Source organism: Desarmillaria tabescens (genome assembly GCF_030435595.1).
Source record: "Desarmillaria tabescens strain CCBAS 213 chromosome Unknown EV420scaffold_113, whole genome shotgun sequence".
Lineage (NCBI taxonomy): Eukaryota > Fungi > Basidiomycota > Agaricomycetes > Agaricales > Physalacriaceae > Desarmillaria > Desarmillaria tabescens.
In genome coordinates, this window is record NW_026848412.1 from 31,126 (window position 1) to 99,541 (window position 68,416).

Genomic DNA, 68,416 nt, shown 5'->3' on the forward strand with positions numbered 1-68,416 from the left:
TTCCAAAAAGGCAGAAAGTGAAATCGAGGACGCGAGGATAAACATGAAGCATTGTCCGGAAATTGCACTCATCAGCAAATACCTTTGCGGAACTCCTCGTGGGTTGGCTCTGTCACAGGCAGGATCCTCCGAGTCCTTTGTCATCTCTATCCAAAACCTGATATCACCCGAAATGAGTAAAGGCAAGTACAATTAGTATACATACCTTTCTTCACAAGAGAGGTCTCCAGCACACCGACTCGTCTCAATATTTGGGTGTGTCAAGGAGAGTACGCAACACCACAACCTCAGTGGTTGCCCTCCTTCACAGCGCTCTCTCTGCCATTCACAGGCGCATCGAAGACCAATCTCCTACCCTGCCGACATTCATTTTTCTCCCTGACATTGAGAGTAAGACGGGGTGATGAGTATGAGGGTTTGGGTCATAAATGATAGCTTCGACGTGTTTGAAAATTCTACTTTGGACTTTGATCAGCCTATTTAATGGAGAGCCGAGATAAGTATGTACTCACGTCGCCATCAAACATCATCGCAAACCCCGACGGTGGCGAACTCTTCCGTGGACGGGGACATTCCACAAGCATTAATCAGCCTCAGCCATTCGATTACAGACTTGACTTTTTCCGACGTCGACGTGGGCACTGGAAGCCTGGTTTTAGGGGAGACGTGGGTTCTTCGTTATGGGAGGCTGGCTGTCAGAGGGCGGATTGAAGTTCTGGCTGCTCGTACGATGAGAAAGGATAGACGTGAACGTAGGAGAGTCTACAAGCCTGATTTGAGGGAAGGCGCTGACCGGGCTGTTTCCGGTGTTGAGAGAGAGGGTACTCGCATTAGTAGAGGCAAGCGCGTGTGGAGGCGTCAGCCCAATCCTATCTGAGCCATTCGACTGCCGACTTCATTTTCTCTTGGTGTTCGGCGATGTCGTTTGGGTTGGTGAATGGATGTTGGGAGCCTGGTATGAGGGAAGACACTGACTGGGCGTAGCTTCGGCGTTGGTAGGGAGACTTTGGCGTTATGTGCAAAGGTGTCGGGACAAGGAGAAAGGGTTTGACTCGTCGGGTGATCGGTCCGATAGCCAAGGCTTCTTCACAACCACGATGGCAAGACCTACGCACTGTGAGTGTATCCGTCTACGCGCTAATCCCAACTCACCCTTTACAGTTCTGTCGATACCCCTCGGCCAAACACACCCAACGCTACGTGCCCGAGTTGCCGATCTCCATGCTGCCCTCAACCTTCCTACACCAGAGTCTACGCTGCTCGCAGGTCCTCAATGCGTGCACCTCACCCTCGGCGTCATGAACCTCACCGGTGACCCCATACTAGCTCGCCCATCCTCGATACATGACATTAGACGCCATACAGAAAGGTGCTTATGCTCCTGTTCACTCCGCCATAACCTTGTATGCCACGCCTAAATTCGTTGTGCAAACGCACACTCGATCCAACATCTCCTTGGCACATCTCTATGATCCTCTTTCTCTTCCACACGTCCGCGTCAGAATCGATACCCTTCCACGACTATCCGACATCCTGCCTTAATAGTTATCTTCTAACATCTTACATCTCCGTTCAGCCAAATCAACCAGTTATTCCTTAACGTCAACATGCATCCCCTCGACCATCACGCTTATCTATCTTGCCCACACGACAAGAAAAGATCAATGCAAGGACGATGTGTGGAACCCCGCCGATAGAGGGTGGTAGGGACAAGGAGTCCTCAAACTTAGGTCCTCCCTCAGACCACTAACCTGCATGAACAGTGGGCTCTAGCGCTGTGGAATGAGGAGCTCACGATCGATCATACAATACTTGCCCCTTGCCATTTCGAATCTGCCTAGCACAGTGACACACGACGGTGCTACCCACACTGAGCCTACTCCCCAATCACTCCAACCATAACTGCGTTCGCTCACTCAACCTTCCGACATGACAGCCAGGGTCCCCCAAGTTCCTACTCCCTGGCTCATCCCCCTGATGGCATAGAGAACTCCTCAGATTTGTGCTTCCACGTCAGCGAAGAAATGGGATGCAGGATTTATATCAGCAAACCGCATCAAGGTTGAGGAGTATACATGGGCTTTGAGAGCGTGGGTGGGCTACCGTCATACTCGGGCCAATTCATGTAGAATGAGGCAGGACTTGTCAATGTCCTCGAACGGAAAACTCATCTCTTCCTGACACAGCTTCAACGTGATTCTACAAATCGAGGGTCCTCCTCGAATATCACTCTCCCCATATCATTTTGAACCCCGACTGTAGCTACCTCTTCCTGTTTCTGACTCTTAGCCAGAAGTGCCAGCATGGTTAGACATCTACTTGGTTTTCTCCCAACTTTTTTTGCGTCGTTGTGGGGAGCCTGATTTTAGGGAAGGCGTCAGTTAGGTCCTTCGGCTTCAATGTTGGAAGATGGGTATTCGTGCTGTTAGATGGAGGATTCAGCTACTCACGCAGGAGAGTCGAGGATGCCGGCTATTCGGGCCGATAACCCGAGGCCTTTTTCACGACCACAATGGCACGACCTGCACACTGTGAGTGTATGCATCTACCCGTTAATCCCAGCTCATTGTATGCAGTTATGTCGACACCTCTCGGCTAAACACATCCGACTCTCCGCGCCCGAGTTGCCGATCTCAACCTTCCTACACCACTCACAGGTCCTCAACGCGCCCACCTCAACCTCAGTATCATGACCCTCCTGACTGCACTTGACTTCCTGCACCACCTCCCGACTCTCCTCCCACTCCCCCAACTGCCACCCTCGACGTCCTCAGAAGGCAATCCCGCCATCGTGCCCACATTTTATGGGTCAGTCCATCTCGCTCCGAGGCTTTGTTCAGCCAGATCAAATAGATCTTCCCCCGAGGGAGGCTTCGTCACGGACATGCATCCCCTCAAACTGTACTTGACGCTCATACAGACGACCCAGGACAAAACGACCTCTATGGTTCGACTCTGCGGTAGGGATGGTGTGTTGGAATGTTTCGGCATGCAGGAGAGTGAGCTCCCATTGGGTTCATATGATGTACTGAGAATTCACATGGGAAGCTGGGATACGGACAACGCGTATGTTACGCGCCATTATCAACCAATCCGAGGTACACACCCTAAAGCTGCATATGTTAGCCCCTCTCGTCCGTCACTCTCTTTGCGCAGAGCCATACTTTCGCTCCTGGAGCAAGCCTATCCAGCACAACCAGATCCCGCCCAAGATGCCTTTTACTTGCCGCTCGACTAGGAATGTCATGCAGAACAGGTACTTGCATACGACGGAGAATTATCATTCTCGTTCGCCTTCATTCTTCAGACGACCAAACAGCCTTGGTCGACAGGCTACGATGACTGTATCGCTCTTCTTGTTGGGAAGAAATTAGGCCAGGGATCTATCGGACAGGCATACGAGGCTCAAGTCGAGGTGGACATGCCCTCTGGAAGTGCAGCGCGCTATCCAAAAAAGGCCATCATCAAATTCGAGCTCTCTGGAGAACAGAAGAAAGGATACGTCATGAGTATTCGTCTGTTATATGGTCCTGTACCCGTTGCGGCAGGAGATATTCCTACGGTTTTTGGCTTTTTTGAGGACATTGAGTCCGATACAGGAGCTCTTTTTTTTAAGCTGTAATGGGCAAGCATTGGCACATCGTTCGGACCCTCCCGCGTCCGGAATTACGAAGAAGGGTGCATCTAAATGATATGATTTCAATACATGATCAAGACTAATGCATGCACCACAGGGCGACACTATGGCGTCCCCAGTGGGCTGTGCCGTGGAATACTCTGAATACCAGAGAATCCATGGAGCTGGTGTCGCTCATGGGAACATCCGAACGTGGAACATGGTCACGGACGACAAAGGACATCTTTCTATAATTGACTTCGATAGGGAAAAATTCAGAGGCCACAAGTTACAAATGAAAGCTAAGCATGAGTGGCTAGAAAGTCTATTAGATGGTGGGCCTTTTGGCTTCTCCATGACGAGCTATAAGGTATTGACAACAAGCGATAAGGCACCTTTTTAATAGTACACTCAGTATTCTCAGTATTTATTCCATATACACATTATGATCTATCATTCTTCTATCCGCTTCAACAACGTTGTGATGGATGCTTCCTGCAAGGGCGAAGCACTTGGAAACGTGTTATCCTAATCCAAGTCACAGTCAGACAAGCGGATGCACAGGCCGTAAAACTATTTCGGCCCGAACTTGTACCTGTCGTCACCACCTCATCCTGAATTGCGATGGCGCTTCCATCTGAGCTCATCTCCCATACTCTCTTTGAACTCTGGTCCACCCAATCATCCACTAATGAATACATTCAAACTTTCTCAGCCTGCTCCCTTGTATCCAAACAATGGTCCGCCATCATCAAGGAGATTAATTCCACCCACTTGGTCACCCCCTTATTCTATAGCGGAGGTTATCTGTATACCATCCCATCAATGTCATCAATGCCTCACCCGCTACTTTGCCGCACAATAACGTTCAAAGTAGACTGCATGCTCAAGCCAGATGATGTTCAGTATGCAAAATGCAACCCCTCAATCACAGCTAATAGGGGGATAGAATCGGTCCTTCGAAGGCTATTTAATGGTCCTGTTACGCCTCCAGATGGGATTCATATCTACGTATACTATCTCGACGATCCTCAGGTCCACATCCCCCGCTTCTGGCTTCCTCTACAGACCACCCGGCTGACGATTGTATACCACTATCGGTGGTGGGTATTCATCACTCTACCACGTCCCCTTCATTGTCAGTGTGACCAGCCCGGCCTTTCCCGACGAGTCCGTCAGCTTTGCATTCTGGGAGCCTCATCGCACCACTCATGACCCCTCTCACCGAATGGAAATGTCTAGCTTCACTGACAACATACATACAGTTTGATATTCCCGGGGTGTCTTCTTTCGTTTTGACGACGTATGACACCCCAGCGTGTGTGACCTAGGGACAGAATTCCAGTCCCGCGTCATGTTTGGCGAACGGGAGCTCCATCCATTTTTGCTTCATGGGCCAGATCGTAAGTCATCGTATATCTTTTGCATTCTAGTTCTAATTATCCAGCTGGCCCGGGCTTATATCCTGACTACGTCAAGCGGTATATTCCCATGTTTGAACAGAGCATTCCTCTGGGCTCTGTGGGATATATTCATCCATTCCCTAAGAAGTTTATCGTATTGTTCAATGCCATCGATCCGGCGTAACCACGAATCAATCGGATCCCTTCTCTCCTCAAGGACGGTCACATAAAAGTCACCACAAACGCCAAATATTCCCCCTCGCTGGCATGGGATTATGAATACAAAAAAGTCAGATATCCTTCACATTGGACGAAGGGAAGATCGTTGGTGTTCCTTTCTTATAAACGTCTATCCGTCACTCACAGAAGCAGAGTATATACTATTCCTCTGGCACACAACCTACCACGTAAACTCAATCTTGGTCTTGGCCGTGCCATTTGCCGGGAACTTGTAGGAGACCAATTTGGTGACTGGTTATCCGAGCACCAACAGACAATCATCCTTATATTCGTAACCACCTGGAACTTGGTGAGGCGATTTTCACGAAATCTGTAGACTGAGATGTGACCATATTTTGGTTACAACCCACCGTAGATTCTTCACAATATGTTTGGTTTATCGTTCTTGTCCTCATCCAGAGACCTTGTAAATGTCCCATTCCTGACTACGTTCCTACCTAATACTCTTGCGCAGCTCTACTTTCAAGTCGACCCTCAGGCGTCGTGTAACCCTGGGGGGGGGAGGATCAAGCCTCTTGATCATCATGAACCCTCCTGGGACCACGTCTCTACGGTGGGACAGTTGCCAATGACTGTACAGATTCGTTGCCATTTTATCCCGTAGTTTGGGGGCTGTATACATTTCGATAAGAGGGAGGGTGAACTGTTGGCCGGGCTTCGTGAATGATTTCCTCTGTCTCTTCTTATTCTTGCACTTGAATGTTGCGACAAGAATCTTAGTGTTGTGAAAGGCCGGGCTTTGAAGCCCGAGGCTCGGGCTGAGGCTTTGCTTGTCGAAATCCTTAAGTCCTAGGCCGAAGCCCTGTGCCACAGAAGCAGTGAATATCCATCTCTAATATCCATTTCTATGTACACGATGAGACGCAAGTCGATGCAATGCTGCGATTAGGTGGATAGGCATTCGCCCATATCCGGAGATTCCTTCAAGTTGCTGTTGCCGTACTGTGTTTCTTCGCGTCAGTTCATCTTCCGGATTGATAGACGTAGAAGGACGACCGTGGAATTACCAAAGTTTGCCAACGACGGTAACAAACCTGCTTTCCTTAGCTCTGTCGCTTTGTTCTGTACGTGTGGTTTTTTAGAGATATTAATAGTAGATAAAATAGAAAAGTGAATGAACTAATAAAGAAGAATGACATGCCCTGTTTACCCCGCTGAAGAAGTACTCGCACCCTGCTGAGGTCCGGGGACCATCTTTGCGAACGTTCAGCATCATCACTGTCAACTTTGCTGTATCCGGGAATTAGCCACCCGATCTGTAACCATTGACGGCCCACATATACCTGCAACCGATTCCATGTTATAACCACCTACCATGCTTGCTCCCGGTCTAGTACATCGAGGTAGGTAAGACACCTGAATCTGCTCATACCGCGAATAAATACACTCCGCAACCAACTACGGCACCTTTTGAAAACTGTTAGATGAAGCGCTGTTTCGCTGTATGACATAGCATTGCGGCCACCGTGATATCCGTAAAAAATGTTAAGGATGCCATGAGCGACAGTCGCTGACCCTAAGAGACATAATCGAGGATAGTGGATTGCACTTATGACGACAGATGCAACGAATATGGCAGCGATGACCCATGTCAACAGAACAGAATAGAGATCCTTCTTATTCGTGAACTTGTACAAATCATCAAGCCATGTTACCTAAAGTCGACAAAGAACCAGTACTAACCAGCAGTCGCAGGTGAGTTGGGGTTGATAGCGCATTCGGAGACATTGGGATAGCCAATGAAGGTACAATTCCATTGAAACATACACTGCATAGGCCAAGACAAACCGGGCGGCGGTAGTAGAATGGCTTGACGTCGAAGAAATAATCCTGTCCTTTATCATCAAGAGTGTGGATTTCACGGTACGGAGGACATGCACTTACTCCTCCTCGATGTCTTTGTTAGTTCGTACAAAATCCTCAAATTATGCCGGTTGATGCAAATACCATTGACTCACAAACCTTGACCATCCGGAGAAAACAGTAGGAACACCGAGATCCAGACAAGGCGAGAGGATCAAGGTACCCAGATTTTTAGAACCAGAGCCGTTTGGTACGCTAGAAGCTTGAACTGAAGACCATGAGTGATGGATGACTTGCTCTACGCTCCAAAATTCAGAGTTGAAGAGGAACAACGGCAAGAGAAATGCCCAATGTGATATCCAGCATCGTGCGACCCATCTGCAGCCCCCGTTCCAACACCGTTTTACACATCCTGTCCCAGCCCCGATTTGCACACCCCACCGATGAAAATAACAAGCTGATTCCCAACAACGGCTTAAAGTTATCGAGCGTAAGAAGCTCATAATACCAAGATGCGTAGACAATTTGCCCCCAATACCAATGTTCCAACGACGATTACTAGGCGTTTTTTTTTTGAGGAACTGAGCGTACTTGTGGGTAAGGAAATGGTCGGAGCTTTGATGGTGGGTAGACAGTTGTGGGGGCCTATCATCGGGAGAACCCGATTCATTAGGGAAAAGAGCAGACATGGCCTTAGTACTGACGGAATTGGTTTTCCATGATAGGACGACCATCCCAAATCGTGTTTTCGAACGCCATTCTGTTGGGCGAGTTATCAAAAACATCCAGAAAGAAAGGCAAAAAGGCGACTACGCACTGGCGTATTGATCCAACTTCACAAGGCCTGGGTGTCACAGCCGGTATCGGTAAAGCTAAGGCCCAGAGAAGGGGAGAGAAAAAAGCGCATAAAGTCGACCGTAGTGCATTGTCGAAGGAATGCAACACTCTGCGAGATCGGGTAGGTAGGTAGGTAGTCACTGAAAAGGCGGTCTGACTGGGACTTGGTTCGCTCGATCAAGCCATGCTATTTCTGGACATGTTGGCACAAATATTATGGTGGGCTAGAAGACTCACAAAGACGGTGCCACTGAGTGCCCTCAAGGTCACCTCGAACTCGTCCCAGAGTGCATATGACTACATTGTTTTAGATAAAATGAAGGCTTTGAAGAGCTCCATTGACTGATCATTCGAGACGATCGTGTATTACCTTTCGTTTGGCCAAGGAAGGTGTTGTATGCGTTGGAAAGAGGTGATATGCGTGTACTAAGATGACAGGGTATCTGCCATTGTAGTCTGGCTATCGAGCCATGTCAGAGGATAAATATGTTCCATTGCCTATACTGAGGAAAAGTACTTACGTTCATCTGAGGTCCGAGAGTTCGACCTTTTCCACATCTCAATGATGCCAGTTTGAATCACCATTGCTTTGGGGGAGGGGGGGGGAGAAAGTATAACTATTCCATGCTCATGGGAACATGTTCTAACATCAAGAACGAGCAGACTCACTGGTGCTGAGTGAAGGCCTGAAATTCAGATACACGATATCAGTTCACGTCAACCAAACTAAAAAGCTCATATGTACCAGAGTAGTCTAACAGCATCTCGATCGCATTCGTGGTTGATAGAAGATCTCAAATATCCAGATGCTCAGAGATTAGGGGACCTTCGTATGAGTAGATGGGTAGAAAGCAAGATCTCAGTGATCGCTGACGGTACCAAGGACCATAACAGATGCAGCCTGTCAAAATCCAGTTGTCCACATGATATACGTCAAGCAAAACTGCTAGTAGGACAAGCCGGTGGAGAGCACGGTGGGAGGCGAAAGGGACAGATTTGGCTTAGTCAGCATTGGAAACGCGCGCCCAGTTCCCCTTGCCGCGGCCTAAGTACTTGTTGCAGCTTGAAGCTTGACATGGACAACTTGAGCCAACTTGACCACCCTGGTTAGTGCGGCTGGTATCCGTGCGTTCCCGTCGGTTATCTTGACTCGGGCTGTAAACCCACGCAGACTCTTCGATTTAGAGAGCGCACTGTGAGCGTATCCGTCTACGCGCTAATCCCAACTCACCCTTTACAGTTCTGTCGATACCCCTCGGACAAGCACACCCGACTCTCCGCGCCCGAGTTGCTGATCTCCATACCACCCTCAACCTTCCTACGCCAGACTCCACGCTACTCGTTGGTCCTCAACGCGTGCACCTCACCCTCGGCGTCATGAACCTCACTTCAGAAACCCTCCCAACTGCACTAGAACTCCTTCACAACCTCCCATTTCTCCTCCCACTCACAGACGTAGCCCCGACTGTCACCTTCGACACACTCGACGTCCTCAGAAGGGAATCCCGTCGTCGTGCCCACATTTTATGGGTGGGCCCATCTCAGCCTGAACCTCTTCAGCCGAATCAACCAGATCTTCCGCGAAGAAGGCTTCATCACCGACACGCGTCCCCTCAAATTGCACATGACGCTTATGAACAGCACCTACAGACGACCCAGGACAAAACGCCCTCAGCCATTCGAATACGATCGCATCCTCAGGCAGGTTGGCGTGCTGGAATGTTTTGGTGTGCAGGAGAGCGACTACGCTGAGCTCCCCATGTCAGTCACCATGGGCTCGTACGACGCACCGAGAGTTCACCTCTGTGAGATGGGAAGCTGGGATACGGACGGCGCGTATGTTAGCTGTAGTAGCGCTCCATTATCAACCAATCCGCCGTCCGCACCCTAAACCTGTACACGTTAACTCCCTCGTCCGTCACTCCCTTTGCGCGGAGCCATACTTTCGTCCTCGCTCTCACTGCTGCTATCCACAAAATCCGTCCAAGGTGCCTTTTACTTGTCGCTCGACTAAGAATGTCATGCAGGGTCCCACACAGCAAATTCCTTTTCCTTTTCGTCCGAGGACAAAGTCTTGATCGTGTATTAGCTCGTCCATCCTCGATCCACGACCGCATTGTCATGAAATAGATGCGACATCGACCACGCAGAAAGGTGCTTACGTACGACGGCGGTATAATGTATGACATCTCAGCCCTTCCCACTCCTCCTGTTCACCCCAACATAACTAAACTCGTTGTGGATTTGAACCGGCATGCAAGATGTCCACTCCTCACAATTGCACCGTCGCACGTCTCTGTCCTTTCCGTTCCACACGTCAGAATCGATACCCATTGGATTACCAGAACGGAAAGAACGAGAGCACTTCTTCTTTCGATGAAGTGTACGTAATTTCCCTGACCTGAGGCGGGTCGTTCCAAAGGCCAAGATTACGTCGGTTGTAAAGGAAAATCTCCGGCAACATAAGAAGGCAGTTAAAAAAGATTTGAAGAGGCTTCAGGATTCCGTATGGCACAAGTTAGACTAGAGAATATCAGATCATTGTTCGTATTATGCGGCCAGAGTGGTTTGGGAGCAATAATGACAGTGAGGGGAACCAAATTCTCGAGAACTCCTGTAGAGATAACCCAAGGTAACTACGGATGTATTGTAATAGTAAATGAATGGTATCAATCTACAAGAGGGAGGTGGGAAGGCGAAAAAAAATTTCACTGTCGACGTTGTACAGTAAAGCTGTGAGCAACTTGTGAGAGGGTAAAGAAAAGGAACCGCCCACAGGATCAAAAATTATGTGTATGAAAAAGCGAATCCGAACAAAGGAAAAAGAGTGACACCCGTCGTGATGAGTAGCGTCAATCCCGGTAAAGACCTAAACGACTCCCTGCTTGTTATGATGGCACGGGATAGCTAGTTACAGAATTGTAGTCTATATTCTCTATATTCTCACCATCTAGCAAGCTGCCCATGCGGCTCCAGCACCGCCGCCATCCGATTCCTCGACCCATGGTATCTTCGCCCTATCAAAATCAGCTGCGAACAGCCCCCCCCCCCCCCCCTCTTACTATCCTCAGGAAGGTTCCAGGACCTGCTATCATCATGCGCAACCCCCACTGCATGAATACCGGTGATCTGTTAAGAATAGAATGGCAATAGAAGAAAATTAAAGTCCCGCACCTTTCTTTCCTCATCAGACTTCGACACCTGCACCCGGAGGAGTACCAGAGCCACACCAGCATGACTCAAGACGGGCACCCCTGACTCCGATTCGACGTCATCGAAAAGTCGAGGACCGCGCGCGCTCAAGCCTGGAGTAAACACTGAGAACGACTACACCAGACATAAATATACTCACACGTTGTACGAAATCGGCTGCGTCCGCCGTATATCTATTGCTAGCAGTTTTCTTGGGAGTTATTATAGACTGTGTGATGGCGTCCACTTTCCGAGATGGTGCGACACCCAGGTTTCTTGTAAGAAACTGAGGCGTCCCGAGCCAACTTTTTCAGTCACTTGCTGCGACGAAGCTTGGAGGTGGCCTGCATCCGAGCAGCGTTATCAGATGGCTCCGTTTCCCACAGATACTTCGACGCGTCCGAGTCTGGAGGTAGGACTTGGTGAGAAACCTGCCGAAAGCGTGATCTTCCCCCTCTCTTCCAATGGAACATATCATCAAAAGTCGACAATCTTGACATCTCCTCTAAGACAGTCTTTCCAGACAGCGCGTACGCCTCGTAAACTACCAAGCGAGCATAGTTTGTGAGAAGGCTTCGGCTATTGGACCGAGTAGCCGGCGAATCCTTGGCAGCGTCCGAAATGCGATCCCTCTGCCGTTCTTTCTTGTCTCGACACCTCGTCATAAAGGCAGCCAAACCCTCAATACGGCCTCTCATAACGCAAGTACCCTTCGCCCAACAACAAACCTACGCCAGGAGAGCCCAGTCAACGTCCTTCCTCAAACCAGGTTCCCAACAACCACTTAACAACCCAACCGACATCGCCGAACACGAGAAACACCAAGAGAAAGTGAAGTCGGCAGTCGAATGGCTCAGACAGGATTGCGTTGACACCTCCGCGCGCGCTTCCAGACGAATGACGCTTGCGTCGGCGTCCGAGAAGTTGCGGCGGTCGGGGTTCGAGATGGGAGTATGCTTGTAATGACGGTATTCGAGGCGGACGTGAGTGCCTCGATATTTCACTAATTTAGGCTGATGACAACGGTAGAATCTCCAACACGTCGAAACTGCGATATATGATGCTAAATTCCCTTCCATCACGTCCAGGGGCAGAATACACAGACATTGAGAATGTCGCCGTCGACGTTAGTCATCGCTGCTACAGGAAAAGACTGAAGTAGCGCGCGTGTAGTGGTGCAAGCTCCGTCAGGCAAGCGAGCTCGATGTGAGGGTGCGCCAGGTCCCAATTTTCGTAACGTAATTCTTGGACGGCTTATCGGGCCGAATATCGATCAAAGTTCTCACAAGAATGTTGGATTTGCTGCAATCAATCTTTTTTCCATTCCACATTCAACTTGGGGTTCGTCCTAGCTGTGACCTATGTCAGACTCACTTGAGTCTCGAAGCGAATCCCTTGATGACATAGAGGCTTTGGAAGAGCTCCTTAGCTTTGTGCCTCCACCTCTCCGGCAGGACCCAGACTCAGACGTTCCTGCATCAGACTGGTCGCCCGTCACGTTCTTCGACAAACACTTGGACGATTCCCTCATTCTCAAACGAGTCAAAGTCCTTCCTCGTCTTATCTCCACCCTTTCTGAAGCCCTTGATGAGCATCTCTCATCGTTCGAGTCCCGAGGCAAACCATTCTACTCTCCCTACATATTCGTCAGACGAGATGTCTACAGTAAGACCGTCGTCACCACTGCGTCTGATATCTCTAATCGCTTCTGCGAGGGCGGATACCCCTTCATTCAAGCTGCATCTGTGCTTGCGTTCCATCCTGATCAACCCGAGTTAAAGAATGTCTATGAAATGTCAGGAAGATTGTCCGATAACCCACCGGATTTCCATTCAGAACAATACTCTCTACAACACTCTCTCGAAACAGGAGTCTATATGTCCTTGATGCTGGAGGCTTTAGACGATAGTCGAAGAGCCCTGCTTCTGTCCGTACAAAAAAGCCTCCCTGAGTTGGCAGTCTATGAGGCATTCGCACTCTCCGGCAGAACAGTCCTAGAAGAAATGTCAGGACTGTCGAGCCTTGATGTTTTTCCTTGGAAGAAAGCGGGGGGATCACGGCTTCGTCAGGTCTCTCATCAAGTGCCACCTCCCGACTCGGACGCGTCGAAGTACCTTTGGGAAACGGAACCATCTGATCACAGTGTGCAGATACAAGCTCCCTCCCTCCTTCGTCGTAGTGAGCGGCTGAAAAAGTCGGCTCGGGACGCTTCAATTTCCTCCAAGAAACCTGAGCGTCCTCGTATCCCGAAGCCTCCTCATAAAGTGGATGCTACTACACATTCAATAACTATACCCAAAAAAGCTACGAACCATACATATACGGCAAATGCTGCTGATTTTGTACAACGTGTAAGTATATTCATGTTTGGTGCAGTCGTACTCAGTGTTTGACTGCTATGTTTCAGGCCTGGGCGCATGCCGTTCACTTCGACTCGACCGTAATCATATTTGATTGCGGAAATTGTCTACGAATAGGGATTCGACACCGCAAAACCCAAACTTTGTATTTATCCGACCTGGTGGACGTTTACAGTCATAAAGACCCTGCATATGGCAAACTCTTGGTGGGGTTATATCTCGCAATTATACGCGATGCCCTGGATCGTGCTCCCTTACTTGATCTGTCGCTCACTGAGACAAACAAGCATTCAGCTCAAACTTCACGTAAACGTCGACGCGACAGAGACGAAGCGACGCCTGTCCGACGGTCTCGTCGTAAGCTTGGGTTACCAAGCGAAGAGGTCGGGCCAGAGGTAAGTTTTTGTTTTCCTATGTTGTCGGCTCGTTGGTGATCTAGAACATGTTAGATGATCCTCTCCGAATTGAGCACTCGCGACGTAGCTCTCTTATATCTTCAGGATGGGAAACTTAACTCTACGTTCCCATCATTTTTTAGTCGGGCTGAAAGCTCCAGTCGGAAGAGATCGTATCGGTATGATGAATGCTTGACTCTCGTGCTTCTGAAGAAGATAGGCCAAGGGGCAGTGGGGGAAGTTTATGAGGCATCTCTCGAAGTGGATTTCAGCGCTGGAAACATAGAACACTATCCTCACAAGGTGATAGTCAAGCTTGCTTTCTATGAGGAGCAGACAGAGAGACTCCGACATGAATACAGCATATACCGCTATCTCTCGACTGGGCCAAACCAAGTGAAGAATATTCCTCGCGCTTTTGGGTTTTTTGAAGACGTCGAATCGGAAGCAGGGGTACTCGTCTTGAGTCATGCTGGCGTAGCACTAGCGTACCGCTCCACTTCTCCAGGTGAAGGTGTCGAAGTCTCCGCTGAAGAAAGGTGCGGTACTTGAATATCACTGCGCTCCGTTCTAAATGGCACATCAGGAATATTTTCATGCAGATCCTGAAATCCATTCATACGGCAGGCGTTGCTCATGGTGACATCAGATCCTTGAACCTTCTTGAAGATAACAAGGGGGGATTTTTCATAGCGGATTTTGATAGGGCGAAGATACATGGGTCACGACGTCAGATGGCAGCGGAGGTAGAACGCCTGGGCTTTCTGCTAGATGGTGAGAATATAGACGACGATTCTGTAATCAGCTACCCTGCATCACCATGATCTGGCATTCTCTAGTCTAATTTAGGCCATACATTGTCCTCAAAAACCTCCAAATCTGCTCTAACCGCGCTTTGATATCGTCGCAGATTTTCCTGTACAACCAACCTGAGCTGAGCTATTGGAAGGACCCCAAACTTAGGCACAGTCGGCGTTCTTTTCCTTCCCTCTGTCTTCGAAGGCGCACCCGCTCTGTGCGGTACCAAGTCGGGCTTCATGACTCCCCAGTTCAGTTTTCGTGAGCGTTTGCCTAGCGTTCTCATTATATCGTCGTTGTAAGCTTCCTGCACTGCTGTGTATTTTCGAAAGTCCTTTCCGTTTTTCCAGTTAATTAGGTGGATCTTCCATCCACTTTTTTTGTTTTCCGGATCCTTCGTGATTAGGACATTTTCTGGAGCAAGGCTGCCATGCGTGACCATTTCTGAGTGCATTTTTCCTACTGCTTCCCGGACTTGTGAGCTGACAGTAAAAGCAATTATTCAGTGACGAGGCAGGGATCGCTGAGCAACTTACCAAATACCGGCAGGGATGCGACCTGCCCCGAATTTGATGGTAAGAGGGTCGCCACCATCGAGGAGCACAAGAGCCATTTTGCGGTCGCCCATGTACTGATATAGTCCAAACTCTTCCACTATTCCCAATTGCTTGATGATTCCTGTAATAGAAAGAAAATGGGTGTACATGTCGTATTCTTTACGCAGGTATGCCGTGCGGTCCTCGAACTGTGCGTACTTGAGGACGATGCCGCGTAGAACTGTCTCTCCATCGTCAAGATAGCAGGAGTAGGTAAGTGCAGACTTTGGGCATTGGTTCATGACGAATACTTCCATTTCATCGGCCAACGGATCGATGTAGTAGGCAGGCCAAGTCGGTTGTTTTCGGGTCATCCTCATACTACTCGCTGTGCCTAGACCATGGATATCTTGCTTCCAGGTGATCTTCAAGGATGGTGCCTCCCTCAGGCGTCTGAGAAGCTGCATTTCCTGATGTACAAGTGTGCCCTCATCAGTCTTTTATCCGCATGTACTGGGATAGTACGTACCGCAGGAGTGAAATCGAACTCCCACCGGATTGAATCCTTATTTTCGTCACTGTCTGCAAATGTTGTTGCATTTACTACTGCTCCTGAAGTCCTCGCAGATCTCGACGGTCTACCTCTCTTCGGCGACGTTTTTGGGACTTTGTCTTCGTATGCTTCGCTACGATCATACTTGAATGTGTAAAGCTCGGGGGACTGTTGCATCGCCTCCAGTTTCTCCGCCCTTTTTATGGCATCAAGGAGCGCGACTATATTGAGACCGGTATGAATCTTGAAATATCCCGGTGATTCTGGAGCTGGATTTCCTAGGTCCAAAAGTGGGGAGAGATAGAGACGTTGCAATTTGCGGTCTCGTATGCCAATATACTCCAGGCTCCCGCAGTTCAAAACCATGAACGTAGCGTCGACGTTGACTGCTTCGGCCCAGATCTAAGGCCACGCACGCCATCAGATTCGAAGAGATGGTGGAGAGAAAGGAGCAATACCTGTTGAATCACTTTTAAGGCTGTCAGATAATCTCCTTCGGTGAAAGGTAGAGCATCATTAGTGGTGCCAGGAACACTGTCCTCTTCCTCATCTTCAATGTCATCTCCGGCCTGTCTCTCGTCATCATCGTTCGAATGTCGGTTTCCGACGTCCAATTCTGGCCTGGCCCTCTTTTTGGACGATACGGATCCCTTGAATTTCCACCGCCTGGTATCAGGGACAGATGCTAGCAGAGAGCAGTCGATTTTTGACTTGTCAAACGAAAAGCTAAGGCCGGTTTTCTTTTTACCTCCGTTATCATCGTCGGGACTGTCCTCCAAGATATCACCGTCCACGCCCGTCTTGAACCCAGTAACCGAGAACTTGAATCGATTGTCTTTCTTGTGGCAAAACTGGCTTTTACAGGATTCATGCCTTGGGCAAGAAACCCAAGAGAACTCTGATCCTCTGATACGCTCAATGGCCAGCATGACACCCCTCTTTCCAGCGTTCATGCTTTTGTACTCCCAGAACAGAAAATCCCATCGATCCTGTTTGATGACAAGTTGGAGTTTGTCTTTGAGTGCCGTGGGAATATTGGTAGTTTCGATAGCGTCTTTGTTCAAAGAAAGATAGCCATCTGCTATAGCGCAAGTGGTGGACATTCTGGGTCTCTCGTTGTACTGGAAGATAGATGACCATGTCTTAGAGCCGGAAACAAGAGTGGAAGCGACCAAAGTGGAATACTGTTCCAAACGAGGGTAGGCGCTCTGCAGGTCAGCCTCGTGCCCAATAACCCAGGTCTGGGTGTGTCCGAGTACATCTGATATGCGGTCTGTATGCAAAGGGCTAGTCCTGGAAACGCGGGGCAGACTTTTGGTCCGCGAATTGGAAATGAAATCCTGGATTTTGGTGTCAACGACTTTAGATAGTTGATCGAGCATATCAGGGAAGTAGACAATGTCTTTGAGAATGAGTTGTGGATGAAGATGCATGTCATAGTGTGCAGGCCCCCGAGTATCTCGGCTACCTCTGAAGCCGGGGCGCTTCGTAAAGGTCGGTCGATGAGCGAAGAGATCTTTCAGGGCTAGAATAGCGAATGAGTCGTCTTTGAGAGAAGAGCGCTTTTAAACAACATTACCGTCATCGCCGCTCAACGCGGAACGATGTTTTGTACTGGTCGAGGAGGTAATGGGCGACATTGAGCGGGATGTAAGGATGGGTGTTTCGCCTGCGCGTTATGCCTCGTTGCAGCAATTCCCACAAGCTTTTTAAAGTACATAGAGAAAACACTCGCGAAATGTTCGTATCCACGTATACTCTGAGGAGGCTGTTGTTCTTCACAAAAACCTGATGCGAATCGTGTGATCAGCTGTCGTCAAAGCAAACAGTTCCTTACCTGTGGGAGAACTATTTCGATGCAACGGAGTCCAGAAACTTGCAGCGCCTCAAAGAAAACAACAGTCTCTATACCGGTAAGGGGAAGTGTTCAAAGCGCAAGTCGGCGGATCCGAGAAAAGAACAATGGGGTCGCTGGAGCAGAGGGATCAGGCCGTAGGTCCACGACGGTGAGAAGGGCCGTAAGACGTGGGATAGCAAGGGTCATGACGGCATTCAATTCATTCGCTTAGCGTGCGAAGCCTCGTCGTGATGATACCGGCGTCAAAGCTCATCATGACCTCGATAGATCATATGGGCGGAGCAACGGGTTGATGTTTAGAAGGCATTTCTGGCCCACGATTTGGACCGGTGTATGAAGAAGGGGTCAAAAAATCGCCGCGTGCTGGGTATTAAGGCACCTGAAATGTATACACGAGAATCCGTCCCTACGTGGTGTGATTAACGCGCAGCACAATGTAGTCAAGGCCTGCTGACAAGGCGTAAGTTCAAATAACGAAACAAAGCCAGTGACACTGCACGTAGCTGCAACGATGACCACAGCTCGGTGGCTGCAGGCTGCAGCAGCTTAGCGATTCCGGGTTGCACAATTGCTGAAGCTCAGGCATCACAAAACAAGTCACCTAAGACTCATTACAGGATAGAGACGGAACTAAAAGGAGAGAACGGTCAGTCCTACTCGAAAATATCTTCAACTCGACGCGATGGAAAAAGAAAAGATCAGTGATCGATCCGATCGGCCGATTCCTGTGCTTTGAAATTGATCAGGCTACCGGTGACTAGGCACTCTCCCTAAAGAAATACAAGGGACTCATATTACCGCCGGCGGATATGGGCGATCATTATCAGTTCGGTAATAAATCGATCTCCGTGGAATTTGTTTCTCAGAGTCTCGTGTTGGGCATGATCTGAACACGTTCGATTGTTCCGAGTCGAGTGAAGCTTGCATGAAGTGAACCGCAGAAGTACCGTGGGCTAACTGACGAGCTTTAGCCTTTAATGCTCTCGAACAAGTGTATCACTCGAACCATCAGTGAAACCCGAACTTGCAGTCACCAGGATACGTTCACTCGACGCAGGGACACATCACTTTCTCAGGCGTACCGGAATGGTAGATTGGGATCCGGCATAATGGGTCTTTTGTCTTCTCCGTTGTTATTGCACAGGATCAATTCTCGTTGAAGACTTCTCACTACGTATGAAATTTACGTTACACCCGTACAGCCAAGTATATGACCCACCGCCATCTCCAGGTTGCATCTTCGCCTTCAGCTATAACTCCATCTCCCCGCTTCACGAACATCTAGCACCAGGAAACTTACGCACGCTTCATCGAAGAAAGAAACGCTCTCATCCTTTGCATTCTGCTAGTCCAGCGTCTCTCCCATTTGAGCAAACCTCTTGTATGGTACTGACCGCACACCAGATACGTGTTTCGCCGGCCATCAGTGACTACGGACATGGAAGGAACAGATTAAAGTGTCGGAATGTGTAAGGAGAGAAGATGCTGGAACCTGGAGGGAGTAGATTGGAGTTGAGCTCCGTCACACGAGTTTCTTGTTTTCAATGAAAATGCATAACTTGATTGTCAGGAGCAGATCTAGCCTTCCCAGTACATCAAAACCTGGAGAGGCATGATCACTCGGGAGTCAATCAAGAACTCTGTCTGAAGAGGGATTGTAAGGACGGAGAGCGAGAGGAGGAATGTAGGTCGAGTGATGAAGTGACAAGGACTTGTGCTAGATGAGCGGGATGTGTAATACGGTCAAAGGTGGAAGGTAGAGACCGATGGACGTTGGAGGTATCGATTATGACGAGTATTTTGGCTGGAGAATGAGGGGATGTGTCCCGGTGCAGTTGAAAGCTAAGGGTTGCTGAGCCGCCGCAGCCATTTACGCGTTGGGCAGGGTAGCTTACATCGAGTGTTAACTTGTCCAAGTTGAGCGACGTTCGATTCAAATCCAAACAATGAGTTTAGGGCGTGCTACTTGGCGCAACGAGTTTATGGTGGGATGAACAGGAGGCGTGAGAAGGGCTGAGACGCCATACATTATACGAAAGGGTATTTCTGTGTGGTCGATGTTGCGTCTAATTCATGACGATGTCATGGATCGAGGATGGACGAGCTAGTACATGGTCAAGACTTTGCGCTCGGATGAAAAAGGAATACAAATTCGCCGTGCGGTGTCCTGCGTGATATTCTCAGTCAAGTGACAAGGAAAAGGAACAATGGACGGGGTGAGCTAACATATGCAGCTTTAAGGCATGGACCTCGGATTGGCTGACAGTGGCGCACTGCCACAACTAACGTATGCACCGTCCGTATCCCAGCTTCCCATCTCACAGAGGTGAACTCTTGGCGCCTCGTACGAGCCCATCGTAACAGCCATCGGGAGCTTAGCATACTCGCTCTCCTGCACGCCAAAACATTCCAGAACACCAGCCTGCTTAAGGATACCATCGTATTCGAACGGTAGAGGGCGTTTGGTCCTGGGTCTTCGATAGGTGCTGTTCATGAGAGTCATATGCAATTTGAGGGGACGTGTGTCAGTTATGAAGCCTTCTTTGCGGAAGAGCTCATTGATTTGGCTGAACAAAGGCATGGGTTGAGACGGGCCAATCCATAAGACATGGGCGCGACGGCGGGATTCCCTTCTGAGGACGTCAAGAGTGTCGAGGGTGACGGTCGGGGCTACGTCTGTGAGCGGAAGGAGAGTTGGTAGGCGGTGCAGGAGATCAAGTGCAATCGGAAGGGTCTCGGAAGTGAGATTCATAACGCCAAGCGTGAGGTGCACACGTTGAGGACCAGCAAGCAGCGTGGAGTCTGGTGTAGGAAGGTTGAGGGCGGCATGAAAATCGGCAACTCGGGCGCGGAGGGTCGGATGTGTTTGGCCGAGGGGAATTGACAGAACTGCAAAGGGTGAGTTGGGATTAGCGCGTAGACACATACACTCACAGTGCGTGGGTCGTGCCATCGTAGTTTGAGAAAGAGCCTCGGCTATCGTCCCGAAAAGCCGGTGAATCCTGACAACTTGCCCAAAATGCAAACTCTCTTCCGTTCGTATCTCCTTGTTCCGACACCGTGACCTCGTCATAAGGGCAGAAAAACCCTCAATTCTTCCCCTTTCAATACAAGTACCCTTTTCCCAATGTCGAACCTACGCCACAAATGCCCAGTCAACGTCTTCCCTCAAACCAGGTTCCCAACGACCACTCACCAATCCAACTGACATCGCCGAACACGAGAAATGCTGAAGTCGGCGGTCCAACGGCTTGGACGAGAGCAGCAAATTCCTGAATCTGCCCTTTGATAACACGAATAACCCTCACTGAACGACGAAATTATGCCAAAGAAGCGCAGTCAACGCCTTCCCCCGTCGTACGAGCGGCCAAAACCTCAATCCACCCCCTAACAGCCGGCATACCCCTCTCACAAACGAACTCAAGCCAAGAAAACCCAGTCTGTGTCTTCCCTAAAACCAGGCTTCCAGTGCCCACGAGTCACTTAAGTAACCGACGTCGCTGGGCGCGAAAAAGTCAGGACAAAATCAAGTCTGTAGTCGAATGACTGAGACTGAAGCACGTTGAACGCGCTTCTGGAACCCTACTGGCAAATGTCTGCCCAAGGTCACAAACTGGAAGAAGTAGTAACTACAGTCGAAGTTGGAGATGGTAGCATGTTTGCAGCGACGATATTCCAGGAGGACGTGAGTGTCTCTATGTTTCGTTGATTTTGGCTGATCACAATAGTAGAATCTCAAACACGTTGTAGCTGCCACATACGATGCCAAAATCCCTTCCATCATGCCCAAAGACAGGATACACGGACGTTGAGGATCCCTGCCCGAGCCCGACGCTGTCTGTTGCTACTGCAAGAAAGAAAGCGTGTGTACAATGCCTCGAACTCCATCAGACGAGCGTGAAGAAGAGCAAGTCCGAAAAGTGATCCGTTGAGCTCTAAGTGGTGCGTACTCTCCACAGCTCCTTCCTATCCGTATGCTGAGTTTCAAGACAGGTCCGTTGCCGAGATTGAGATCTTAGTGGACGCGAAGAAAGCGTTGGGGGTTTCCCGGTGACGTATAGTAGTGGTTATAACACCACTTTTGTGCCTCGTACTTACTCCGCCCATGTTACACGTCCACACCAACTCGTCAAGGTCATGGCCCTTTCCAAGCCCTAGCAGCCTTCTGGTCTATTCGCTCCGAATACCGACGTTGAACCACAAGCCCTGGAATTCCTCTTCAACTATTGGCTTCAAAACCGGCAGATTTTGAGGGTAGTGATGGGACTCGCAGTACTGCGCAATACGACATGCATCTGCATCCCCAACTTATTCTCAAGGACATCATATTTTTCCCCAATATGCTCGAGCATCTAGCTGATGTCGTCAACTCCAAGCTCTACCTTTCGACTGGGAACACCAGAAGCCTATCTCAGGTTCCGGATGGTCATGATCTGCATCGACGTCGTGTTCACGAAGTTTTGAATGCGACTTCAGGCTTCACAATAGGCCCCGAGGCTGACCTCCAGCGCGATTGCCGTAACCTACAGAAGCTTTCATCTCTCGTCGCCTCCACCCTAGTCGCCGATCTTGATCAATGGTCAAGCATCTTCCAGTACAGTGAAAAACCTATATTAGTGATGCCTTACGCTCTTGCAGGTGGATATCTCTTGCTTAATAAAGATATCATAGCAAAGGCCGGGCTTCCCAACGACCTTGACGGCGGTATTCGGCTTGTCATCGAGGTGGGCTTATCCGACTTCCTGTTCTGAGAGTTCAAAAGCATGAATGCAGGGAGCGGAAGAGTTATGCGGGCTATCAGCCATTTGGCCGACTCGAAGTTTCCTCGGGTTCGCTGCCCTACATCCCAGAGTTGTAATGGGCGGTTTTGCAAGAAACGAAATGACAGGTTCCAGTTCACCCTCACGGGACATAAAATAGGTGTGGATGAAGGAATCTTGGAACGCCAAAGGCGTCGAATCTGGTGTTTCCAACAGAAGCGCACTCAGGTTTGATACATCTAATATCGATTTCTTCGTAGCTTCTACGCCAAACATGAGCGGGCGGAAGTTCAAACGTGGTGGAAGAAAAAAACACGAAAAGCGACCAAGAAGAGATCAACATCGGATAACGGTCCTGGTGATGTTGAAGGAGGTGATACTAAAGACGAAGAAGGTGCTAAGGACGACTCTGCGCATAGGCTACCATGTAACGAGGGTGGCTTTACGAAGGCGTTGAAAATTATCCAACAGGTACCTGTGATTCTGCTTATTATTCTGTATTATCAGAGCTGATAAACAAGCTGTCAGCATTGGTTCAACATTTATGTTTTGAATGCTGGGAGTCGAGAGTGGCATACGGGATCGAAAATTACAACATCTCTACCTGTCGCCGCCGATAGATTTAGATGACCCGAGTAGTCTCCCAAAAGGCTGCTTCGAAATTCATGCTGGCCTACAGATTGCAGCACTCCGTGATGCAATCTAGCGTGCAAAGCGATTTAAAGCGCTTTCACACTTTTCCAAGATTTGCACATTCGAATATGGCTGCGGAGAACCATATCAAGACAGGACCCCAAACACTGCATCCTTAGCTTGAGCTATGATATGCGACTTTCTTTCCCCTCTCCTACGGGTCCACTTACCATGAAACTGTTTGTCAGACACTCAATTGATGTTATGATGCGGGTTTTTCATTAGCTTATCCATATCTAATTTCCCTCTTATCATAGCTCTTATCGGTATGATTCTGGTAACTATCACGCATATCACAATAGGTTGATTTTAGTGATGAGATGAAGTCATCGCGACTGAGTTCATCCTAGAGTTAGTCGAACTTACTATAAAAAGTGAAGGATATTACAAAGCGAGAATAATTTTCGTTACCTCTTACTGCGACGATCTGCTGAAGCAGTGATCTAAGCTGATTGTATGACAGGAGACTCCTCAGAAAGTACCAGACATGCGTAAATGCACAGCGCGCACTGCGGGCCAGTGTCAGTTCCTCCGAACTCCGAAATGATCAGATGTTTTTGCGTATATATCAAACGAGAATATGACGATCCTTTACAGCAATGCCCAATTCCTCCAGCCTCTTTACTTCCTCTGAGTCGGGCATTTCGAACACCGACACTTTCACAAATCTCTTCCCTGGCAGTCGTTTCCCGGCAACACAATATAGCGGCGATTGAATGGTGTGGTGAGAGGGAATGAGTAGCGTGTATGTGTCCTCGGGTATCGGATACCTGTGGGAGGCAGTGATGCCATTGAATACATATTCTATCCCAGCTGTGTCTTTAGCGATTAACTCTCCATGTCGGAATCCTTCCACCATGGCCAATCCTCGTACGTACACCTTTTCAATGCAAAATTCATCACAAAAGTCTTCATCCATCTCCTCATCCTGATAAACACTTAAAGGATGGAACCTATCCACTGGCAAAGGCTTTGCCATGACCTGGTCCCATGATGGTCTCCATTTTGTACCTGCATCCCCCGGTTCAGGATACGCGAGTAATTGTCCCCGATGCATGGCATGTATGGTATTCACCAGTGTTGTCCAAGCTTCCTCAAGTGACTCCGACTCATAGTATGTTGGTATGGTATGCGAGCGTAGAGGGTATATCAGTCCTGCAATTTTATCCACAGGATTGATCGACACTCGGTTCTGCATGCTTGCCAGCATGGCAAACAGATTAACACCGCGAACTCTGCTTTCCTCTTCAGTCTGCTCAGCATCCTGCAGGCCATCATTCATATACCCGGCAAGTGGCTTCTGAGAGTTGGTCAATTCGACCTCCAGCTGCTCAGTCTGCTCAGTATCCGTCGGGACATAACCAGCAACAACGTCATGATTGTTGACCTCTGGTAACGTCCATGCACAATGAAACCAGGAGCGATCACAGATGTCGAGGTGACGTCTCTTCAAAGACGTCCGATCGGAGACCTTCCCTAGCCCATTCAAATAGTGTACCACCACTTCAGACCATCGAAAGACGTTTCCGATAGTAGACCCATCAGAGATCCACTCTTCCTTGCGCAGATCTTCCCTCTTCCCGCCTTTCTGTCTCAAGCAGAGAGTATCCAGCCATACATACTCCGCGCCCAGATTGAGTAGCTCAATCCGGATAAAGTTTAGGTTCGTGTCCTTTGGTATCGGTACGGGCCATTCGCCTGCATTGATAGGAGTCGTCACGCTAACAAGGTCCTTCTCATCCTCCCAATCATGCTCAACTGCCCATGGCTCCTCCAGGATGAAGCAGTACAGCACTATGCGGTTGCTGTACAGATCCCAAACGCGCCGTGGCGGCATGGCAACTCGAATTTGATTATTAGTGGATACATGCTTTCGCGTTTCTTGGTCCTCCGCTTCAAGTTTGAGTTGGACAGCTTTGATGGTCATCAAGTCAGTAAACCATCCCGGGCGGAGGCGACTGTATGCAGTACCAAAATCGTAATTGGCTGAGATGCAGGATTGCAAAAGTGAGGATAAGGATGTGGTTAGCGTGTACGGTGTTCCAAGGAGGGTATTGAGACGATGGAGGACCTCGTCAGCCCCTAGGCTGGCGCAGGGAGTGTTTGCAAGAGAGTTAGATATGATCGGCTTTCGGCCAGAGTACTTCCGTTGCAATGGAACTTGAATGGCTTCTTTGCAACCTGCCTCCTTGAGCGCGCTGATCGAGTTTTCATGATATGTAGCCATTTTCCTGCTCTCATCACGTTTCCGCTTCTTGGATTGTTCTGCCTCAAGAATACTTCGCGTCAGATCCGGTTTTTCACTTGGTGATAGCTGGGAAACGATGTTGATATTATCGTGAGTGTCTGCGATCATCATGATCGCGACGTGTGCCTAACATAGTAGACAGAATGAGCATACAAGATGAAAGAGCACCGGATATACACTGCTATGGTAAGCCGGTATTTTGAGGGGGTCAAATACCTTTATGTTTTTAGCTCCGTATTTGACTTGCAAATAAAATACGAACCGTCTTTGTACGCCAAAACCTTCCTTCCAAATACGGATCCAAATACGCACCGTTTTTTAAGCGGAATTTGCCCCCGAAATCCTCTTAGGTAAATTTCATTCAAAAAACGGTCAGATTTTCGTTCAATATTAGGGAGGGTCAGAGTTGCAGATTATGGGTCGATTATAAGTCGATTATGGAATCGGCTGTGGACATCGATTATGGATCCGTAATCTTTTACATAAAGGGTTGCTGCCAAAGTAATACTAACGTATGGATTGACAGTTATTACAGTTTGACGTGTTCATACATGGGTGGTCAGAGTAAAAGTCGATTATGGCGCGGTTATGGGTCCATAATCGTGTTCATAATCGGTGCCATAATCGATCCATAATCGACAACTCTGACCCTCCCTATTTTCTCAGGTGGATTTGCAAGTCAAATACGGAGCTAAAAACACAAAGGTATTTGACCCCAAAAAATGCTGGCTTACCACAGCAGTGATACGTACAAGCAAGTCAGAAATCAGTTGGATGTATATGAAGACAAGATTTATTCGTCCGTTCCCCAAACTGCTGCTAGGCATCGCCTTGTTGTCATGTGATAGGACACCCTTTAAAGTTCCGTCAACGGTCAACTGTAATTGCACTCTTCGGTGTTTTGGGAAATCTCTGGATATTTCTAGGCCAAATTTTGGCGAAATTATGTTCATATCAAATGAGATAGTTCCTCGAGTTTGTATGGACACCCAGTTCCTTCAATCGCTTTCTTTCATCCTTATTAGGTATTCTGATTACCGACACCTTCTCAAACCGTCGCTTGGGTATCCTTCGACCAACTACCCAATATTCCATAGTCCGGCTTCCTATCGTTGTATATGGGCCTTCTGGTATTGGATGCTGATGCATGGCAACAACATTGAGTACATGGCTTGTCCCGGTGTGATCAATGACAATCATCCTTCCATATCGATCAGGTTTTGTCGGCTCTCCTAAAAACAGTCCCTCCACGTTAGCACTTTCAATGCAAAAACCATCGTGGTAGTCGCCAGTCTCCTCGATTCCCTTCTTATCATTTCGTATGACGAGTTCGCGCAGAGATACGCTGTCTGCTGACAGAAGTGTCATATCCATGATTTGTTTCCATGATGGTGCCCATTTTGAGTGTTTCAGACCTTCCTCTAATGTTGTTGTGTCGGTATTGGCATCGGTACGTGGCTCCAACTCTATGGAACGGCATTCAGGACACAAGAAGAATATTTCTCCCCTAAGCTCTTCCGCCATCGATTCCACCAGTATTTTCCAAGTGTCTTCGTCAGACCGGTTCACGTCATACGCTGGAATTACGAGGGATCGCAGTGGAAATGCCAGGCCTACGACCTTATCCGTGGGATGGACCGATGACCGAGTCTGCATGTGCCTACACCATTTAAAGATGCTGTTATCTTCAAGTGCGAGTTTCTTCAGTGCCACTAATTGCTCATGAAAGCTGCGGACTCTGTCTTTTTCGCCAACCGCTTGGGCATACGTTAGGGAGTCATCCGTGGTGCCAGCATAGATTCTATGCTGACTGATCTCCTGCAGTGTCCATGCACGCTTGAACCAACACCGACGACTTTCCACGTTGCCTGCAGTATCATCCAATAGCCTCCCTAGCCCACTAAAGTAGTACACCACCATCTTAGCCCAGCGATATACATATCCGATAGTGGGCACATCCAGCGGCCATTCCGAGTCCGTCCGCTGAGCCTCCCCATCCCCATCTTCTTGTCTCAAACAGAGAACATCCACCCACACATATTCTGCTCCCAGGTTCAGCATCTCAATTCGGATGAAGTTGAGGTCAGCATCCTTCGGAATGGGCACTGGCCATTCCTTCCTGTTGATAGGGGTACACACTTTGACGCGATCCTTCTCATCCATCCAGGCGTGTGAGATTGCCCATGGTGCTGTCTTTTTGGGGATGACCCACTGAGGCACCACCCGGTTACTATACAGATCCCAGACACGCCGTGGTGGCGTCTGTGCTTTGACAGTTCGACTATCCCTGACTGCATCTTTTCGCATTGTCTGGTCATCTTCCTCAAGGATGCGGAAGTCCTTTTCAATGGACATCAAGCTGGTGTACCATCTCGGGCGGATGTGACCATATGCTGTACCAAAGTCATACCCGTTTTTATTCCAGGACTCCAGGAGCAGAGAGAGGGGTGAGGACATCTCGTATGATGTACCAAGAGCGGTGTTGAGCTGATATAGGACTCCATCGATTCCCAGATCAGCGCAAAGGGTGTTCGCCAGAGAAGGCTGTATGACAGGGTTTCTGCCTCTGTATTCACGCTGCAATGGAATTTTAATCGATGATACGGGGATCCTGGTCTCGTCAGATGCAGAGATTCTGACTTCGCCGAGTCTTTGAACATGAGCGCGTTCGGGAGATTGCATTTCCCTCGGCTCATACTGTCCCGTATTATTGACAATGGTATCAGAGTAACCCGATGTGAGACCTTCCAAGGACTTCAACTGCCAGTGAAACCTTGTGAGTATCTCACTCTCATAGTTCCCTATGTCGTCTATTGGCTTTGCATGCAGCGGTCCATCTGGTGTATCCCCGGCAATGATCCTTTTAATCCCGACATCCTGCAGTGTCCATGCGCGCCTAAACCAGTTCCGATCATCGTCCATGTCGCACTCCTTCAAACTCAAAGGCCGGCCCAATCCACTCAAGTATATTACCACCCCGACACCATCATACACCCTTCCGATTGTGGGCACGTCCAGCCTCCACTCCTCCACACGTATTTCCTCCTTTGGCCCACCCATCTGTCTCAAACAAAGCACATCCAGCCACGTGTACTCGGCTCCCAGATTCAGCATCTCAATTCGGATGAGGTTGAGGCTGACATCCTTCGGGATGGGCACAGGCCATTCATATCCGTTGATAGGAGTCCACACATCATTGCGATCCTTCTCATCCATCCATCTATGCGATATTGGCTTTGGCCATTCCTCGGCGTACCACCATGGCACTACACGATTGCCGTACAAGTCCCAGACACGTCGAGGTGGCAACCGTGGATTGACGATCCGGTTTCCTACCAACGCTTTTTCCCGCCTCTCCCGGTCCTTCTTTTCATCTCTGCGTAGTTTATCTTTGATGGTGCTCCAGTCACTGGTGTACCATACCCTGCGGAGATGACAATATGCAGTGCCAAAATCGTAGTTGTTCGCGATGCAGTCTTCAAGAACGGAGGAAAGAGATGGAATATCAAGGGAATGTGACGTTCCGAGGGTGGTGTTGAGTTGATCCAAGATACCTTGGATGCCCAGGTCAGCGCAGGGAGTGTCAGCAAGGCAGGATGATATTATGGGCTTTTGACTGGTGTAAACCCGTTGCAATGGAACCTTGATGGATGATTCCGCTATGCCGGTCTCAGTGAAGGCCGAGATGGTGACTTGGGGGAGAACGATGTCCTGGAAATATGTTATCAATTTTGCCCTCTGTTTAACTTTCTAATCGACTTACCCCGGGCATTTTCACTGGTACGTGAAATTCATCAGAGTCAAAGAACCCGTCGCTACTATCTAGTATCGCTTCTTGCGACTCTGACTCTGAGGGTGGAATTGGATTGCGGTTCTGGTCAGATCTGGATGATCCATTGGGAAATGAATCCTTCGCAGCCGTAAAGCTGGAGCATAGGCCTTTCCAAATCAACTTGACGCGTCTCAAAAGAGATCTGCCTGCGATTGTGGATAGGGCTAAAATTGTCGGACTGAGCACTCGAAACAGAAGTAGATTTACTTTACGCACTATTTCCCATTTTCTCGGGAAACGGATACGCATACAAGGGAGTACAGAATGAGGAGCTGCTTGCGTGGAGGTATGCAGGTGTTGCAAGTCGCAGTTCGAATTCCCCAGGCCAATGCGAGCGTGCGAGCAAATAACGTGGTAGAAGCTAGATTGATCCGGGCCAGGAGAGCGTAGCGCCTACGCGGAAATCACAATTAAATACATCCTGTCGCTCCTCCGCAGCGATATACGTACAAGGCAGATTGCATATCATGATTGAATCAACGATGAATCACACTCCTGTGAATCCGCCGAGTTTGAAAGGAACATTAATGAATTCTGTGCTCAAAGTCTCGACACCAAGTCGTCTTATACACCGAGATACTACTGTAGCTCGATATATACCTTCACTCCTGAAGAAATGTCAACCAACCTTCGCAAAAAATCAATGATCTCACGTACACGAGTACACGATGCGAACGGAATTCCAAATCCGCACGGTCCCACAAAACAAGGTCTCTGTTCCTGTGGTGGTTGACGTTCTGGAGAGTACCTTCAAGACCAACTTTCAAAGGAGACGAGAAAAAAAGTACTATTAAAAATAGAGTGATTGTTGACTATACTCTCCAGTTTACTGAATTCATGAACAGTGGATCTTAATTTCTCCAATACCTCCGAAACGTGCTTGCTAAGTAACTTCCTTGCCGAAGGCAGTTCAATACGTTCTCCAATGATCATTCTTCACCGGCGTGCAACAAAGCTCTAACAGACGCCCGTCGTTTAATCTCTAAATTTGCATTCCAGCGTTAGCCTAGCCTAGGTTCCTTGCTAGAGGACCGGGACGTACGAAGATCAGATATTGCGGATATGTATTACATCCATTATCCGGGACCTGTGCGAAGAAGATGAATATCAATCGCGGCGATGTGAAACCACCGGCATACTTCTCACCACTAGTCCATCATCAGATTTAGGCACCCAAAAGATACTGCGTAAGACTGCGCACTATTCAGATAGCCGCCATCGAGCCGCCGTAAAGCTAGCAACATCCATCTACTGCCTTGTAAATACGTTGCTTGTCATTGAACACGGATAACGAGGACGAACCGAACACATCACCAGTAGCAACTTCTCGTCCAGCCCATAACACCGTCGTACATCGCAGCGATTGTATAGTCAAAAAACAGGAAGAAGAGGGTCTGCAGAAAAGCAGTTAGTCGAGGGAAGAGAATTATCGAAAGGAACGTACTCGAGCCGACTTGCTTATCCAGTTCTTTGTATCCGGAGATTGCTCGCGCCTCCTTCCGTGTAGGGTGGTGTCGTGGTGACCCACTGCAGCGGGGCAAAAAAGATCTTGTTTTAAAAGTCATATCTCCCTCGACGTAAGACATCTGCAACAGATCGATGAAAGTCAACGCAACAACAAAGAAGAATAAGCAGGATACACCAACCTCTGCTTAGCCGGCTCCGTACCAAGATGATACACCACCATACAACTGCCTCCCTCCTATCCATGCGAATCATCTCAAACTGACTTCGGCCGTTCACATTGCCTACCAAGAAAATGTTGAGATCGCGAAGTCTCGAAGGCAAGATCGTCCTAACCGATACATGAAGATGTCAGGAAAAGAACATACTCGGAAGTCACCTACCCAATCTTCCCCACCCTCACGGGGTGGACCGAGGCACGCCATTATCCACAGAGCCGTGCAGAGGGGAATACATGTCCTCGAAAAAGGCCTGTATAGCAGAGACGACGATGAATAGAACTCTAGTCGACGGTTTCAATCGACTGGTCCTCGTGTAAGCAAAGATGCTTACCGTAAGCTGTTTGAACCTGGTGAACGGCAAGGAGATCCAAGAAGAGCGAATCGCTCCCGAGTATCCCCTGGTGTACCGCTTGTTGATCTGAGATACACCCTGCGAGAGTGCCGCCTCTATATTGATCCTTGGTTTCGTGCGGGGAAGGTGTGACAGTATGTTTGCAGGGGTATTCAGGGAGAAAGGAATTTGGACGATAGGTTCATGGGATGTGCATGGTCCCAAAACGGGGAGTGCGGGCCGCTAATGTGTCAGCAGCAGAAGGTAGCAAGATGATCGTCACAGACAGTCTCGAAGTTCGCAAAGCCGCCACTATCTCCAACAACACAAAGGGATCTGATGGCCTGCCGGTAGGGATGGTAGGGTTGTTTGGCATGGCGAAAGATTGATATTGGGCAGGAGAGACGACGGAAATACCGGGTGGGGAGAGAGTAGAATGCTTCAAAGCCATGACTCCTAGTTACGGATGCAGTTGAGATAGGTATATCGAGATGTAAGGGTGGCGTTGTGATGGGTATAGATCTTTGAAATGTGGTGGATACCATTCCACGACTATGGAGACGGTTGAGTTCGACAAGAAAGAGAGGGAACTAAACAGTACGTACGAGCCATCTGGTGACGACAACTCTTTTGCGTCGTAGGCCTCATGCGACGTAATCCTTGGTCGGCTGCTGCCTTCTGCAAAAACGATACTGGGGTAGCGCAGTCCTAGCAGTGCGAGTTTGCGGCTAGGCAATCTGTTATCCTTCGTACCCATGGGACAGAGGTAAGCCGAAGGAACGAAAAGCACAATGAGACGTACCTATATGCCTCAAGATGCCAATATTCACAGTCCATCCACTCCGTATGTGGGAGTTCTAGGAGCGACCGACTTTATGATGGCCAGCTATCTCTCTGGCTTCTTCATGCACGGCTCCTATTCATAGTTATTGTAGTCGTCTTTTTACCGTTTCTTCTGTATCCAAGGTGTCATTAAAGGTGCTGGACGTCGTGTTAAGTAACTTTGCGAGAATCAGGTAAGCAGCGAGAAGACCATGGTCGGTGAAAAGGCCTCGGTTATCGGCCCGAGTAGCCAGCGAATCTTTTCACTGCCAAAATGCAGACTTGTTTTTTACGTTCTCGTATCTCCCTGTCCCGACACCTCGTCGTAAAGGCAGCCAAGCCTTCTATAAGGCCTCTCATAACGCGAATATCCTTCCCACAACAAAGAAACTACGCCAAAAAGGCCCAGTCGATGACCTCCTTAAAACCAGGTTCCCAACAACCGCTCACCAACCCAACCGACGTTGCCGAGGACCATAAATGTCAGGAGAAAATGAAATCGGCAGTCGACTGGCTATGCGGACGTTGGATTAGTTGATAATGGCACACTGCCGCAGCTGACATACGCGCCGTCCGTGTCCCAGCTTCCCATCTCACAGAGATGAACTCTGGGTGCGTCGTACGAGCCCATCGTAACTGCCATCGGGAGCTCAACGTACTCGTTCTCCTGCACACGAAAACATTTCAGCACGCCTGCCTGCCTGAGGATACCATCATATTCGAATGGTAGAGGGCGTTTCGTTCGAGGTCTTCTGTATGTGCTGTTCATGAGTGTCATGTGTAGCTTGAGGGGACGCGTGTCAGTTATGGAGCCCTCTTCGCGGAAGATCTCATTGATTTGGCTGAACAAAGGCATGGGTTGAGATGGGCCAATCCATAAGACGTGGACGCGACGGCGGGATTCCCTTCTGAGGACGTCGAATGTGTCGAGGGTGACGGTCGGGGCTACGTCTGTGAGCGGGAGGAGAGTCGGGAGGCGGTGCAGGAGGTCAAGTGCAATCGGAAAGGACTCGGAAGTGAGATTCATGACGCTGAAGGTGAGGTGCATGCGTTGAGGACCTGCGAGCAGCGTGGAGTCTGGTGTAGGAAGGTTGAGGGCGGCATGGAGATCAGCAACTCGGGCGCGGAGAGTCGGGTGAGTTTGACCGAGGGGTATCGACAGAACTGCAAATGGTGAGCTGGGATTAGCGCGTAGACGCATACACTCACAGTGCGTAGGTCTTGCTATCGTGGTTGTGAAAAAGGATCGGTTATCGTCCCGAATAAGCCGGCGAATTCATTTCTCCAACCCAACTTTGAAACTGCAAACTCTCTTCCGTTTTCGTATCTCCTTGTCTTGACACCTCGTCATAAGGGCAGCTAATAAACTTTTAGCATGGCCTCTACTAATGCGAGTACCCCTCTATCAACACCGGACCTACACCAAAAAACCAGTCAACTTCCTCCCTTAAACCACATCGCCGAACACGAGAAATACCTGTATATCCTCAATCCAAAATACAGACTCTCCTGCGTTCACGTCTCCCCTTCCTCATTGTACTAGCAGCGAAATTTTTAATCCGCCCTTTGACAGCCGGAGTACCCCTCCCACAATGTAGAACCCAAGCCAAGAAAGCCCAGTCGACGTCTTCCCCAAAACCAGGCTTTCAGCACCCATGAGTCACTAACTCTGGTAACCGACGTCGCTAAGCAAGAAAAGTCATGGGAAAAATGAAGTCTGTAGTCGAATGATCGAGGCTGGACAGCGTTGACACCTCTGCTCGTGCTTGTGGACGTGGGGCACCCGCCTTACCGGCTAACGTCCCCGTCCAAGGTCAAAAACTGGAGCAGTTCGCCACCGTCTGGGTTTGCGATGGGACTATGCTCATCGTGACAGTGTTTGATGAGGACGTGAGTGTTCTCAGCTCTCCATTAATTTAGGCTGATGAAAGCAGTAGAATTTCAGGCACGTCCGAGCTGCTATCTATGATGCTAAACTGCCTTCTATCGTACCAACACCAACACCTCAAAGTTATCGACAGCAATCGTTTAGGCTACTGTCATGTTGCCTTCCCTCTCCTTGATGCTACCGTCCTTTTGGGATGTTGCTCAGTATCGCTGGCACTCTCCATAGTTTCTCCCTCTCTTTCTGAGCGCACTGCTACCAGATTGACGCAGCCATCACTTGCCCTTTCCACTGGTGTATAAAATCTGCCAACAAGTGCTATCCAAATTCCGTCAGCACATCACCATCTGTACACACTTCAGCGCCTGGCATGATCACATTTGGTAGATCTCCATCGTGGCTGATTTGAAGAAGGAAGATTGGCTTCTACTTTCCTAGCGCAAGTCTGATAAAGTGTCCAAATCTTCCCACCATGTACTTATTTAGCTTGCCTCAGGCGTAAGCTCCAACTCAGCACTACGAACACTCGCAGCATACGGATTTCGTTCAAGAGGAGATTGATAGACAGCCGCGACCTGACGTACACCAACTACCATTACAACCATCATCCAGGCTTCAATGCTTGAAGCCTGCTCCCGAAGTCCTACGCGATGCAGCTGTCCAGTTCCCTCTCATCCGCCCTTGAAAGCATGTGTAACGACTCTCTGGCAGCTATAACTATGTTTCCCTGCATGCATCCGACGGATCGTATACCTTCATATTTCAGGATCGTGGATCGGCGTCTGAGCACCTCCCTTTGGGCTTGCGTCTCGGATGCATCAGATATCGAGGCGGACGACCCAGATTCGTTCATCGTTTGTGAAAACACATCCATTGATGCTATCCCCTACTCGTTCCTGAAAATGATACCGGGATACCTTTGTCGCTGGGATTGATCCTAACGGTGTGAGGGACCAAGCGCTTCAAGGCTAGGATTGAGTATCCGCCCGAGTGTTATTATTGCATGGTCCTCATTTTTGGTTCTCCCCCCACCACCGTCGCTGTACGTAACGCCGGATTCCAGTCTACCATTCCAGTACACCTGAGAACGTAATGTGTCCCTGCGTCAAGGGAGTGGTGTCTATGTGGTTTCATGTTCAGGCTTCATTGATGGTGCTGAGGGATATATTTGAGTCGGACCATTAAAGTTCGCCAGTCAGTCCTCAACTTGTATATCATGGCAGAAGACATGGACCGCACAGACTGTACCGTTACGGTCACTTGCAAGCTTTGCTCGAACAAGAGGGAAAACATACCCATGGAGATCAATTTAATTATCCCAAAGATGATCGACCATATCCGTGCGCCGCAACATCTAGAGTGCTTTGTACTTCTTTAGGCAGAGTGGCTAGTCGCCGGTGGGATCAACAATCAATCAAAGCACTGAAAGCGGGCCGATCGGATCGATCACCGATCTCTTTTCTTCATCACGTCAGACATTTTTGAGGACTGTCCACTAGCTCATTTCAGTTCTGTCTCTATACTTAGATCCTGTCAAGTTCTGTTAACTATTTCGTGATTCCTGAACTTCAGGAATGTGCAATGTAATGCAGATTTACCGCTGCAGCCGTTTCTAGGGGATTGCGGTCATATGGAATGTGCGTGGAGTGTCCGTACTGGCTATCGCTCGACCCTTGTCAGTTTGACTCGACTACCCTGTGCTGCGCGTTAATTCCATCATGTAGGGACACTTTCTCGTGGTATACATTGCAAGTGCCTTAATACTCTTGAACGCGGTGATTTGTTGTCACCGTTCTGCTCCGTTCTGCATATGCTGGGCTAATTCATGGGCTAGAAACTTGATGTTATCCTAGTATGGTCTATTTAGGACATGATGACCTCAGGCGCCGGTATCATCACGACGAAGCTTCGCACGCTACGCAAATGAATGGGATGCCGTCAGTCACCGTTATCCCACGTTTTACGGCCCTTCTCGCCATCGTGGACGTGCGGCCTGATCCCTCTGGTCCAGTTGATCTCATTGTTCTTTTCTCGGATCCGCTGACTTGCGCTTTGAGGACTTCCCTTCTCTGGATAGACCGGTATAGAGACTATTGTTTTCTTCGAGGCACTGCAGCTCTCTGGACTCTGTTGCATTAAATGGCGCTCCCACATGTGAGTAACTCTTTGCTTTAATAACACCTGATCACAGATTCGCATAAGGGTTTTGCAAAGAACAACAGTCTCCTCAGAGTATACGTGGATACGAAAATTTCACGGGCGTTCTCTCGATGTACTTTAAAGGCTTGTGGGAGTTGCTACAGTGACGTATAAATCGCCAGACGAAACTCTCTGTCCTTGCGTTCTACACAACCATTCAAGCCACTCTCTACTCTTACCCGCGACCCCGCTATGTCAAAATCAACGCGCCGTAGTCAGCGTCAGGCAGGCCCTTCCGCTGCGTCCACGCCTTCTAGAAATGTGTTCTCCGGAGAAGACGGTGAGCAGGCTCTTGGTTTATTGACTCCGAATACTAACGTTGACCTACAAGCCCTGGAATTCCTCTTCAACTATCGGCCTAAATTTATCAAACCGGAGGGTTTTGAGGGCAGTGAGGGCACCCGCGATCCTGCGCAGTACGACATGCATATGCATTCCCAGTTACTTCTCAAAGACGTCGTACTTTTCCCGGACATGCTCCAGCAACTAGCTGGCGTCGTTGACTCCAAGCTCCGCCCTTCGACTGGAAGCACTAGAAATCTACCTCAAGTGCCCGGTTCCGATGATCTCTATCCACAACGTGTTCGCCTACGTTTGGGGGCAAACGGAGGCTTCACAATAGGCCCCGAGGCCGATCTTCAGCGCGAATATCGTCACCTACAGAAGCTCTCCTCCCTGGTTGCCTCGACTCTATTCGCTGGTCTTGATCAATGGTCAAGCATTTTCCGATACAGTGATAACCCTATATCCATGATGCCTTGCGCTCTGGCGGATGGATATCTCTCGCTTGACAAAGATGCCATAGCAAAGGCCAAACTTCCCAAAGGTCTCGACAGTGATATTCAGCTCGTCATTGAGATGGGCTTGTCTGACTTCCTGTTCTGGGAGTTCAAGAGTATGAACGCAGGGAGAGAAGGAGTTATGCGGGCTATCAGTCATTTGGCCGGATCAGAGTTTCCTTGGGTTCGCTGCCCTACAATCCGGAGTTGTCCGGGTGGACGGTTTTGCAAGAAGCCGAATAACAGGTTCCAGTTCACCGTCACGGGCCATAAAACGGGCATGGATGGAGGTATCTTGGAGGATGCCAAAGGCGTCAAATCTGGTGTCTCCAACAGAAGTATGTTCAGGTTTGATAAATCTAATATCGATTTCTCTGTAGCCTCCGCGCCAAACACAAGCGAATGGAAGTTCAAAAGTGGTGAAAGAAAAACACCGAAGAGGACCAAAAGGAAACCAAAGTTAGGTGATGGATCAGATGAAGTCGAGGGAGGCAATAGTGAAGATGAATGTGAAGCCAGTGGAGGTGTCGATGACGGTTCTGGGCATAGGCTTTCGTTTAACAAAGGCGACTTCACAAAGGCGTTGAAAATTATCCAACAGGTACCTGTAATTCTGCTCATTGTTCTGTGTTATAAGGTCTGATATGCGAAACAGGTATGGGCCGAAGCTGTCAACGTCGATGCAACTTTCATGGTTTTGAATGCCGGGAGCCGAGAATTCATTGGCATACGGGATCGAAAATTGCAACGTCTCTACCTGTCGCCGCTTATAGATCTAGACGACCCCAGTAGTCTCCCAGCAGGTTACTTCAAGATCCATACTGGCCTACAAATTGCGGCGCTCCACGATGTGATTCTTCGTGCGAAACGGTTGAAAGCGCTCTCACGCCTTCCCAAGCTTTACACACTCGAATATGGCCGCGGAGAACCATATCAAGACAAGGCGCCAAACACCGCAAAGACGCCGAAGCCTTCCGAGTCTGCGACGACTCCAAAGGAAGCAAAAGCCGAGATTTCGGCCCACGCCAATGAGGATAACGACGACTATTGCTCAGGAAGCGAAATAACTTTAACTCCAGAGGTGAGCAGTGTGCGATCATATCTCTCTGAATTTTTGGTGACCAATACTTCATCAGGAGCAACAGCTTTTCCAGCGACTGCGAGAAGCAGACTCCTTGAAGATTTCATGGAAAACGTATATCGAACGTTTGGGACCAGCGAGCAGTATGACAGTAACACGATCAAATGCAAGTCCTCCGAACGACACAGAAATGGAAGTGCATGTGATGGATCATTATTCGAAAAGCACTCATTCCTATTATTGTTACGTCGACAATGGTCAAACTGCCGTACGGGGAATCGTTATCAAGTTCAGTCGACTTAGGCAAGAAAGAATCGGCCTTCGGAATGAATTCGATATGTATACCAAATTGCGGAAGATAGGAACCATCGCTCAAAGCCTTGGTATACCCCAATATTTTGGACTCTACAAGCACCGGGACAGTACGGTTCTCGTGCTTTTGGATAGTGGCGATTCGGTTCCCGCAAAATTCAAAAACCGTACTCCCAATGATGTCTAGTGAGTGACACTATCGCCGTATCCGATGTAGTTATTGAAGGATAATAGTTCTCAGGTTCAAAAAGCGGTCCAAACAATGCACTCTATAAGGATCACTCACGGAAGCCTTACTCCGGAGAATATTCTTGTCACAAGGAATGGGCGAGAAAAGAAGAGCCAGTGGAACATCCACATGATTAGCTGGAAAAATGCTTGCGACCATCGACTCTTGTCGGCAAGAAAGAATAGCCTTGTAAAGGAAAGATCGGAAGGGCCATGGAGACTGAGCAGTCGATCCAAGGTTCTTACTCCGTCCTTATCTAAGATAGATGAAACCGGCGGTCACCAGGCCGCATCTTCGAGAGTAGAGAAGACATCGAGGCCAAAGGCATTCGCGTCCAAACCCACCGGGATTCCCAGTCCCTCCCCGAGCCTTAAGGAACTGATACGACAGTGGGATGCCGCAGTTGAGGAGGACAGAGAGATGATGGACGCTTTACTATGGAATAGATACTAAGTATATTATCAATAAGATGCCTCGTCGCTTGTTGTCAATGCCTCATAGCTTGTCACGGAGAAGCCGTCAATAGGCTCACCATCTAATAGATCTTCCAACCGCTCATGCTCAGCCTTCATTTGTAACTTGTGTCCCCTGAACTTTGCCCTATCGAAGTCAATTATAGAAAGTTTTCCTTCCCCATCGGCGACCATGTTCCACGTTCGGATGTCCCCATGAGCGACGCCGGCTGCGTGGATACTCTCGAGTATTCGGAGTAATATAGCCCTGCGATACATGCATTAGTCTTGACTCTGCATAGAAATTGTATCATCTGAACACACTTTTCTTCTTCAGAGACAGTGATTCCTGAGGCAGGCGGGTCTGAACGATACGCCAATGATTGACCATTGTAGCTCAAAATTAGAGCTCCCGCATCGGACTCGATGTCTTCGAAAAATCCGAAAGCTATAGGGATATCCCCGGCTGCAACGGGTACAGGCCCATATAGCAGACGTCGGTATATCGAATACTCATGACGTAACCTCTCCTTCTGTTCTCCCGAGAGCGCGAGTTTGACGATAACCTTTTCTGTATAGTGCGCTACACGTCCAGAGGGCATATCCACCTCAACTTGAGCCTCGTATACCTCCCCAATGGCGCCTTGACCTAATTTCTTCCCAAGAAGAAGAGTTAAGCAGTCATCGTAACGATACGAACGTTGTCGACCAAGGCTGTTTGGTCTTCTAAAGAATGAAGGCGAACTAGAATGGTAATTCCCGTGTTGCAAATAGAGCAGGGCAATTTTTCGATTCAGAAGTTCATTTATTATCTCCTATGCGTCGAGTTCAGCTTGAAGAAGTCGTGTTAGATGTGTTACCTACCTCTGATGTGACTTCGTCGATTGCCTCTCCAAGTCGACGACGAGAACGTCTAACAGGAACAGCTGCTTCGGTATTCTCCCGTGGCCGTTTACGGGACTGGCCAGCATGCAGACGCTTGCCTTTGGCTAGCGACAGGTCAATGTGTGGAAGACGTTCAATGACATCATGTAAGATTGCCACATTGATCGCTACCATAAGCTTTCCATACGTTGGATTAGAGCAATCTCGAACGTCAACCAACTCAGATATGTAGAGTGTTTGAGTTTTCCGCCGTCGAACACCGACTCTGAGAAAGTTGCCGCAATCAAATATGATGAAGGTCGAGTCTGAGTGGACCGCGCGCGCCCAAGCCTGGATTCAAGTGTTTAGTTAGTTACACGAAGAAAGAAAGAAAGCATACTCGTTGTACGAAATCTGCAGCATTGGCTTTATATCTCTGCGTCCCATGTGCAGATTTGGGAACAACAATTTTTGGGGCGGCAGGTTCTTTGACTTGTAACGGACGGGCGGACTTTTTCTTTGGGGCAACTTGAGGTAAGCTCTTTGCAGATGGTCGACCCTTGAGCCTTTCGCTGCGACGCGGATGAGCAGCATCGACCCCAGCTGGGACCACGCCACTAGACGACGCGTACGCAGTTTCCCAGAGGTACTTCGACACGTCCGGCCGCGATACGTGGGTTGAAGCCGCAAACTGTCGGTGTCCCGACACGCCACAGTGCTTCCAAGGGAAGACATCAAGAGTAGCCAAACGCGACATATCCTCCAAAATATATTGTCCGGGGAGCGCATATATGTCCCAAATTGCCAGTTCAGGGATATTGTCCCACATAGACAGAAGAAGCGCCTTCTGGTCCGGATTCCAAGGTTCCAGCCTTTCAAGCATATCCTTTCTCGTATGAGCATCATACTTGAGGGAATGCTTTTGTGAATGAAATCCTTCCGGTGGCCCTGGACGTCCTTTATTCATCCAAAACACTGCCTTGAGGTCAGGCTGATCTGGATGAATAACCAGAATGGAGGCGGCTTGTAGAAAAATAGGTGCTCCAAGACGATATCTTTCCGCGATGTCGGCAGCATTTTTTGGAGGTTCTACGCAATCATAGAACTCAGGGCTGAGATAAAGACGGGGAGAAGAGAATGATTCGTTCTTTGAATTAAACGTGGAAATGTAGTCATCCAGGGCTTCGGAGAGAGTGGATACGAGGGAGGGTAGAACCGTGACTTTCTTGAGAATTAAAGAGTCATCCAAATGTTTGTCAAAGAAAGTGATGGGCAAAGAGTCTGGCTTAGGAATGTCAGAATCAGGGTCCTGCTCGAGAGGAGATGGAACTAGTCCAAAGAGATGTTCGAAGTTAACCTCCGGTAGCCCGAATGAGGCGGACTGGGCGCGTGAACCCGTCATGTTGAACGTTGATGTTCAACATAATGTTGCGTGAGAAGTTGAGCTTGCACTTCGGACCGAGTGATCCGGCGTGCCTTAAGGTTCTCTATTCACTTGTCCTGACGCAACGTTACAAGATCTGCGGGTCAGTTTCTTAGCAGATATATGGAAACTGTACCTCGCTTTTCGTGGTAAATCCTCATCGCCGAAGGAACTACTACACGCGTTGTTAACCTATGCAGATCTACCGCCGAGGTTGGGTCGCTATGTATATGAAGTGTTGAAACGAGTAGAAGCAGTCCCTATGTATATGCATCAAGGGGTGACTTCATAATGGTAACTTGCATCTATAACATTGCTCACGGCGTTGACGCTAGTGCTGAGAAGCCGTACCTTGCGGGGACGCGGCTGTATCAGTGAGGCACAATGTTCGTTCGGAATCGTAGCGTAGTGTATTAGGTAGGTAGTACGCACGCAGTACGGATTCTGGTTTGTTTCCTTCTTAGGGACAGTGATCAGAATAAAAACTCCTCCTTACAACTCCTTGGAAGTGCCAGGACTCTGAAAGTGCCGATCGGTTTTCAGACTCTCCGAGTCTTGGCCTTCATCGTCCTAATTATCTTCCAAGCCAGGCTCTTTCACCTCTAGACGTACGACTATGCATCTTCCACGTATCAGTTTAGAAAAGTTTGTTTCTTTTCTCGCTGATGCGGATTGTAAGATTGTGATGATGTTATGACGACTATACATTCAATCAAGCAAAGTTCCAACAGCTTCGCTACAGTCTCGTCATATCTTGTTGTTAGACCTGAGGTCCCTTCGAGTGATCCGGAGACAGTGATATCGGAAACGCTTCAGTTTCCTGCATTCATAGTCGACAAAGTAGTAAGTAGTACGTGGGTGTATGTATAACTCTAGTCATGATGTCAACCATGTTTAGGACAACAAACATCAATATCACCGCGAGCAAGTTGGTGCTACCTGTGCGTTTTGTGGCTGTCAGCAAGACCTCAAATAATCAGTGCGGAAGGAAACTCATACCTGCATAATATCCTACCACCTCAAACACACCCGTAGCTGTATTGATCGCCCCAGAGATTAGCGGACCTGCAAGCGCGCCGAGGGCCGCTATCGACGTCGCCATCCCCGTTTGTTGCCCGAGATCACCAGAGTGCATGGTTAGAAGCAGGTTTGAAGGGCGCTTGTTGTTAGGCTGACATTTAGGTGGAAAACTGGGGACTGGTTGATAATGGCGCGCTTCCACAGCTAACATACGCGCCGTCCGTGTCCCAGCTTCCCATCTCACAGAGATGAATTCTCGGCGCAGCGTACGAGCCCATCGTGACTGCCATCGGGAGCTCGGCGTACTCGCTCTCCTGCACACCAAAACACTCCAGCACGCTTGCCTGCCTGAGGATACCATCATATTCGAATGGTAGAGGGTGTTTTGTTCGTGGTCTTCTGTAGGTGCTGTTCATGAGCGTCATGTGCAATTTGAGGGGACGCGTGTCGGTAATGAAGCCCTCTTGACGGAAGATCTCGTTGATTTGGCTGAATAAAGGTTCAGGTTGAGACGGGCCAACCCATAAAACGTGAGCACGGCGTCGAGATTCCCTTCTGAGGACGTCCAGCTTGTCGAGGGTAACGGTCGGGGCTACGTCTGTGAGCGGGAGGAGTGACGGGAGGCGGTTCAGGAGGTCGAGTGCAGTTGGAAGAGACTCGGGGGTGAGGTTCATGACGCCGAGGGTGAGGTGCACGCGTTGAGGACCTGCAAGCAGTGTAGAGTCTGGCGTAGGAAGGTTGAGGGCGGCATGGAGATCGGCAACTCGGGCACGTAGCGTTGGGTGTGTTTGTCCAAGGGGTATCGACAGAACTGTAAAGGGTGAGTATGAATTAGTGTATAGACGGATATACACTCACAGTGCGTAGGCCGTGCCATCGTGGTTGTGAAAAGCCTCGGTTATCGGACCGATCACCCGGCGAATCCTTCACTCCAACCCAAAATGCAAACTCCTTTCCGTCTTCGTATCTCCTTGTCTCGACGCCTCGTCATAAGGGCAGCCGAACCTTCAATACGGCCTCTCATAACGCGAATATCTCTCACCCAACATCTAAACTATGCCAAACAGGCTTTATCGACGTCTTCTCGACTTCCGTGCTCCCATCAACCACTCACCATCACCAACCCAGCCAACATTGCCGAGCACGATAAATGCCAGAAGGAATGAAGTCTGTAGCCGAATGACTGAAACTGAACCTCGTTGACGCCTCTGCACGCGATTCTGGACCCTACTGGCGAACATCCACGTTCAAGACCATAAACTGGAAGAGGTAGTAGCGACATCGGAGCATGAGGTGGTAGTGACGGTATTCCAGGAGAACGTGAGTGTCTCTATGTTTCGTTGATTTAGGCTGATCACAGTAATAGAATCTCAAACGCGTTGTAGCTGCCACATACGATGCTAAAATTCCTTCCATTATGCCAAAGACAGGATACACGGACGTTGACGATCCCTGGCCAATCCGGCCGTCTGTTGCTGCTGCAGGAAAGGAAGCGTGTGTACAATGGCACAAGCTCTATCAGGCGACCGCGAAGAAGGACAAGTATGAAAAGCGATCTGTTGAACTCGAAGTGGTGTGTACTATTTGCAGCTCCTTCCTGTCTGTATGCTGAGTTTCAAGATCTGCTCGATAGTTCCGTTGCCGAGATTGACAAAATCTCAGTGGACATGAAGAAGACGTTGGGGATTTCTCGATAATAGAGGGAGATCCTTCACAACGACTAGAGTATAGTAGTCGGCGGGTCTGGTTATAAAACCGCATTTCTGCTTCGTACTTGCTTGGCCCATGTTAACCATGTACACCAACTCATGAGCGTGACCCGTTCCCGAGCCCTAGCAGAAGAGACCCAAAATCAACGCGTTCTGACGTGAGTGTCTCAGTGTTTCGCTGATTCCGGCTGGTGAAAGCAGTAGAACCTCAAGCATGTCGAGGCTTCGATACATGATGCCAAAAAATACCTTCCATCGGTACCAACACCAACACCAACACCATCATGCCCCATAGGTAGGATACACGGACGTTGAGGATTCCCATGCCCAAACTGATGCTCAATGCCAAGTAGCTGGTCGTCGCTACCGCAGGAATTAAGGCGGAGGAATCACGCATGCAGTGTTGCAAGCTCCATCAGACGAGCAACGGAAAGCGGTCTGCTGAGCTCGACGTGGTGCGTACTCTTTGCAGTCCTTTCGCATCCATACATTGATTCTCATGCAGTTTCAAGATCTGCTGGACAAGTCCGTTGCCGAAATCGACAAGATCTGATACAAGAGATCATTTACCATGACGGGGACCACAGCGAGCAGCAGAAGTGAGGCAAAGCTATCGTTTTACTTCGTACTTGGCTCAAGAGGGTTCCAACAAGTATTAACCAACCACATAGGATCAATTATTCAAAATATTATTGCGTGCAGCACCTTACCTATGTGAATCTATGTGGACCGGACTCCTACTATATCGCGTGGTCTATAACATTGTGATATAAATGCAGTACTCGAAAAACTGACCCAGGTCGATCACGCACTCGCTTCCTTTACTTCATCCGTCGCTTCCCTTTTCTACATGCCCCGCAAGACCACCCGGAAGACACATACTCCACCTGAAGACACGCCAGATGGAACTTGATGCACTGTGAGTATAGTTTTTAGCTTTATAAGTGTGATGCTCACCCAGATTGTTTCACAGCTTTTCCAAGAACACTTTGCCGCCCCTGAGCGCTCCTCTTCTAGGACCATATTACCACATAAGCATTTGCTAGATGGACCCATCTCTATTGCCTTCCGCTTTCTCATTAATCGTCGTATTCTGGTACTGTTGGCAACATCATCCGGCTGATGTTCTGTGACGGGATTGCGCTCATCAGAAGCAAGGGAAGAGCATCCAGCTGATAGCATGGCAGGAACTTGTGGAATGGGTTGGATAGACTTTTCGAGGGCGTGAGATGACTCGGAGCTTTGCGGGTGGATAAGAAGGGTGCAATGAACTGCATTGTAACTGGAAGATGACGCTTGCCCTCCGACAAGTGTATTGTAGGAGGGTTCGAGGAACAGTGATAGGGATGCAGAGCCAGGGGATGGGTCTGTGATGGGTGCGGGTGCGGGCGCTAGTCCAACGTTGACTCTGGGTACGCCCGTCTCTGTTCGCGTTGGTTCGCGTTCTGATATTTCGTTCAGATCTAAATCGAGGACAACACCCAAATCAGAACTGAAGCTGTGGACGCTCGATATTTCATCTTTCTCTTCACCTTGGGGGGATGTATCCTTTTCACCAGACTCCCTGTCCCTATTGCCAGCACCTGAAATTAAATCGGATGTCCTACAAAATGTCAATGCTAATGTTGTTTGATACTATTAAGAACACACCTTTGAACAAGGGAAATTGTGTGAGTTTTAGACATTACCAGTGTACCAAGCCCACCCTTCTTCTTTTTGGGACCCCTCGTTTTTGGTATTTGTGTTCGGTTTTTCCAGACCTCTTTCATTGCCTTCATCTCTGACTCTGTGATGTTCCACAGATCTTTGTACTGATCTAATTGGACTGTGGGATGCTGATTGATAAAATGATATTTGGCATTGTACTTCCAGATTGCAAATGCATTTGGAGGACAGATCGGACAGCGAATCGGGACATTAGAGCAAGGTGCTGATTCCTTTGATACCTTTGCAACACTGTAATTAAACCTGACAGCTAGGTTTCGACAGCCCCTTGATGTATGATAATCAATCTTGGTCCGAGTGGACCCTTTAGTACTCCTTGTCAAATAATACTGACAGCTAGATGATGGGGAACCACAAAGCCCACAAGGTTCCATTGAAGGTAAATCTGATTCATTCAAGATGTGTGCTCCAATGTGGGCAAGAAGGCTATGAGGCTTCAAGGGATCCAATGGGATTGATGGTATGCAAAATGGGCAGATTGTGCCTGTAGCATGTTGATTCACACCTCCAGGGAAGAATGAATCTGGGCAGCACAGAAAACAGGCATTTCCTAAAAAAAGCTCAGTATATGTATTATATATTATATACTTGAGAATAACATACCTGATTTCTCTTGATAGGGAAAATATTGAGTGTGTGCAACTGTAGGAATTCGCTTGATATCTCCAGTATGTATTTGTCCTATCAGGCTGCTTGCTGATGTCATGAGTACATAGTGAATAGCACGGGTATCCCCCGGGTTGACAAGAGGCGACCCATACCCTTACCCGTTACTGACCCTACCCCTGTCACGGGTATGGGTTTTGTTCGGGTCAGGCGGGTATGCAAGGGTCAGGCAGGTTGGCAGGTAAGTGCTGTTCAATTTTGTAACAAACTACATATACATTCTCATGACCTATATTATGTTATCCCATCCTTCGGGCATCAAATAATCGTCATCTGCACGACACTCACTCTCTGGCAAATCTGGGAGAAGTGAAACGTCATGGATATCAGCATCGTGAATGAACCCGTAAAGGCTCCATTGACCCAAGCACATGAGTGCGTGCGATGTCTGAGCTGTAAGCTTATTACGAATGTGCGACATGAGTAGGCATCCACGGCTGAATGTGCGCTCAACATCCACAGAAGTAGCTGCGAGTACATATCAGCCATCACATCAACTAGAATAGATTGCGTGACACACCAGGGATAGAAAGATAATCTAACGCCATCCTCGAGAGGCAGGGATACATACTCTGCTTCTCCTTCCACCACATCAGGGGATTATCCATAATCTCTGTGTCAGTGGAGAGATAGCGATCCAAGTCATCACGTAAATCAGCACGTTTGGGCTTCTTCATGTTGCTCAGGTTATCAAAGATGTTATCCGACGCACGAGCCTGTAGCCATGAGTGATCAGCTATATACACGACTTGGAAAAGGACATACCTGTGTGCCATCCTCAGCATCATCCTCTATAACCATAACATCATCCATCAAGCCTTTGTACTTGCACTCGAATTCCTCTCGCACCAGCCTTCGGGCATTTGCAATCCATCCCGCCTCCCAGTTTGCTTCGACGAAGTAGTCAAGTTTGTATCGGGGATGGAGAACTAGGAGAGGATATTAGCCATAGGGAATGAACAAATAATGCAATTATAGCTCACCCATAGCTATGCGATACAGATCCGATTCATCTGTCATACTGTAGTACCAATTTAAGGTCCTTTTTGTGACAAGAAGGCTTGCTCGAACCGGAGGTGATAGCCCGACCTTGTTGATGGAAGCGGTCGCAAAGACATGGTCAATGTGATCCATTGCAGGTATCACCGTGGCGAGATTTGGTGTTGCACGAGAGAAATATAGCGTAGCATCTTTTAGAACCTGGTGGTACGAGAATAAGATGTGACAGTGTTACATTGTGACGGAAAATCACCTTTAACACGTCACAAAGGTTTTCCAGCGCTGTCCACTCTGATCTCGATAGCTCATACTCGGTCACTCCGCTATTATCATCACCCGTTAACTCTTTTATGGCTGGCTTGTATGCAAGTGCTACATCAAGCATATCGAACGTCGAGTTCCAACGGGTCGAGACATCGCGTGGGAGCATCTTCTGGGCTAGCTTCAACTCATCGACAAATTTCTTCCACTCAGGGAGAAGTATCATGCTGGAATGGATTATTTTGAATGAAAGTTTTCGAATCTAGGTGGAGAGATGAGACATGGTATGTTAAATTTATTTCTAGGTACATGCCTTAACTAATGCCATTTGAACAGCATGAGTCTCAGCCTGCAGTTTCTCCCGCTCCTCAATGCTTAACAGCGCGACCTCATCAATCAGGCCATCAGTATCATCCTTCTCTGCGATACCTGTTGCAGCCTCAGCCTCTTCCTGACGGATCTCCATATCCTCCTGTTCCAAACCCTTGGCCAGTTCAAGGATATCACGTTCCATATTGTTAACTGCATCCTCTTTCTTCTTCTTGAGAGGCTCAAATTGGTTCAAAAGGCTCTTCGCGACAAGGTTTATGACGTGAGCAAAGCATCGGGTGCGGTGTTGTTCTCCGGGAAAGGCGGGAATGTTCTCAGCAAGAACATCTATCATGGTATCGTTGTTGCTTGCATTGTCGCATGTTATACTCAGGATCTAATGTTCTATGTTAGGCGAGTTTCATCCCTATTCATCTTTCGCAAAGCACATACCTTCTCACCAATACCAAACTCGTTTAGCATCTGCTCGAATGCTTCGGCCAGGTTAGCACCGGTGTGAGACTATGGCACTTCGTTACTTGGGTGTACAATGTGGTGAGTATAATTAATCGTACCTTTGCAACCTCAACAAAATCTAACAACAAGCTTATAGATTTACCTTTATATTCAAAGTGAACCGTAACAGCAACATATGGACAGTGATTCGGTGAAGTCCAGGCATCCGTGGCAAAACTCAAATGACCATCATAGTTCTTGGTTCGTCATTATTAGCTCTATTCCACGTAAATACCATATGACTCACCTGTAATAGCTTGGCAATGCGATTACGCGACTTTGCAAACACTGTCTTGACATCTCGAGAGATCGTCGATGGATGAGGAACATAGCATTCTGGGCGACCTGTTTTCATCAAGCAATTGAAGCCTCGATCCTTTGCAATTGCGAATGGGCGTAAGCTCTCAGAGATCCACCGAACAAACTCAGCACTATTATATTGAATGGTCAGCATACAAGAAGTTGAAGGATAGACTTGTGCTCACCGGGCCTCAGGTTTGGTATGCTGACGGTGAGAATACGTGACTCTGCCCTTTCCCTCAACGCGTGAGAATGCCTGTGTAATCGAACCATTTTGAGCTGAGTTACGGTGAGTCTGGACAACCTTTCGTGCATCACGCAGATGTTTGACGGCATCTGCTGCTTTCAGAACATCTTCCCCCCAGCACTTCTTGACATGATTGCGCAAATTCTTGGTCGATGAAGCGTCTGCCGTGTCGAGAAAGCGGTTGACCTCGTGGTGACAATTCTTGGCAAGACATGTCCATACGTAGCATTTACGGCCTTGACGATATTCGATACTGGGAATAGGCGAATAAAAGGCATAAACCGGTGCGTTCCATGTTGCCAGTGCACGTTCTGTGAACATAATCAGTAATATGTGATATGCTATCAGAATAAGAACATACGAAGCTTCGATTCATCATTGTCTTCAGCTGCACCGGTGTCTGTGACTGAAGGTGTGTCTTCCTCATCATCGCTGTCATTAACCTCGATCAAATCAGGAAGTTCAATGCTCTTCACAGATGCCAAGGAGCCTGTATAATGATTGGTCTGTGATACATTGGTACTATACTAGGAATATAACTCACTCGTATTTTTGACATTAGTGACAATATCCTGCGTGCTGCTGGGAGCACAAGAATTTTCAGGAGGAGCCAGAGTGGCAGGGCGAGTAGAAGTTTCAGCAGCAGAGGATTTTTCGGGAGTAAGCTTCCGAATAACCTTTTTAACGAACTTTTTTGCGGCAGATGTCTGTTTGGCTTTCTTTTTGGGCTGTCCAGTCATGCTAGAGGCATCATCAGAACCTTCAGCAGCTTGGATCCCACTCGCCTTGCTGCGTTCGGTCTGGTGGCGCTTTCGCTTGCCGTCAATGATGTCGCTTGGATTCACCGGATCCATATGGAGAAAATCTGAGGTGGTCGCTAATCTGTGTATTCGATTATTTTTTGTTTAAAAGTGGATGTTAGTAAGACTGTACAGTTGAACACCGGACGGAAGCAAATTTAGACAACCATACTGGGCACTGAGGGGTTCACGGGTGTAGGCGGGTTGCCAAACATTCCGCGATGCAAACCCGCACCCCTACCCGCTTGACCCTTACCCGTAACCCGCCTAAACCCGCTGCACCCGTGCTACTCACTATGAGTACATCACTGCTAAACAAATAGAATGGTTTTTCTTTTGCAGTGGACAGTATGGGGTTAATGGGTTGAATGAGATGACCTGGCACAGTACAAATTGTGGGTTGAAGATGACTAGTAGAGTGCCAGTCACTTTTAAGGGATGGGTCATCATCCTGAGTTGTTGGAATGAGATCAACAATTTGGTATGTTACTGTAGATGTATCTTCTTTGAGAAGATCTAATGGTAGCTTCTCTAGAGAGTCCAAGTTGAGGTGAATATCAACTACTTCAGCAACAGCTAGAAATATGTTCTTCTCACAATAGACAAGTGTAGTGATAGGCTCACTCAGCATCAGGCTGGGCTCACTGGATGTAGACTGGTGACCAATGATTGTCATGGGACTTGTGTGTGAATGTGTGAATCTCCTCTCACCAGCAACATGTTGCAGCCGGTTTGTTGATATTGGTATATAATGGTGTTTTGATCGAGTTGCAAGGGCATGAGCTTTATTTAGCTTCTGGCCATCTAAGATAACCTCTGAGGAAAATTTTTGGGATGTACTGCTTAACCCAATATTCTCCATTGTCAATGCTTCTTCAATGTCTTGTGAATAGGGTATACCCATGATACCAGCAATTGGCTGTGCATCCTGATTTCTAGATTCCTCCTGTTCTTCATCCTCATCCTCATTGTCATCAGGTGCATAGGTGTTAGGATTGTGCCAATAGGATTGCGGCAGTAAGTGCACGTAGTGGAATGCCGTGGGATGCGTCGGGCGTAGGCGAAGCTATTAGCAACATCACCCCTGAGCCGAAGCCCTAAGATGGATACAGACGGAAGTCCGCGGAGTGGCAGAGATGAGGTAAAAGATAAGTCCAACGGATCGGAGTTCCGCGGACTGGAGAACGAGAGTTAGACTTAGAGTCAGAGAGAGAGAGATTGGGCTGAACCAAGTTGATATTCGAACTGAGTATCTACAGTGTAATTCTAAGGCTTATATACTAGTTAGGAGTCCGATCTAGTTCCTACTCGGAGTGGTCTACATTCTAGGGTTGTCGGAGGATGTATTTTACCGGTCGGTAGCTGATGGGGTCCGATGACATGTTCGCTACCGATGTTGGGCTATTGATAAATTGTAATGGTGAAGTGAAATATAAAAAGGAATATGAAATGGAATATGAAATAGAAACTGGGAATCGGGATCCATAGGATTCCGGGCTGTGGTTTGTTGGATTGAGTGGAAGTCGGGTTTCCGTCGGCATGCTCGTTACAGTATCCCCCCCTTAGCGTTCTTGCCCTCAAGGACGCAGATCCCAATGGCCAGGTGTGACCGCGTGGAATTTTTTCAGGTTGGTCACGTGGCTTTTCACCTCTTAGCTTTCTACCACCACCATCTCCTCTATTTTCTGAATTTCGTCCTCGTCGTTCGTCATGTCGTCAACCATCGAGTACCATGTTTCCATGACGCCCAAACTGTACGAGCCTGCCCCGACGCCCGAAGATATTCGGCCTGAAGACCTGGAAGCCTTTTATGACGAGCGGGATGCCACGGAGAAGGCTAGGGAGGATGCTGCAGAGGCTCATGAGGCCTGGAAAGCGCAGAAACAAAAGGAGGAAAAGAGGCGGGCTCTGGAGTTGGAACGGCGAGAGAAAAAATTGGGGCAGGAGAGGAAGGTTGCGGAGGCCAAGGCAAGGAAGGAGAGGGAGGAGCGGGAGGCCGCGGAGAAGAAACGGCAAGAGGAGGCAGAGGCTAAGGCAAAGGCAGAGGCGGCCGCCGCGGAGCAGCGGAGGTTGGAAGAGGAGGCCAGGGCCTTGGAGGAAAGGAGGGCCACAGAGAAGAAGTTGGAAGGTGAGGCCAAGGCCAAGGCTTTGGTGGAAGCTAGCAAGGCCACGGAGGCGGAGAAGGAGAAGGAAGATGGGAATGAGGGGAGCAGGGTTGGTAGCGGGTCCGACGGAGATGACGAGCAGGAGAAGGCCCCGAAGGAGAAGGCGTTGAGAAAATTGGTAAAGCAGAGGAAGGATAGGAAGGGTAAGGGCAAGGTGACCGATTTGGAGGCCGCAGATGTTTCGAGAAAGCGTAAGATCAAGTCTAGTGCGGTGGTGGTCAGTGGGAAAGAGGAGGTCATGGGGCCGTCGGGAAGGCCTTTGAAGAAATTGAAGACCGAGCCTGAGATGCAGGCGGACGACAAAGAATATAAGGGTAACGGTAAGTGACTTCCATAGGGTCCTGTCGCTTATGCTGACTTGCTCTGTATAGAGCATTGTGGACGTTGTAAGACAGACAACGTAAGATGTTTCATTCACCGTGGGCGCACTTGCGAACGGTGCAAATTAAAGAAGAACAAGTGTGTGTTTCCACAAGGTGAAAGTTCAGGATCCGAGGGGTCCAGTGAGGTCATCGACCTCCTACAAAAACTTTGCGACAAGATGGACGATTTCCAGGAAGGCTTGGAAAGGGTAGAGGGAAAGGTGGATTTCCTCAGAAGCCGCGTCGATGACTTGGTTGACGATTTTCATGAGGGTGATGCTCCGGAATGGCCATCGGATTTCGTCGAGGAGGAGTTTAGGGAGGAATGGGTGGCGTCTGAGGTCGAGCTAGGAAACCTCAAGAACGTGAACTCGGAGGCCCTACGGATCGCGATGCGTATGCGACTTGACAAGGACGTTGCCCAGTTGTGGAATGCTCATGTGATGGGTACCGAAACTCTCGATGCCACGGATCCCTTCGAGGTCGCCAACATGCAAGTTTGGTATGGCTGCCTTGGGAAAGACAGTCTTCGATTGGCCATCAAACATCGCGACCATTTCTCGGACACAAGGGACAAGTTCTATGCACTCAGAGGCCATTGGATTGAGTGGGCATTGTGGAAGAGGTATTTGGATGATGCAGATGAGTTTTTGGTAGAGGATTCCGAAGGGGAATTGGATCCCGAGGAGAAGAAGAGGGATGAGATGTGCCCGGGCGCGGGTGCCATCGGCGTTCCGGCACTGGATGAGCTGGAGCTTCTTGTTATGAGTGATGAGGAGGAGGAAGGAAGTGGAGGGGAAGATAGGTGGACGAGGATGTGGTGATGGGAGAGTTGGTGCACGTGGAATCCTAGGCGCTCTTCTTGGACTTGTATATATTTTTTGGATGTTGTCTTGTACACAGATTTTGAAGCGTGGGCCCCGATGGGCATAAATATATATATATATCTTGGCTTGTAGGCTTGAGTGAGTAAGAGGGAGAAGGAAAGCAAGAAATAGGCATCCGATGGGCTCTGTTCCCAATTAGGAAGGTAATTTGCAATAGTTTTCCAGGATTTGATTTGAAATTCGAGGAGCGGAGACCGTAGGGAGCCAATAAGTTATGAGTAGGTCAAGAAGCAATGGGCAAGGGTTTGAGGGAGGCTTTGCAGATGGTGACTTTGGATAGCGGTCCTGGTTTGTCTGGGTAACGTTGGTGGAAGTCTTTTATATATTCGTCCGCGGAGAATTCTGTAGCGGGGATCCAGGCAAACTCTTCATCAGTACCTTCATAACCCAACCATTGGACTCGGTATAGGAGTGGACAGTGGAACCGATGGTCGAGTTTAGAGTCGAGGATTTGAGAGATCTCATACTGTTCCTCACCGTCGACTTCAACTGGAGGTGGTGGAGGTTGGGTACAGTTAGGGATAGTATTGGTCTCCATGGGTTCAAGTTGGGAGACATGGAACACAGGGTGAATGGAGCGGAGGTCCGACGGGAGTTTGAGAGTGAAGGAATGGGATCCTGGCTGAGCAATGATATTGAATGGTCCTAGGAATTGTTCAGCAAATTTCGCAGTAGGGCGAGTAGTTCTGATATGTTTAGAGCTGAGGTAGACCTTGTCACCTACTTTGAAGTCAGGAGCCGGGGACCGCCGCTTGTCTGCTTGTAATTTGTAACGGGACTGAGCATAAGTGATTTCATCTCGAAGGAATTGGTGGAGCTCATCAAGGTTAACGATGAAGTCACAGGCCCGAGCGGAGGCGATGTCACGTTCAGGATGTACAGTGATATTGGGATGATAGCCTTTGTTAGCAAAGAATGGAGAGATTCCAGTGGAAGCGTTGGGAGCATTGTTGTAGGCAAACTCAGCAATGGGTAGTAAGGTATCCCAATTGTCTTGTTGGTAGGAGCAGTAGATACGGATGTACTGTTCCAGAGTTTGGTTAGCACATTCAGTTTGTCCGTCGGCCTCCAGGTGATATCTGGAAGTGAAGTGGAGCTCCATATCCAAGGCTTTGGCAAGAGCACGTGTGAACTGGGAGACAAATTCTGTTAAGCACTAACTTGAACCTTCGCCAAGGCTGGTCTCTATCCTGTCACTTGCGTTCGGTGATTCAGTGTTAGAGAGGCGTTGGTAGATTGCGAAAAGTTAGGCGTCACTTTATAGCGAAAGCAAGGAGCTTGTAAGAGTTAGGAGTGTATAACCTTAGCCGAAGCTGGGGTCTAAGGCCACAGCGTAGGCTAGCTTAAATACATGTTAGACTCATACTAAGAATAGTGTCTACAAGGGCGCGTGCAGCGAGAAGTGCGTCGTTCAACGAATGAGGAGTGAGGGCACTAAAAGAAGTGTACTCCCGACGAATGAGAGTAAAGAACGCATATCACCTGCATCTGCGTGGGACTCCGTCTGAATAGGCTGCATCCCGTAGACCGCCCTCGACTGGCGGTCGACTCTCGTCCAACTACTAAGAAGCATGATGCCATCAAGAGAAGCATGATGGCGCATGCAGGTCACTGGTCATCTGGGAGGCGGCAGCGTGAACTGGGGTGACGGCAGCTGGGTAACCGGGTAAGAGTGTGCCGGCGGAATATCATGGGTCCGGGAGATAAGATAGGTAGGTCCGGGGTTCCGAGAGATAAGGATAAGATAAGGAAAATAGGGGTAAAATCGTAATAAATTCGGAGCCGCGGTCGGATGTTATATGGTTGGGAACACTATGCTTAGCGAACACATGGTTAACAAATAACCGGGCCAGCTCCTCGGAGTTGATGGTGTCATGAGTGGGGATAAAAATTGCTTGCTTACTTGCGCGGTCGACAACTACGAGGATAGCAGTGAATCCATTGGAATCCGGTAGTTGTTCGATGAAATCCATAGAAATGGAATCCCACGGGCGTACTGGGACTGGCAAAGGTTTGAGTAAGCCAAAAGGGTGGTGTCTAGGTGTTTTGTTACATCCACAGGTAGTGCAGGATTTAACGTAGTGGCGAACGTATTCACGCATCTGTGGCCAGGTGTAATTCCGTCGGACGAGTTTGAGAGTCCTATTTTGACCAAAATGCCCTGCCAAGATGTGGTCGTGATTGTTTTGGAGAACGCGAAGACAGAGATCATTGGAGTCTGGGACATAAATGTGACTGTCAAGACGTAGTAGTCCTGATTCATCCACGGACCACCGAGAGGAGTTGGAAGAGGACGATGCAAGTTGGAGGCCTTCGGTGGCAGCGGAATCCAATGGCTGTGCGTTCTTGATATCAGAGTGGAGCTTGTCGATGTCCATGATAGCACTAGTGCGTAAGACAGGACCTTCAAGGAATGTAGCGCGGAGTGAAGCGGAGAGTTGTTCTTGAGTGAAAACGGGTCGGAAATTGTGAGGATTGACTTGAGCATATTGATTATCCCCCTCTTTAGGGTAGACGTCCCATCGTCTAGTGAGGGCGTCTGGTTTCCCACCAAGTTTCCCCGGTCGGAACCGAATAACGAGGTTGAATTGGGAGAGGAATTCGGACCAGCGCACTTGACATCGAGTAAGGACCTTGGTAGTAGAGAAATACTCAAGGTTCTTGTGATCTGTAACGATGTCCACGGCCTCCGCAGAGCCTTCAAGGTAGTGGCACCAGTATTTGAAAGCTTTGAAGATGGCTAGGAGCTCTTTATCGTGCGTATTGTAGTTGAGTTCAGCACCGTGGAGACTCCGGGACAAGAAGGAGATGGGATGGATCTCACCATCCTCTAGGTAAATGGATAGGATGGCGGCAATAGCATAGTTGGATGCGTCAGTTTCCACAACCAGTTGACAGTCGGGAAGCCAGTGGGTAAGGATAGGAGCATGAGTAAAAGCCTGCTTCAACTCATTGAAAGCGGATAGGCATTGTTCGTCGAATTTCCATGGAGTACCTTTGCGAGTGAGTCGTGTTAAGGGCAGGACGATCTCACTGTACTCGTGAATAAAACGGTGGTAGAAATTAGCAAAGCCGAGGAAGGATTGGATATCCTTGACCTTGTGTGGAACCGGCCAGTCAGTGATAGCTTTGACCTTGTCTTCAGACATGCGTAAGCCTTCGGGTGAGAGGATGTAACCAAGATATTCGACGGAGTCCCGATGGAATTCACATTTGGAACCCTTGTAGTAGAGGCCATTGGCTCAGAGTCTGCGAAGGACTTCGCGTACGTGTTTTCGGTGATCCTCAGGATTGTCAGAGTAGATAAGGATGTCATCAAGGTATACGACGACAGATACATCAAGCATATCGGAAAAGATGTCGTTGACGAAGCGTTGGAAAGCCGTGGGAGCGTTAGTGAGTCCAAATGGCATGACACGCCATTCAAAGGAACCATAGCGGGTCCGAAAAGCGGTTTTCCATTCATCACCCTTGGCTATGCAGACGAGGTGATAGGCATGACGAAGGTCTAGCTTGGTGTAGAGACGAGCGGAACGCGCAGAATCGAGGAGGTCAGAAATGAGGGGCAAAGGGTAACGGTCTTTTTTAGAGATTTTATTAAGTCCACGATAATCTACACAGAGTCTAAGTTCACCAGTTTTCTTCTTGACAAACAGTACCGGGGCTCTGTGCGGAGAGCGGGAAGGAGTGATGAAATCATTATGGACGTTATCGTCAATAAACTCACGTAAGGCTTTTAGTTCGGATTCAGAAAGGGAATAGATGGGTCCGAGTGGAGGGGTGGAGCCTTCCTCAATATTGATCTTGAGGTCGTAAGGGCGATGCTCAGGGAGCTTTTCAGAAAGGGAATCACTGAATACATCAGCAAATTCATGGTACTCTGGTGGGACATCGGATAAGTTAGCGGGAGCCGCGGAGGTAGACTTGCCACTAACACTAGGCGTAGAAGGCTGCAATGTGAACTGCTGAGCTCCTTCTTCTGCACAAGCTTGGACAAAAGCGGCAGCCAAAATAATAGATATCTTGGGGGCGGCCGAAGCACCAAAGGAAGGAATGGTAGGGTAGGAATAGATAGGTTCATAAGGCGGCGGAGCCCGTCGGGATCTCGATTTTGGGGTGGAAGATGATGATTGGGATGGTTGGATTGGACTGGAAGAGTCCGAGCGGACTGGCACATGTGTGTTGGCAGCCGCGGAAGTGCTTGATGAAGAAACAACCGATAATGGTGAACGGAAAGTGATACTGTGCTTTACCCAGTCAATCGACGGATTGTAGCGGGAGAGCCAGTTGTATCCCAGAACGACGTTACAAGATGAATCTAGACGAGTGATGTAGAAGTCAATAGGAAGGATGTCTCTGGAAGGGAAATGGATTGGAAGGGAAATGGATTGGGAGATGTGAGATCCGACGGAGCCGTCGAGAAGCCGAAGTTGGACAGGTGGGATAGATTTGGTAAGGAGGTTGTGATCCTCAACATACTTCGAATCAACAAAGCAGTGGCTAGAGCCAGAATCAACGAGTGCAAGAAAACAAAGGATAGTAGAAATGGGTGAACCATCGGACTCCGATCCGGAGCCGACTTCAGATGAGAGAGAGACAGTTAGGGAATGATTGGAAAGAGCAGCAGCGTTGAGGGTTACAATCTCCAGTGCACTGTGACAGTCAACGCAACCCTGTCCTAGTGCGGAGGATACAGGGTTGCTCTCTAGTTTTCTGATTCCGATGGAACCATTTCAATAGAGGCAGTGGACTCGGGAGTAGGGGCAGGAGTAGCTGCAGCTGCACGACCCCGAGCGGAGGCCGCGGCTTTGCACTTGTTGCAATCTTCAGTCTTGTGCTTACCTCCGCAGAACATGCAGAGGTTATTCTTCTGACGGCAGTCCTTTTCTTCCTGAGTAAGATGGCCATCTTTGCCTAGCTTGTCAGTGTAGGGCTTAGGGTTGGAAGAGGAAGAGTTGTTGGGGGAAGATGAAGATGATCCCATGGAGCCCGAATGAGAGGACTTTTGGCTCGCGGAGTTGGAGTTGGGAGACAAAGAGTTAGAACCCTTCGCCTTGTTGCTGTTGCTGGAAGAGGAAGATGGGTTACTGCGATTTTCTCAGGAGATTTCGGATTTCCGAGTCCAGTAGCGAGCGTCGAGCTCTTGAGCGAGATTCCGCATATCATGGAGATTATCGGGTTTCCCGTGGTGGGCCATATCATCCTTGATGTGAGAGCAAAGGCCACGGTAGAAGGCATGATGAAGGGAGTTGTCGCCGTAGCCAATAATGGCAGCATACTGATTGAATTTGACAATATACTTCATGATGCGGTCTCTGTCGCGCATCCGAAGATTTTCAAGCTCATCTTCGGCATCACCGACAGCGTCGAAGGGGCCGAAGTTGGTGCGGAGTTCTGAAAGGAAAGCGGTATAGGAATATGCCCAAGCAGGGGGGTTGTGGTGATTAGGGTGGAGGATATCCGGTTTGAACCAGTCAAGGGCAACACCGGAAAGGAAGGAGATAGCGTAGTTGACTTTTGCCGTATCTGATCGGAAGGCATCGGGACGGTCATTGAAGTTCAACTGGAGGGAGACGATGAAGGCTTTAAGTTTTTGGGAGTCCGAACCGTCAAAGGTATCTGGTTCCTTGACCTTGGTGCGTACCGCACGTTGTCGATTGCCATTGACAGCATCGGAGACGCCATGGAGGACATTCATGAGTTGAATGAGGATCTGGGCGTCGTTATTGGGAGGATTAGGATTGTTACCAGGATTGTTGTTAGGTCCTCCTCCAGGACCGCCGGGACCACCGGGGCCACCAGGATTGGGTGGGCCACCGCCAGGGTTTCCTGATGGGTTTCCGCAGCCATTCATTGGCGTGTGAGGGGGGGAATTCCTCGTCTTCTGAACCTTGGTCGTCGTCATCGCGACCTGGGATGTCATCGAACAGAGAGGTAGTTGGGTTCCGTGGTGGGTCGCTTCGATACTCGCCCCAGCCATTGGATTCTGATCGCTGGGCTAGGAAGGGGTTAGGCGATCGGTTAGCATCAGATTGGCGAGCAGTGAAGCCACTGTGAAGGTAGGTTTCCCTACGGGATTGTTGGCGAGGGGCGGAATCCGATCTGAAGAGAAGGGGACCCTCTTTTGAAGCAGAGGCAGGGATATCGTCCATGGTGTAGGTTCGGTTGTTGACCGTGGAGTTGCGGCTGGTTTCTGGAGGAACAGTGAAAGTAGAAGACATGGTTAGGAAGAAATTTCGACTCAAGGGTTTGAGTTCGAATATACTGTTAGGATCGTGCCAATAGGATTGCGGCAGTAAGTGCACGTAGCGGAATGCCGTGGGATGCGTCGGGCATAGGCGAAGCTATTAGCAACATCACCCCTGAGCCGAAGCCCTAAGATGGATACGGACGGAAGTCCGCGGAGTGGCAGAGATGAGGTAAAAGATAAGTCCAACGGATCGGAGTTCCGCGGACTGGAGAACGAGAGTTAGACTTAGAGTCAGAGAGAGAGAGATTGGGCTGAACCAAGTTGATATTCGAACTGAGTATCTACAGTGTAATTCTAAGGCTTATATACTAGTTAGGAGTCCGATCTAGTTCCTACTCGGAGTGGTCTACATTCTAGGGTTGTCAGAGGATGTATTCTACCAGTCGGTAGCCGATGGGGTCCGATGACATGTTCGCTACCGATGTTGGGCTATTGATAAATTGTAATGGTGAAGTGAAATATAAAAAGGAATATGAAATGGAATATGAAATAGAAACTGGGAATCGGGATCCATAGGATTCCGGGCTGTGGTTTGTTGGATTGAGTGGAAGTCAGGTTTCCGTCGGCATGCTCGTTACAATAGGGTTGGGAGAGAATCAGAGTGCCAAAGGGTCGGAGAATATCAATATCAGTTGTGATATCAATAGCAGACATAAGAGGCCTGATCTCTGGTGTTTCTTCCAATGCCATAGCCTTTTCTTGTTGCTAGCAAGTTTGGAGTGAAACTGAAAGCAATGAGACATCACCTCTCCAAGTAGATGGTGTAAGATGGTCCTCGTTTTTAGGAACTCTTGATGAGTCTCATGCAAGTGCTGGAAGATAAAGTTGTTGTGTTCCATGATCCCAATTTGGGTGTCTAGCCAGAATATTGGCAACTTCAGTTGTTCCAGTGAGCCTGGTAACTAGCTGCAGCATATCAACATTTGCATCATTGCCCACCATGGTCCGAAGAATACCAAACAACTTCTCCAGACCATCTGTTCCAAGTAAAATTATGTAAAACTTTTCATTTGGTGTATCTATCTTAGCTTTGGCCACACAGAAATACACATTCTTGATAGTTATCATAATGTCACCAAACAAAAGAGTAGGAAAAAAGTGTTTCTGTGATGCTTGAAAAAGTATAAGATTAAGATGTGCTGCAGCACTGAGATAACAAAGCTGCTCAGACAATGTTAAGTCAATGCAAATATAAGGAAAGAGAATATATTTGCAAAGCCTCCCCAGTATTCAAATTGCATTTTGTGCATGAGCAAAACCAGGCTTCTCACTTGATGCTTCAGGAAGACTCCATACATCTTTAAGTAGCTTATATGCAAGTTCAACATTCTGTTTATCATTTGGCTTGAATAGCTCATATATATGAGCCTCTGAATGACCTTCAGATCGAAGATGTGATTGAATCATTGTTGGTGTGATATGTACATCAAGAATAGAGACACCACGTAACCTGATGAAAAGGTTTTGAAGCCATTTGAATACATGTTTATAATCCTTATCAGCAGTAATGTCATTATCTCCTACAAGGAAATTCACGAAGCGCAGGGTACATGGGGAAAGATATTCATAAATAGAAGAGTCCAAAGCAAGTTCCTTCTTGCATGTAAGAAGCACCAATGCTCCTCCACATTTTGGCTCCCCATCTGAAGCAATAGAGACTAAGTGAAGCATATTGATTGTTTGCTGATGGTTGATAGCAGTTAGAACAGTCTTGAGAATATAAGTACAGTGCTCCAGAGCATTCTCTTTCTTGCATGTTCCAGATACAAGAATTGGACGGGCTGCATAAAGTCTTTTATCATTACTCAGAATTGATAATGCACCAACAGTAGCCTGTATAATTTAAGTGAGCATTGGCTTAAAAAGTGACTGAGAAAGTTATTACCTCAGATGCATAGTGAACCTCATTATTGTCAATAGCCTTAAACATCTCATCCATTGATTCACTGGTTTTGAACTTAAGATCAACATTGTGTGAGTGCTCCCGACATAGCCCCATGAACATGTTTGTTGAATAGTCCCATCGAAGGCGCTTCTCAACTGCTATCTCATCAAACATCAAAATAACTTGAAGAACACCTGCAGGAAGAGACTGGAGGACTGAAAGGATGCTCTCAAAGCAAGCAGCAATATTCTTCTCAATTTCAGTGGGTGAAGGTTGGCCATATGAAGGGATGATGGAAGGAACAGTTGAGTGATGCCGAATAGTAGTCATGCTAGGAAGACCAAGTGCACGGTGAGCAATTTCTGCAAGACGTATACCTCCTAATCTCCAGATCAAATTTGCTAGCATTTCCTCTTCCTCTGTGAATGATTTTGGATGGTATACACCTTGTGAAGCTGCCTTGTACAAGTCCAAGATTCTCTTTATCCCCTTCTTATTCTTCAAGGCAATTCCGAGTCCTATGTATATAGGATACTCGGTTATTATGCTGTCCTGAACTGATCATGGGAAAAAATATATTTGGGGTATCAATCCATCACGGCATTTGCCGACTTTGCTACCTGAGCAAACCATGGGAATATTTCTATTCATTCACGGCAATTGCCGTCCTCGCTGCCTGAGCTCATCGTGGGAACCTTTTCTATTCATTTGCCTCTACTTACTCTCATTATTCCCATCTTTTCCCGTCCGTCCATCTGTTCTTTACCGATTGGCACTCAATTATTTTCTCTCTTCTTGTTCTTCAGCCCGTCTTCATCTCCGGCATTCAAGGTCTCTCTGCTTCCAAGATCGAGACTCTTCGTGACGACGTGTTATTCGAGAAGAAAAAGATCACCATTGAGCGGCACGGATTCTCACCCTTCCAGTGATGGTACCGCAAGATTGCAAGCATGAAGAATCGGCAAAGGACCATTGCTTGGAAGCCTGGCAAACCTTTCATGTCGGAGAACCTCTTTTTCCGGACCATCAATATAGGTTGTCTGTTGCCTACGAGTCTCACGGATTCTAGGGTCCAGATGTACACGACGAAGGGGCTGTGGGCTTATATGGAGTGGTATGGGAATACGGTGAGTTGCACTAATATCAGTTATATCACAATCCTTGGGCTGGTGCGTCGTTTCCATGTCTTCTTGTCATGGTTGACTCAACCCCTGTGTACTAGATGCACCATATGCTGGTTTTCCGGAATATGCACGATTTTTCGGGCAGCGACATTCCAATTATATGCAGACTGATATAAGGAACTCGAGGATCCTATGACAGATTACTGGGTAGAGCTGAATGCTGATAAACGGACGAAGAAAGAATGCGAGATGAAATGTGTGTAATCCTTGCTATGCTGATTCTCCATTCTCCGGCTGAACCCAAGCGTTACACAGTCTGTCAAGTCACCGCCACAGTACTCGGTCGTAACTCTTGCTTCTACCAAGTCAACCTCTGCACCCGTGCCCTCCTTCTCGACAAAGAGGTCGGCTATGTCCGGCCATTCACCATCATCTTAGAGACTAGGAAGGGCGGTGAGTATTATTCCTATTTTCTTCTTATTCTGTCATGGTTTATCACCTACCTAGGCAAGGCTCGTGCGCTCTTCATTCGCTCCTCCCACTACCCCCACTACCCACCGTCCTCCATCCTCAACACCCTGCCAAAAAATGTGGAAGCGCCACTTGCATCGACTCCAAGTGCATCGGAATGTGGTGTATCGAGGACTGCCGGGGCCTCCATTATCCAAGCTTCATGGCCTGAGAGCTCCAGCGCTACGAAGACGGAGTTGTGTGTAACCTTTGGGGACGCGAAGTGGTACAGAGGAGTCTGACGCAGTGTATTTTCGTACACATCTGTTATAGTTATTAGTCCACGAATTCAATTATTATTGTTACGTTTTTCTTTTATTTTTCTGAGAAAAAAAAACATAGGACTCGGACCTGCCACGCGGATGCGTTGGCCCTCACCAACTAGTTCGGATAAGTTTTTCAGCATTTGTGAAGTTTCCACATCCTATCTGCTGGATGAGTTGCTTATAATTATCTAACTCTTTGTACAACTCAGCAACTTTCTCTTTATATTCAAATGTTTCAGCCTCATTTTATTAATCTGCTGATTCTTCCGATGAAATTTCTCGGTAAGTTCTCCAAACCCATGATAAGAAAGTGTGGTGTTCTCATGGGTCCCCTCCACTGCACGTAGCTCTATCCCTTTTAAAATAGGTTCTTGACCCAGCTTTATGCATGACAAGCAGCTTTCCATGCTATTGCTATCATCAAGCTGATATTGGCAGGTTTGTGCACGAAGCCGGAGGATACCATTGCGAGACTCATAGTCCCAGGGAAGTGAGAGTTCACGATGTAGTGCAAATGGATATAACATATGAGGTGATTTGTCAGGCGGAAAGGGGAGCAAGTATCCTTGACAATGTCGAGAAGGTACTGATATTACTATAGCTTGTGCTGAGGGTTCCATAAGGGTATCTACGTCAATGATCTCGTTTGTAGGCACTGGAAGCTGCTGAGAGTATGAGGTATGTGATCCCATAGCATTGCCGACAACGAAATTGCCGGGGGGTGACTGCAGCGATAGGGCCTGTTCTCCCGGTTTGCCAGCACTGGCAGAACTCGAACGTTTATGTCTAGCAAGACTGTATTTTTGGTAATGAGTTATCAGCACCTTCGCAAGCAATGAAGGAACTCACATGGACTGAATAGCCACAGTAAAGCCTCGAGCTCGGGAATCAAATAACATAGGATTGACGCCACGCTGTTCAACAAAGTAACGGACAAAGCGACAGAACCCGCTTATCCCATTCTCGCCCACACGAACAAGAGGTGCGAGCTCGAGATCTGATTTGCCAAGGAAAGCGTGCATCTTCCGGTTCAAAATCTTCTCCCACAAGTCTGCCGACGCAATAGTAGGATCATCATGGAGAGCAGGATCTCCTGAAAAGGCTGCGAGTGTATCACTGGGAGCCGCGACTGGAAAGTTCTCGGGAAGAAGCGCGATACATGATTCTAGTATATTGATGGGGTTGTTGACCTCAGAGACAGAAGCGGGTTGTGTCGAAAGTGATGTAGTGTGAGAATGCAGAGACTCGTTATGGCTGGTATATGCAGAAGAGGAGATTGGCGGTGTACTGGGGTGAACACTTTGAGGGTCTGCAAGCCGCGTGGAGTCTAGTGTCGGAAGGTTGGAGGAATCATGGAGGTCGGCAGCTCTTGCGCGAAGAGTCGGGTATGTTTGGGTGGGGGTATCGACAGAACTGCATGCGATGAGTTGGTATTAGTGCATAGATGCGGAAACTCACAGTTTGTAGGTCTTTCCATTGTGGTTGTGGAAAAGCGGTGAGAGCGAGGTGCACCTGTTGAGGGCCTTGATATAGGAAGGCTGGAGGCCGCGTGGAGACCGGCAACCCTGGCACGGAGATTTGGATGCATCCAACCGAGTGATAATCGACAGAACTGCAAGGGCGATCGCGATTTGCGCAGAAACACGGAGATTACAGTGTGAAGGTCGTGCCATTGTGGTTGGTAGAAAAGCCCGGCTATCGGACCGAATAAGCGGCCAAAATGCAAGCGTTCTTGTTTCTTCTGTTCCCGACACCTCGTCATAAGGGCAGCCAAACCTTCACTCCTCTAATAACAAGAGCATCCCTCGCCCAACGACGAACCTATGCTAAACAAGCTCACTCGACGTCCTCCCTCAAACCAGCTTCCAAACAACCATTCATCAATCCAGCCTACATCGCCGAGCACAACAAATGCCGAGAGAAAATGAAGTCAGCGGTAGAGTGGCTCAGACGGGACTAAGCTGATGCCTCTGCACGCGCCTCTGGGTGAGTGACGCTTGCCCTACTCGCCAACGTCCGTATCCAAGGACAGAAACTTGAAGAAGTCACTACGGTCGGTGTTCGAGACGGGAGTATGTTCGTGGTGTTTACATCCCTTCCTGTTCGCCAGGAAGAACGCCAAATCACTCTGCGCATCAGGGCAACAGTTGCTATCGTTCCAGCCTCCAATCAGCACGCGACAACCCAAAAATGAAATGAACGCGAATAACTCACCACAACATTCTTCTGGTCACCCCAGCCAGGGAAGAAACACCGCCCAACTCCGTACATTGCGAGGACCAGCTCGTTCTTGATTTCTTCTTTCCCGCCCATACCTTACTAATGGTCAAGCACACCTAGTGCGAGATCAGCTGCTTTCCTCAACCAGATGAATCCCATCTTCTCATTCTTCGGGGACCTCCATCCATATCGTAGTGTGAGGCTCCACATGAGCATCTCACTCCGCAACCTCCATCGATTGTAGCGCTCCTCTTGGAACACGAAGTGGATTCAGTCAGTCTCTTTGCTCCGTGGTGGGTTACACCTAGTCGAGGGTAAACGGCTTGGGCATATATGATGTAAGTAGTCGCTGCTCCCGTGAGTAACCTTCCATAGAAAGCGCGGCAATTTAGTAGCGTAAGCCGCGTGTACCCACCAGACGTCAGAGGGATGATAGACCGAAGTTCAGTGAGAGCCTTTCTCAGGTCCTCGATAAGCCGTTGGCTATCTGAGAGATCGGAAGCGGGTTTATCGAAGGGTTGGGCCAGCTTCACTTGCCGCGGCAATGAAAAGACCAAAAATGAGTAATAACACTCAGGCGGATACCTAGTCCTGGCCTTGAAGCGTTACTACACCTTCAAGTTTGGTCTCCCATGTTAGGATCAACCCCGGCGACGAAGGCATCCCAGGATCGTCTTCAGGAACGACGTCAAGAACGTAGGGAATTGTGTTTTCACGAGAACGACGAACGACGAACGAACTTGAGGTTGTTCGCCTCGATTCCTGGAAGTCGTTCAGAGATGCACATAAGGACGCGGGGCCGAAAGGGAGATGATATGCGTTTCCGTCTCAGACGCCGATCCAGGATCCCGAAATATGAAGGTGTACGGTCTGTCAGATGCATCCAAGAAAACATAGCCTTGGCCGCCAGAGGATCGTCATACATACTTTGAGGACGGATGAGAGGGAACTGAACAGCTGCATCACGTAGAACGAACTTGAGAGGAGTCTTCAGTGCTAGGGACCTGGTATAAGAAAGATACTCTTACCTTTACTCCGACGTTTGTGGTGGCGGTTGGCGTACACCAGCACGCAGCTGTGTCCTCTGGCATTTCGGGGAGAAATTTTGGATCTTTGTTCTCTGGTGCATGCATCAATCAATGTTCTCTCGAACGAAGTCTATATTCTGCGAGGGCTCGTAATCCTGAGTTGGAGCTTGACAAGAACATGGCGGGAAGGTTTGGACACTGTATCATACTTGGGCCAGCAAAACAGAAATCGTTCTTCCTTCTCCAAATCAGCCACGACGCAAATCCACTAAACGTGATTTACGAACTTGCAACATGCCAGGCGCTGAGATGTGTACAGATGGCGATGTTGCTGACGGAACAACACTCATTGTCAGATTGAGTACACCAATCGAAAGGGTATGAGCTTGACGCGTATGTGTTGGCTACGCCGATCTAGTAGCAGTACGCTCAGAAGGAGAGGGAGAAACGATGGAGAATGCCACTGACATTCCAAAAGGATAAGAAAAGGGAAGGCAACATATCAGCAGCCTAAACGATTGCTGTCGACAGTTGCGCGCTCCCACAGCTAATATACGAGCCGTCCGTATCCCAGCTTCCCATCTCACAGAGGTGAACTCTCGGTGCGTCATATGAACCCATGGTGATTGCCATCGGGCGCTCAGCATACTCGCAATCTTGGATACCCAAGCATTCCAACACACCATCCTGCCGCAGGATACCATCATAGTCGAACGGCTGAGGGCGTTTTGTCCTGGGTCGTCTGTAGGTGCTGTTCATGAGCGTCATGTGTAGTTTTAGAGGACGCGCATCGGTGATGAAGCCTTCTTCACGGAAGATCTCGTTGATCCTGCTGAACAAGGGCATGGGTTGAGATGGACCGACCCATAAGACGTGAGCGCGGCGGCGGGATTCCCTTCTGAGGACATCGAGCGTGTCAAGGGTAACGGTCGGGGCCATGTCTGTGAGCGGGAGGAGAGTTGGGAGGCGATTCAGGAGGTCGAGTGCAGTTGGTAAGGTTTCGGAAGTGAGATTCATGACACCGAGGGTGAGATGTACGCGCTGAGGACCAGCAAGTAGCGAACAGTCTAGTGTAGGAAGGTTGAGGGCGGCATGGAGATCAGCAACCCGGGCACGGAGGGTCGGGTGTGTTTGGCCGAGAGGAATTGACAGAACTGCAAAGGGTGAGCTGGGATTAGCGCGTAGACGGATACACTTACAGTGCGTAGGTCGTGCCATCGTGGTTGGAGGAAAAGGCTCGGTTATCGGGCCGATCATCCGACGGATCCTTGACAAGCGCCCAAAATGCAAACCCTCTTCCGTTCTCGTATCTCCTTGTCCCGATACCTCGTCGTAAAGGAAGCCAAGCCTTCTATAAGGCCTCTAATAACATGGATACCCCACCAACAAAGAAACTACTCTGAAAAACGCCTAGTCAACGACCTCCCTAAAACCAGGCTCCCAACAACCACTCACCAACCCAACCGACATTGCCGAGCACGATAAATGCCAAGAGAAAATGAAATCAGAGATCGACTGGCTAAGATGGGACTGTGCTAATGCCTCTATACGCGCTTCTGGACGAGTGACGCCTGCCCTACTCGCTAACGTCCGCGTCCAAAGTCAGAAACTGGAAGAGGTCGCCACGGTCGGTGTTCGAGATGGGAGTATGCTTATAGTGACGGTATTCGATGAGGACGTGAATCTCTCAGCTTTTCGTTGATTTTAGCTAATCATAGTAGTAGAACCTCAAGCATGATGCTAAAACACCTTCCATCACGCCCAGAGGCAGGATACACGGACGTAGAGGATCCCCGCGCCCAAGCCGACGCTTAATGCCAAGTCGTTGGTCGTCGCTGCTGCAGAGAGGGGCGCACGTGCAGTGTCGCAAGCTGCATTAGATGAGCGTGAAAAAAGGGAAAAACGGTCTGTTGAGCTCGAAGTGATGCGGATTCTTTGCGTTTCCTTCTGATCCGTACGCTCACTCTTAGGCAGCTCCAAG

The 68,416-nt window shown here is 48.7% G+C and overlaps 14 protein-coding genes across 14 annotated transcripts; 4 read left to right on the forward strand and 10 right to left on the reverse strand.

The window, feature by feature from the left end:
• Positions 1–21,044: 21,044 nt before the first annotated feature.
• On the forward strand, positions 21,045–23,440 carry EV420DRAFT_1753526 (uncharacterized protein). The gene is made up of 7 exons (XM_060480456.1): positions 21,045–21,276; positions 21,342–21,458; positions 21,551–21,584; positions 21,837–22,315; positions 22,512–22,579; positions 22,612–22,822; positions 22,880–23,440. Exons 1-7 carry the CDS (start codon positions 21,184–21,186, stop codon positions 22,979–22,981), a joined length of 1,104 nt encoding a protein of 367 aa, XP_060322563.1. The 5' UTR covers positions 21,045–21,183; the 3' UTR covers positions 22,982–23,440.
• Positions 23,441–23,545: 105 nt separating this feature from the next.
• Positions 23,546–25,637, reverse strand: EV420DRAFT_200794 (uncharacterized protein). Its single transcript, XM_060481184.1, has 2 exons — positions 25,555–25,637; positions 23,546–25,508 (listed from the first exon to the last, which is right to left on the reverse strand). Exon 2 carries the CDS (start codon positions 25,401–25,403, stop codon positions 23,613–23,615), a length of 1,791 nt encoding a protein of 596 aa, XP_060322564.1. The 5' UTR covers positions 25,404–25,508; positions 25,555–25,637; the 3' UTR covers positions 23,546–23,612.
• Positions 25,638–26,246: 609 nt separating this feature from the next.
• Positions 26,247–29,588, reverse strand: EV420DRAFT_1487162 (uncharacterized protein; the record flags this gene model as incomplete). Its single annotated transcript, XM_060470489.1, has 4 exons — positions 26,247–29,003; positions 29,056–29,302; positions 29,341–29,517; positions 29,575–29,588. The coding sequence occupies 4 exons, from the start codon at positions 29,586–29,588 to the stop codon at positions 26,247–26,249; spliced, it is 3,195 nt and encodes a 1,064-aa protein (XP_060322565.1).
• Positions 29,589–30,987: 1,399 nt separating this feature from the next.
• EV420DRAFT_1652081 (uncharacterized protein) lies at positions 30,988–31,897 on the reverse strand (the record flags this gene model as incomplete). The annotated part of the gene is made up of 3 exons (XM_060478607.1): positions 30,988–31,383; positions 31,428–31,692; positions 31,746–31,897. 3 exons carry the CDS (start codon positions 31,895–31,897, stop codon positions 30,988–30,990), a joined length of 813 nt encoding a protein of 270 aa, XP_060322566.1.
• Positions 31,898–32,280: 383 nt separating this feature from the next.
• On the reverse strand, positions 32,281–33,118 carry EV420DRAFT_1588500 (uncharacterized protein). Its single transcript, XM_060474857.1, has one exon. The coding sequence runs from the start codon at positions 32,987–32,989 to the stop codon at positions 32,477–32,479; it is 513 nt and encodes a 170-aa protein (XP_060322567.1). The 5' UTR covers positions 32,990–33,118; the 3' UTR covers positions 32,281–32,476.
• A 3,120-nt stretch (positions 33,119–36,238) lies between these two features.
• EV420DRAFT_1588509 (uncharacterized protein) lies at positions 36,239–38,724 on the forward strand (the record flags this gene model as incomplete). The annotated part of the gene is made up of 5 exons (XM_060474858.1): positions 36,239–36,326; positions 36,378–37,426; positions 37,481–37,906; positions 37,962–38,404; positions 38,453–38,724. Coding segments are annotated over 5 exons (2,278 nt in total), but the record flags the coding sequence as incomplete, so codon positions are not given.
• Positions 38,725–38,757: 33 nt separating this feature from the next.
• On the reverse strand, positions 38,758–41,165 carry EV420DRAFT_1669942 (uncharacterized protein; the record flags this gene model as incomplete). Its single annotated transcript, XM_060479038.1, has 4 exons — positions 38,758–39,167; positions 39,224–39,714; positions 39,764–40,114; positions 40,164–41,165. 4 exons carry the CDS (start codon positions 41,163–41,165, stop codon positions 38,909–38,911), a joined length of 2,103 nt encoding a protein of 700 aa, XP_060322569.1. The 3' UTR covers positions 38,758–38,908.
• Positions 41,166–41,893: 728 nt separating this feature from the next.
• Positions 41,894–42,349, reverse strand: EV420DRAFT_1588511 (uncharacterized protein). The gene is made up of 2 exons (XM_060474859.1): positions 42,186–42,349; positions 41,894–42,125 (listed from the first exon to the last, which is right to left on the reverse strand). Exons 1-2 carry the CDS (start codon positions 42,319–42,321, stop codon positions 42,013–42,015), a joined length of 249 nt encoding a protein of 82 aa, XP_060322570.1. The 5' UTR covers positions 42,322–42,349; the 3' UTR covers positions 41,894–42,012.
• Positions 42,241–43,119, reverse strand: EV420DRAFT_201058 (kinase A anchor protein). Its single transcript, XM_060481185.1, has 2 exons — positions 43,065–43,119; positions 42,241–43,017 (listed from the first exon to the last, which is right to left on the reverse strand). The coding sequence occupies exons 1-2, from the start codon at positions 43,081–43,083 to the stop codon at positions 42,365–42,367; spliced, it is 672 nt and encodes a 223-aa protein (XP_060322571.1). The 5' UTR covers positions 43,084–43,119; the 3' UTR covers positions 42,241–42,364.
• Positions 43,120–43,623: 504 nt separating this feature from the next.
• EV420DRAFT_1652086 (uncharacterized protein) lies at positions 43,624–44,468 on the forward strand (the record flags this gene model as incomplete). Its single annotated transcript, XM_060478608.1, has 3 exons — positions 43,624–43,779; positions 44,269–44,370; positions 44,421–44,468. 3 exons carry the CDS (start codon positions 43,624–43,626, stop codon positions 44,466–44,468), a joined length of 306 nt encoding a protein of 101 aa, XP_060322572.1.
• A 2,570-nt stretch (positions 44,469–47,038) lies between these two features.
• Positions 47,039–47,690, reverse strand: EV420DRAFT_1280747 (uncharacterized protein; the record flags this gene model as incomplete). The annotated part of the gene is made up of 3 exons (XM_060468218.1): positions 47,039–47,235; positions 47,290–47,506; positions 47,568–47,690. 3 exons carry the CDS (start codon positions 47,688–47,690, stop codon positions 47,039–47,041), a joined length of 537 nt encoding a protein of 178 aa, XP_060322573.1.
• Positions 47,691–48,116: 426 nt separating this feature from the next.
• EV420DRAFT_1222563 (uncharacterized protein) lies at positions 48,117–48,272 on the reverse strand (the record flags this gene model as incomplete). The annotated part of the gene is made up of 1 exon (XM_060466474.1): positions 48,117–48,272. A coding segment is annotated over one exon (156 nt), but the record flags the coding sequence as incomplete, so codon positions are not given.
• Positions 48,273–62,422: 14,150 nt separating this feature from the next.
• On the forward strand, positions 62,423–63,269 carry EV420DRAFT_201092 (uncharacterized protein). Its single transcript, XM_060481186.1, has 3 exons — positions 62,423–62,667; positions 62,727–62,864; positions 62,919–63,269. Exons 1-3 carry the CDS (start codon positions 62,604–62,606, stop codon positions 63,161–63,163), a joined length of 447 nt encoding a protein of 148 aa, XP_060322575.1. The 5' UTR covers positions 62,423–62,603; the 3' UTR covers positions 63,164–63,269.
• A 1,920-nt stretch (positions 63,270–65,189) lies between these two features.
• On the reverse strand, positions 65,190–65,617 carry EV420DRAFT_1280722 (uncharacterized protein; the record flags this gene model as incomplete). The annotated part of the gene is made up of 3 exons (XM_060468217.1): positions 65,190–65,350; positions 65,389–65,502; positions 65,524–65,617. The coding sequence occupies 3 exons, from the start codon at positions 65,615–65,617 to the stop codon at positions 65,190–65,192; spliced, it is 369 nt and encodes a 122-aa protein (XP_060322576.1).
• Positions 65,618–68,416: the final 2,799 nt, after the last annotated feature.

Coding starts and splice junctions, on each gene's coding strand:
- EV420DRAFT_1753526 (XM_060480456.1), top strand. CDS start 21,184: ATGTCTGCCCAAGGTCACAAACTGGAAGAAGTAGTAACTACAGTCGAA. Junction 22,316..22,511: donor GTATTCGGCTTGTCATCGAG/GTGGGCTTATCC, acceptor GACATAAAATAG/GTGTGGATGAAGGAATCTTG. Junction 22,823..22,879: donor CGTTGAAAATTATCCAACAG/GTACCTGTGATT, acceptor ACAAGCTGTCAG/CATTGGTTCAACATTTATGT.
- EV420DRAFT_200794 (XM_060481184.1), bottom strand. CDS start 25,403: ATGATGATCGCAGACACTCACGATAATATCAACATCGTTTCCCAGCTA.
- EV420DRAFT_1588500 (XM_060474857.1), bottom strand. CDS start 32,989: ATGAATCTCACTTCCGAGTCCTTTCCGATTGCACTTGACCTCCTGCAC.
- EV420DRAFT_1588511 (XM_060474859.1), bottom strand. CDS start 42,321: ATGCACTCTGGTGATCTCGGGCAACAAACGGGGATGGCGACGTCGATA. Junction 42,126..42,185: donor GGTGGTAGGATATTATGCAG/GTATGAGTTTCC, acceptor CAAAACGCACAG/GTAGCACCAACTTGCTCGCG.
- EV420DRAFT_201092 (XM_060481186.1), top strand. CDS start 62,604: ATGACAGATTACTGGGTAGAGCTGAATGCTGATAAACGGACGAAGAAA. Junction 62,668..62,726: donor GAAAGAATGCGAGATGAAAT/GTGTGTAATCCT, acceptor AGCGTTACACAG/TCTGTCAAGTCACCGCCACA. Junction 62,865..62,918: donor CTTAGAGACTAGGAAGGGCG/GTGAGTATTATT, acceptor TCACCTACCTAG/GCAAGGCTCGTGCGCTCTTC.